The 70,605-nt window shown below is 42.4% G+C and overlaps 5 protein-coding genes across 14 annotated transcripts in view; 4 read left to right on the top strand and 1 right to left on the bottom strand.

Annotated features, from left to right (window-relative positions):
* The first annotated feature begins 2,940 nt into the window (after positions 1–2,940).
* On the top strand, positions 2,941–14,282 carry fads6 (fatty acid desaturase 6). Its single transcript, XM_075457962.1, has 6 exons — positions 2,941–3,210; positions 7,689–7,855; positions 9,455–9,635; positions 9,821–10,008; positions 13,124–13,303; positions 13,498–14,282. Exons 1-6 carry the CDS (start codon positions 3,015–3,017, stop codon positions 13,645–13,647), a joined length of 1,062 nt encoding a protein of 353 aa, XP_075314077.1. The 5' UTR covers positions 2,941–3,014; the 3' UTR covers positions 13,648–14,282.
* A 5,060-nt stretch (positions 14,283–19,342) lies between these two features.
* trim16 (tripartite motif containing 16) lies at positions 19,343–29,911 on the top strand. The gene is made up of 6 exons (XM_075457661.1): positions 19,343–20,163; positions 23,611–23,706; positions 23,990–24,223; positions 26,412–26,583; positions 26,873–26,968; positions 29,082–29,911. Exons 1-6 carry the CDS (start codon positions 19,471–19,473, stop codon positions 29,681–29,683), a joined length of 1,893 nt encoding a protein of 630 aa, XP_075313776.1. The 5' UTR covers positions 19,343–19,470; the 3' UTR covers positions 29,684–29,911.
* Positions 29,912–30,367: 456 nt separating this feature from the next.
* tvp23b (trans-golgi network vesicle protein 23 homolog B (S. cerevisiae)) lies at positions 30,368–38,870 on the top strand. The gene is made up of 7 exons (XM_075457848.1): positions 30,368–30,446; positions 33,137–33,213; positions 33,416–33,560; positions 34,739–34,828; positions 34,987–35,112; positions 38,198–38,326; positions 38,412–38,870. The coding sequence occupies exons 1-7, from the start codon at positions 30,435–30,437 to the stop codon at positions 38,436–38,438; spliced, it is 606 nt and encodes a 201-aa protein (XP_075313963.1). The 5' UTR covers positions 30,368–30,434; the 3' UTR covers positions 38,439–38,870.
* Positions 38,871–39,875: 1,005 nt separating this feature from the next.
* On the top strand, positions 39,876–60,208 carry exoc7 (exocyst complex component 7). 10 transcript variants are annotated; one of them, XM_075457836.1, is made up of 22 exons: positions 39,876–40,092; positions 40,240–40,305; positions 42,670–42,854; positions 42,937–43,042; positions 44,121–44,343; positions 45,552–45,719; positions 46,004–46,015; positions 50,651–50,743; positions 51,988–52,056; positions 52,918–53,063; positions 54,102–54,254; positions 54,333–54,431; positions 54,507–54,569; positions 54,650–54,716; positions 56,830–56,868; positions 57,004–57,066; positions 57,144–57,264; positions 57,356–57,451; positions 57,530–57,593; positions 59,656–59,697; positions 59,771–59,904; positions 60,022–60,208. In XM_075457836.1, exons 1-22 carry the CDS (start codon positions 40,033–40,035, stop codon positions 60,122–60,124), a joined length of 2,172 nt encoding a protein of 723 aa, XP_075313951.1. In that variant the 5' UTR covers positions 39,876–40,032; the 3' UTR covers positions 60,125–60,208. The 10 variants fall into 10 exon arrangements, with proteins under 10 accessions (XP_075313951.1, XP_075313952.1, XP_075313953.1 ...); XM_075457837.1 differs by lacking the exon at positions 46,004–46,015; XM_075457838.1 differs by lacking the exon at positions 56,830–56,868 and having other exon boundaries at positions 39,877–40,092.
* An 8,850-nt stretch (positions 60,209–69,058) lies between these two features.
* LOC142373962 (galanin receptor 2a) overlaps positions 69,059–70,605 on the bottom strand; it is a 4,147-nt gene continuing 2,600 nt past the window's right edge. The window contains exon 2 of the mRNA XM_075457445.1: positions 69,059–69,868. Within this exon, the coding sequence (XP_075313560.1) occupies positions 69,175–69,868 (694 nt within the window). The 3' untranslated portion in view covers positions 69,059–69,174. The remainder of the gene's footprint in view (positions 69,869–70,605) is intronic.

A 70,605-nucleotide genomic window follows, 5' to 3' on the forward strand; every position in this document is an offset into this window, starting at 1 on the left:
TGTAATGATCGTCTGAAGATGTACCCGCCACAAACAGGATTAACTTTATTAAAACAAAGTGAAAGCTGCTTTTTCTTCTGGGTGTGAATTTGTTCAGATTTATGAGTTTAAGCACGGCTGACATCGTGGATGAATTCCAGGACAAACGGGCCCCGGATACAAACGTGTGATTCGCTTCTTTGGTCTCGTATCGTTTGTTTTATCCATTATTCGATTTCCTCTCACTTTACACTGATTCAGTGTGTTGTTTTGTTTATCTGTGTGTCTTTTTAGCCATTTTTGTACGTGTTGTTGACTTGGATCTTGTGTCACTTTGGGGTTGTCATGTCTTTGTGTTTCTCTTTTTAGCTGTTCTGTGTTTCCTTATGGCCATTATTTGCTCTGGGCTATAAGTTGTTTTGTGTTTCTCTTATTTTTAATTTTACTCCATATGTGGTTGTCTTACATCTCTGTGGTCATCTTGTGACTCTTGGTGATTGTTTTGCATTTCTTTGTGGCCATTTTGTGTTTCTACGTGGTTATTTTGTTTCTTTTTTGTGGTCATTTTGTGTATCTTTAGCCATTTAGTGTCCTTTTGTGGCTATTTTGTATCTATTTGACACCACTGTTGTCTGTTTGTAGCCATTTACAGTTTCTTTGTTGTGATTTTGTGTCTCATTGGCGGCCATTTTTTGTGTCTTTGTCTTCTGTCCGCTCGCTAATGTCTCTTTGTGGCCATGTTTTGTCTTTTTGACATCATTTAAATATTTTTTTTATGCCTCTTTGTGGTCATTTAGTGTCTTTCTGTCTCATGATGATGATTTTGTGTCACTGTAACTATTTTATGTCCAATTGTGGCCATTTTGTTTCCTTTTTTTTGTCTTTTTGTAACCATTTTCAGTTTCTTTGTGGCCATTTAATTTTTTTTTTTTATAGTAATTTGTGGCAGTTTGGTCTCTTTGAATCTCTAACTTTTGGCGTTTCTCTGTTGCCATTATTGGGTTTCTGTTCTTGTTGTGTCCTTGTTAGTTTATTGGCACCTCTGTAGTTTGCAGAAGTCATTTTGTGTCTCTTTGATGTGTTTTTATGGGTCTTTTTCCACCTGTTTGTAGTTGTTTTTGTCTTTTTATAGCCTTTTCTTAGATAGGCATCTTTTGTTGCTGCTTTCCATTATCTTATATTTATATTCATCATTATTTTGTCATTCCAAACACCTATAGTTCATTTATACAATGCAGAATATATACTTTTGTTGTTAACCAGTCTTGGTTAATCACCCCGTTAGTTTGGAAAATGCCAGATTAAATGTGAGAACATTTCAATCCGTGTTTATTTTCATTTGTCTTGATTTTACAGAGATATTCAGTCTATTGCTAAATAAACCAGACAAAAGCACACAAAATATATAAGTCTGGCCTTTCTGCATACATTTTTTGTACGACTGTCACAGGAAGGAGGACCCAGGTGCAGACAGATGGAAAACCAGATGTTGACGAAATTTAGACTGATTTATCAAAACTAAACAGACAACAAGACCGAACTGGAACACAAAACAAAACCAAGGAACTGACAAAACCGACGAGGAACAAGAACAAACTGGGGAAACAAAACCAAGAAGTAGCAGCAGCAGCAACTCAGGAGGAGAACCTGAAGAGAACGAAGGATCTGACCAAGAGTGGCTGAAACCAGGAGTTTAAATACGGAGAAGAGAGATCGCTGAGTGAAGACGGGTGAAGGGAGTGGAGCTGATGACCGGACTGAGGAAGCGAGGAAGTGAACAGGACTGAGAAAAGACGGATAAAACACAAAAAGACACAGATAGTGACAACTACAGCTTCATACTGACGCTAAACCCGATTTAATATGTGTATTTGTCTGTTCTGTGGGGCCTTATGTTCCTCTCTCTGCAGTCTCTGCTGCCTTCACTGGAAAAAAATCAAAGTCTTACCAAGTATATCTCATTTCTAGTCAAAATATCTCATTACACTTCATATAAGACACAACTGCCTAACAAGTACTATTTCAGCCAGATATAGGGACTTGTTTGAAGACAATACATCTGGAATATCTTGTTAAATGAAAAAGACTTGAAAACAAATTGTTTTGAGTCGGATATCATATGAAACAAGCTTTTTTTTTTACATTTGAAGAGGTTTTTAAGCTAATTTCAAGATCACTTTTATCTCAAAAGTCCTAAATATCACATCTTATTTCAAGAAATCTTGACAAGCCGATTTTCACTCGTTCCATTGGCAGATTTTTTTTTGCTTATTTCAAGCAAAAACGTCTTTTATTTGCTGTTTTTCTTACTTATTTTTGGAGGGGCCTCTTTTACAGTGTTATCAAGTAAAAAATACTCAGTGTAGCTTTTAAAGGGCCAAGCCAACTCTGGCCTCTCTCCAAAGAAAAGCTGCACTGACATCAGATACAAGTGCACAGCTCACATGTACGCTTACCTGGGCCAACAACACATAAACACACCCCAGCTATCCAAACACATTATAGCACACCAGAGTCGTCTCTTTTTCATTCTGACTCTCTTCCCACGATGGAAAAAGAGAAACGACCGAGCAGCCGCTGTTAATCAGCCCTCCTCTCTCCCTCTCCTTTTTCCCAGGACGTTTGCCAAGGTTGCTGAGATGTGATGGGAGGGGAAGAGAAGCCCGCACAAATGCTGAAGAAACCGAGAGGGGGGGTGAGCAGCATGCAGAATGCATGAGACACCAGAGAGGAGTTCATCTTGCTGCAGCACAGCCTCACATATTCAGCTCGTGGGGATTATAAATTTCACGTCTGCTGGCCGGCACGAGGAGTCAGCTGATGAAAGGGAAGAAAGAGACGAGGAGGTGGGACATTAGGGTCCAGGAAGGGGCCGGGCTTCTCTGACAATGATCCTGGCCCAACAGGGAGTTACTCAATGTTGACTTTGACCGGTGGACTTTGCTCTCGGGCTGCGGCGTGTAGCACCCGCTGCTCTCCGGCCGTCAGGAGGATAGGAAACCACAAGCTGACTCTGCTCTGAGCCGGTCCTCAGCATGCAGAGCGTACCGGAGGAGTGGACGGAGCGTCAGGACGGGAAGTTAAGGAGAAGGGGTGAAGAGGTGGAGAAGGAGTCCCTGATGATGGAGCTGACCCGGCTGGTGCAGAGGATAGTGAAGGAGAGCAGCTGGTGGGAGAGGAGGGGGCTGGACTGCAGCATCCTGGCAGCCGCCTTCCTCTGCCTGCCGCCCGGTAAGAGTTCACTTCATGATGAGTGCCACACAAGCTACTGATTATGATGATTAAGACATGCTTATACCCACTGCAACCCTTTCAGCGTGCTTTGTCTCTTTTTTTTGTTGTTGTTTTGTTGTCTCTTTATGTTTCATTTATGTTTCTTCAAGCTCCACGAAGCAGCCCAGTTGCCCTTATTCAAGCTCTTGTGATTACCATGACCTGGATGACCTTCATCAGCTCTGTAATCATTTCCTGTTTGCTTTACAGCAAAAATCTTAAAGAATTCAAACATAATATTTGGATTTCTTTGAGGCCCATTCAGTAATTCTTCCACTGCTATGTCTAAAGATTGTTTTCATCATCCATTAACCTGCGTTTATCTTTATGTAGTCCATAAAATTCAGTAAAACAATGTTTATCCTGGCAGTCTTCACAGGCTCAGATACAATACCAAAAGATACCATTTCTTTATATAAAGTCAAGCAAACAGGAGTCTTCAGGAATAGTTCTTCAGGCTTCTTGAAGGACATCCCAAAGCTCTTCTTTGGATGTGGGCTGCCTTTTGTTCCGTTCTCTGCCAACATGACCCCACACTGCTTCAGTAATGTTGAGCTCCGGGCTCTGGGGAGGATTCATCCCTCCATCAGACCTGCTGCCACTGATTTTCAGCCCACTTCTTGTGTCCTTTGGCACAGCTCAGCCTTTTCTCCCTGTTTCCCTTCCTTAAAAACGGCTTCCTGACAGCCACCCTTCCATGGAGCCCATTTCTGATGAGGCTTGGGCCAACAGCAGATGGATCAGCTGAAGGTCCAGATGCAGAAATCCTGTTTTCTGTCTGTCAGACTGTGTTATCTTTGCTGTTTTTCACACATGCAGCTAAAGAAATGGGAACAAATGATGTGTCTCTGTGACAGGCTGCTGGGAACAAAGTGCCTAAAGATCCAATTTAAAATGGCTTCTTTGCTAAGTTGTCTTTTTTAGTCGGGATATTATGTTATGCTTCAGAGACGGAGCTCAAGCACAGCAGAGAGGGAGGGGGAGGGGCCTGCAAGTTGGAACAGGTTCTGTCAAGGATAACAATTGGTCTTCCATATCAATCATATGATTAATAGATTATTTAATTTACTAATAGATTAGTTGTTTCATGTTTAATATTGTATATTTTGGCTGACTTTTAACTATTAATGAAATAATTTTCATCGTCTCATTAGAATAGAATAGAATAGAAAAATATTTTATTCATTCATACGAAATTCAAATTTGTCAAGTAGCTCAAAAAAAATTATAAATATTTACAATGATTGTATATTAACAACAACAACAATAATAATACAAATTCTAGTAAAAATACTACTACTAACTAATAATAATAATAAATGACTAAATAAACATAAATAAAATAAAAAAATCAATCAATCAATCAATTTGAGAAGAACTCAGCAGGCACTGTTAAAAAGCCTTATGGTTGTCTCATTGTCTCATACACTGAATTATGTCGTTTCAAATTTGATAAAACAAGCTTGATCTTGTTGTTTATTTATTTTTTTATTCAAACACAGTTTAAATGTCACCACTTTCTTTGACCTTTGACGTTGCCAAGAAAAAAACACTCTACCCTCACATCGCTGTAGATTCTTAGTCATCCAACGCTAAGAGCATGAATAAGGTCAACTGGACGACTTCTTCTTGGTTCTTGAAGTTGGTTAACCTTTCATCCAAAAGCCTTCATCAGCTCTAAACTAGTTGGTGGGGAGTATCAGCCTATACTGTAAGTTGTAGAGGGGCCGTTCCCATTTTGCGTTCTGAACCACCTGACCAATATGTGGGTGGTTTAAGTCATTCTCACCTCTCTCTATGAGCAGTATTTCCATCGTCTTATTGTTTTGTACCTTTTTTATCTACATTGCACACTTCAGGTCTGCACATTCAAGGTGTCACACTTAATGTGGGTCACTGCTGGTCAGCTACTGACCTTAACGAACTGGATGTAAATGCAAAATGAGGCTGAGGAGGTATCTGGCATTGTGAAGCACAGAGCTTGTGACTTATCTCCTTGAAATAGGCTGCTTTGAAATATGAGGAGCATCAAATTAGCGCAGTTTTATGGGGTTAGAGAGAGAATGTGTCATCTAAACCCCGCATGCAGCCAGACAAGTTATTGTAATGAAGAAGTCCAGCGTTGAGTTGGAGCACAGCCATCTAACAGACACTTTATCTGAGGAGGTCAAGTTCATCTCATCGAGGCTTGACAAGGAGGAAAAGCTAGTGAAAATGATACTGGCAACTGATTTAAAGCAATACAATGTAACTTCTCAAAAAGCCCATTATGGAGCTCCCCCTACAGGCTTGGAGGTAATGTACGGTTACGACACTGTCGTAAATACAACACCCTTTCACATTTCACATTTCACGTTTGTTGACGAACCGGCGAGGAGTCAGAAGGTGCAAGCTATGTCGACCGAGGAGGTAAGAGTAATCAAATGTTTTACAGAAATACGACTGCTAACATCGCTAACGAGAGGTCTTGCTAGTGGCTAAACCTAGCGAAATCAGTTGAAAATAGTTTTCGTCAGTTATAACAAACTAGCGAGTCACTTTCCGAACACAGTGAAACATCAAGCAAGTACAACACACCACAAAGCATGGCAGCAAATAAGCTACTTACTAATCCAGCAGAAAGGTGGCTAGCTCTGAATCGAGCTTGTATCCAAATTTTTTTCTTTCAGCTCTCGCCAACGAGTAAAAGCTGTTCCGAGAGCAACTCTAGTCCGGTCTCTTGCTTTGTCGGCCTCTCTCTTTCTCTTCCTTGCTTCATCAGTCAACGTCTTCTTCTGTTTCTTCGGTGCCTCTGCCATGATGATCGTACTGACAATGTTGCGCTAGCTTAGCCTTATACCTGGGAGCGTGAGAGGGGTCTATTTGTGTTTGCAGTAGGTGTGCCAGAAAGCAAGTCGAAGTACTTCCCCTCAGCTCCCGGGCCGGTCCAGCAAAGTTACATAGCGCAGTTATTCCAACTAAGACCCCCGAAGGCAGTGGTGTAGTCTACGTTGAACGCAGGTATACGGCGTATACCCACCTCTTTTTTTGGTGGATTTCCGTATACCCACCTAAAATGCTCAGTATACCCACCTAAAATTCGTTTTTCAATATTTAGAATAGCACAGCCACGTTTCATCAACTACCACTTCTCATGGAAGCCTTGTTATAATTTAACAATACAACGACAACACTTCAGAATAGCATTCATTCGGAAATTGCGGCAGTCAGTCAATCTCCCAGGGATTCACTATCAGTTGTTTGACAATAACGTCCCATAGAAACTCTTCTTCTTTGTATTAGTTGAATGCGGTGATTCTCTAACGCAAAACAGCGCCCCCTATAGGAGTGGAAGGTGGAAAACTAAAATGGATGTGTGTGTATATATTTTTTTTTTATGTATATTACATATATAAACGAATGTAATACACATATATATATATATTACAATGAATTAATTCTGACAGCCCTTGTCTATATATATATATATATAAAACAACCTGTCTCAAGATGTGATGGTGTTCTGCTGCTTTAAAACAATCACTCTGTTAGGTCTCGCTCTATGAGGGATGAGTACAAAGATTGCCACAGGGAGTCCCATTGCCACTGAGATACACAGCACACAGTCCACACAATCAAAGTGAGTTTATGCTGTCCCTCATGCATACAAGGGGCAGGTAAGTGCAAAGCTGCGACCCCACAAACATGTTTGTCCCTTAACACGTTAAGACAGCATTATAAATGTGCTGTTACCAGAATGGCAATGACCAAGTCGTAGTGCATTATTAAAAGCCCTGTGTTATGTCATAGTATTGTAATACTATGGTACTTAACTTTTCAATGACTATTACAGCGCGCCACTGGAGGTACGGCGTGCATTCTACTATTGGTCCCGAGGGGTCCCGAGTCCCGACCCCTAGTTTGGTACCACGGGCCTATGACTGGCCAACTATACAGTATACCCACCTCAAAAAGGTAGACTACACCACTGCCCGAAGGGCATAGGAGACAGGCCAATCGTAATATTAAAACTCATTGTAGCCGCACAATTTTTTTCAAGCTGTTATTTTAAGGTAGAAATGTTAAATTGTATTGCTTTAATACTGTACTGAGACATAGCTTTGGTTAGCATGATTTCAGACGGTACTTAAGACAAACTAGAGCAGTAAGCTGCCAAAGTAACACACACAAACTGTCCCTAAATGCTCATTCTCCTCGACACAAAGCACCACCCGTCATGACCACAGAGAGCTCATGTTTGACACAGCTTTGTGTCAATTAAAGCAGAACGTAGGGATGTAATTAATGCGAGGAAACTGATCTTCCTGCTCAACAAGGTGACTCAGAATAGCGATGCAGTCGCTACATGAGGGATCAACTTAATTGAAAGTTGATGTAAAAAAGACTTTGAATGCGCTTCAGATCTGAAGTAACAGTCCCTGCATTTTGTCTTGCAGCCTTCCTCTTGCTGGGCTCCTCTCAGCTGCTCTGGTTTTCCTCGGGCTTGCTGCTGATGGGCGTGGCTCACGCCACCCTCACTTGCAAAGGGACACATCTGGCCAGCCACGGGGCGCTGAGCGAGTCGCAGGCCTGGGCGAAGTTCTGGGCTGTCTTCTTCATCGAGGTGAGATGTGCAGATAAAAACTGAAGGCTGTCGTTCATAACGTAGGCAAAGCTTCCTCTGTAGCTGTTTTTATTCTCACATGCACAACTGTAGCAACAACACAACTGAGGAGGGGCAGGATTTAAACTCAAATATCATGTTAAATCTCTTCATTTTGGTTCATGAGTGACCTGTTTAAAATGCATATCCATCATCCAGCAGCTTCAGCAGCAGTGAGCTGAATAAATGGTTTCCTGTGGAACGTCATCAGTCTCTCTCATGGTTGAGGAGGAACCTTGTTCCCACGCTTCTCTCCAGCGCTGCTTCAGCTCATTGAGGTTTGCAGCTTTGGTATCCAGAGGAGTTCATGGTGGACTCACTGGCTGCATGGTGCCCAGGTCCTGTGGCTGCAGAACCAGCCCAGATCATCAGCCCTCCACCACCGTGCTTGACAGCTGGTGTGAGGTGTTTGTGCTGATATGCTGTGTTTGGCTTCCTCCAAACGTGCTGCTGTGCATTATGAGCAAACATCTCCACTTTGGTCTGGTCTGTCCAAAGGACATTGTTCCAGAAGTCTTGTGGTTTGTTCAGATGCAGCTTTGCAAACCTAAGCTGTGCTGCCATGTTCTTTTTAGAGAGAAGAGGCTTTCTCCTGCAGCCCTTCCACACAAGCCATACTGGTTCAGTCTGTTTCTAACTGTGCTGTCATGAACTTTAACCTTTAACATGCTGACTGAGGCCTGCAGAGTCTGAGATGTAGCTCTTGGGTTTCTGACCTTGGGGTGACCTTGCTGGGACGTCCACTCCTGGGAAGACTGACAGCTGTCCTGAATGTTTTCCACTTGTGAATAATCTTTCTCTCTGTAGAATGATGGACTCCAGATAGTTTGGAAATTACCTTATAACCCTTCCCAGATTGATGGGCAGCAACAGCTGCTTCTCTAAGATCATTGCTGATGTCTTTCCTCCTTGGCACCGTGTTAACACACACCTGAACTTCTGCTTTTATAGAGCTGCTCACACTGACTGAAGATCAGTTAATCAGAGCATTGATCAGCAGCAGCTGGCTGCTACTTACCCTCTTAATTCCACGAAAGCAGTGAAGGCGTACTTAGTTTTTCACACTCTGCTTCTAAATTGTGTGAAAAACCATTGACTGTAATGTGTTGAGAAGTCATACTCATTTCACGTCTGTCTGTCAGACCAGCCTTCCTGGTTACTATGGTGACAAATCCCACCCCAGCCATCTACACAAATCAATGAGGTAAAACAGCTTCTGACATTTTCAATCACAAGCATGGGTCATTTCCCACCATGACCGGAGACTCCCCCCCGCCTGGATAGTGACATTTTTCACCCAGTGATATTAAAGTCGGACAAAGTTTATTAACCTTTATCAGCCCGAGCAACCGGGAAAAATCAGTTCACTGAAATTCTGAACCGGTGGATGTTGACTGAACTCTGCTCTTTACGAAAGTAAAATGTCATCATCACATTCTCGGAGCTCTGCCCTCGGCCGGCTCTTAGCTGCTGATCAAAGCGGAAGCTAAACACCGGTGGCTTTTCTGCTCTTAGATGTTTAAATGTGTCGGATCGGTGCTAATCTGTCGGTCCTTTCAGATCTGCGGCTCCTTCTCAGCGCGAGCCGGCGTCAACGGCCACATCAAGATGCATCACGCTCACACCAACATCATTGGACTGGGAGACTCCAGCGTGTGGAAGGTCCCGTTCCTGCCTCGCACCGTCTACCTGTTCATCGCCCCCCTGTTCGTGCCCGTCATCACTCCACTCGTTGCCCTCGGTGAGACGGGACGATGCTTTATGTGTTTACTCAAATACTTCTCCATTAAATGTGACTATCGGCATAAAGTCGAGACCCTTCTCTGGCCCTCTCATCCTCCTCACGCTTCTGTTACCTCGTCTTTGCCACCGTGGTGTGAGCCGGCTCTCAGGCATGTGATGGTTTCTGATTTTCTCGCTTTGCAGCTCACCTGCGAGGACAGTCTCCGGCCCTCGTGGTTAGGACGGTTCTGATGGTAACGCTGGGCCTGTATTCGCAGTACTGGCTGCTCGTCAATGTCTCCGGGTTCGGGTCGCCCTTCAGCGCCTTGTTCTGTATGCTGGTGTGCAGAGGCATGTTCTCTGTGCCGTACATCCACGTCAACATTTTCCAGGTGAGAGCGCAGTGTCCATGGAAAGCATTGAACTATGTTTCTCTTAGAAAAGCTCCTAAATTCTATCAAATTAAACCAAAATACATATTTTCTATAGATAAATGTTGATGTAACCCATCGGATCGGGTAACTGCCTCCTTGATTCGGTACTTCTATTACAACTGACAGAAGAAACTAATCCAAACTGTGAGAAAAAAGAATAATTCTTTATTATTTAGACAAATTTAAAAGCAAAAATAGAAATAAACTTAGAATATCGAATGTATGTTGGAGGATGGATTGATTGAATAAAATCAGAGTAAGGTATCAAAAGTATTAAGAATCCCTCTTATTTCCTTTGCTTTTGTTTGGATTCTGGCCATATTTGTTCCAGAAAGGTCACGTCTGGAAAAAGAAATATTTCACACAAGTTTGGTCCTCTCACAGATTTGTTAATTTCATACATAACGATCAGGAGAGTGCGTCCCGTGAGAAACTCCAGCTGAAGGCAGCATTGTGTCGGAGAACTAAAGCGATAAATGGAACAATTCAAGCGTGATTTTCCCAGAAGGAGTACTGTGCATTGTTCAGATCAAAGTGTGTGCAGTTGGATTAGAAAACACAGGTTCTTGATGGGATCTAACAAGGGGGGAGTGTTAGTTCTTCTGACTCTCGGGGTCAGATCTTTGAGGCTGAAGTTAGCCTTTGATCCGGCTCACTTTACCTACTGATACTGAACACTGAACAGCTCCAGGTTCACTGTGTGCCTTTTGGGTTGTGTAAATATAAACAGGGACAGACGTCAGCTCTGAGTTGCTACATCTGCATACTTTAAAGGTGACATATTATGGAAAAAACACTGTTCTTGTGAGCATATATTCAGGTGTCTGTAAAACTCACTAAAAACACAACTCTGGTATTTTTTTGGTTCTCCTTTAACCAGCTGTTTTAATTTTCTTTTCAATAAAAATCACTCCTTAAGTTGACTCCACCTCCTCTGCGAAGCCCCGCCCACTCACACCCACCCTGCTCGAATGATGAAGCAGAAAACTGAGCCACAAAGATGGATCAGCTCCAACTCTCAGAGCCTGAACTTCAGAGCAGGGAAATGGAAGCATCTGAGAAATAATTCCTCCTGGTTTATTTATTGATTTATTTTCTCCTTTAGCAGCAGCTAACGCTAACAGCTTAGCTAATGAAGATGACGTACACCAACCTTTAAGGAGTTATTGCTGTTCCTTTCTGAAAGATGAACATTACTGTTCCCACATTACTTTGTTAGCTGAAGCTTTCTAGTTGAACGGTTCCGTTCTGTAACTCATCAACCTGCAGCTGTGTGGATAAGGTGTGTTTCCAACACAACACCGGTCCTCTCCTCACTCTCGGTGTGCTAACGTTTCATTATCGGCATGTTTCTGATAAAGATGTAATTCTCCAAGTACAATTGTTTATGCAGGTTAATATATCCAAAATGTTTAAATGCAGTAATTAACGGTACACATGCATTACTACGAGTTACGCTGCGTACATCTCCGGCTTGGTCCATTACCTGTTCTTAACTCCCTCCATTGGCTTCCTGTCCTTTATAGAATTGATTTTAAACTTTTAATGTTTGTTTTTAAAGCTCTTAAGGGCCTCGCCCCATCATATTTATCTGAGCTTTTAACAGTCCTGGTAGAGCTCTGAGGCCAACAGATCAGTTTCTGCTGGAAGTGCCCAGGTCAGAATACAAACCCTGGGGTGAGCGAGCCTTTTCCCAAAGCTGCCCCCAGGCTCTGGAATAAGCCCCCCGTGTCAGGTTGGGTGAGGATGGAGGACACGGATGCAGACTTTAAAGGAAAACTGAATTTATTTAACAAAAACAAAGTACCAACATAAAACGCGGCTGAGCCGGAAAAAACGTAGCTATGAACAAAACAAAGAACTTAACACGGCATGGATAAATAAATACTTAGCTTCAAAAACGTGGAAATCATGGGAAGCAGGAATCTTGGCATGGGTGACAAACATGACAAACAACAAAGATCTGGCAAACTAAGAGGGGAGACTGGAAACTAAATAGGGAGTGAGAGTGATTGGAGAGTGAGTGAAACTAATGAACTGAGTGCAGGGAAACTAAAACATGACTAAAAACTAAACATGGACTGAAAACAAAAAACATAACCTTAAACATGAAACTAAAAACGAGAGTCCATGGGCGTGACACCCCGTCCAGCTCCGTCTTATTTCTGACCTGGGCCTCTTCAAATCTAGGCTAAAAACCTACTTATTTAGGATTGCTTTTAATACCCAGTAGTATGATGACACTTTTATCTTAATCGATTTTGTTGTATTTTATTGCTTTCACTGTTCTTTTATTGTTTATATTTGTTTTTTACTTATTCTTCTCTTTATTTATTACCTGCTGTAAAGCACTTTGGTACACTGTAAGGATTGTCTGTAAAGAGCTGTATAAATAAAGTAAATTTAAATTTATATTTACATTACTGTTGATGAGAAAGCATTGTTTGCTAGGATCTGCTGCTAGCTTAAAGCTACACTGCTGAACTATTTCCCTCTGGGATCAATAGAGTAACTATATCTACATCAATATATAGAGCTGGAGTGTTTTTGGTATGCCTGGGGGAACAGCTTCATTATGTTTGTGTTGGGTAGCTGCTGACCTCACCAGATGGGCTGACTGTGGGCGGGGTTGAGAATTTGATAAGTATCTACTCCTAAAAGCAGACTGTTATTAAGACAACTGTGAAACAAGGGCTTAAACAAGAACCCCTGTGCTTAAACCAACAGGTATTTTGACCGTGTTGAATGTTAAAAAAATATGTCACCTTTAAGTCTCAGAGAAACTTACTTAACTTAGTTTTGCTGGCATCAACTTCAAAATCTGCATATTCTTTAAAAAGCATCAAAGTTTCTCTGTTTAAACATTTGAGATGATATCTTTCTGCTATTTCCAATCAAATATGAGGTTTACGTGACTTGTAAATTGTTTTTATTTCTGTTTTAACAGCATTCCTACTTTTTACTGTGGTCCAAAAATTCACTGGATTTACTCATCGACGTAAAAACAGTGCTAAAAGTGAGGTGATCATTACGTAAAATTGTTAAAACATATCAAATGTGTGTATGATTGCAGCACATTGGTATGTCGATGTTCTCTCCAACCCGCCGACCAAAGAGGATTTACCAGATGACGCACGGAGTGCTGAACTTGCCGCGTAACGCCGTGCTGGACTGGATGTTCGGACACTCGCTTATCAACTGCCACGTGGAGCACCATCTCTTCCCTTTTCTGTCAGACAACATGTGTTTAAAGGTAAGTTCAGCACCCTAAATAGTCACCTTTTGATAAGAATAGAAGTAAATGGGAACACCATTCAGCTTATAGAAAGAGTAACTGTAAACTAAAAGCTAAAACTAAGTTAAGACACCTGATTTAAGTTATGTTGGTCTCCAGTCTTCATAAAACCCTGTTTCACTGTCTCTTGTGTCTTGTTTTGCACTCTCAAGGTGAAGCCAGTCGTGTCCAAATACTTGACCGAAAAGCAGCTTCCTTACCAGGAGGACAGCTACCTGTCCCGTCTGCGCCTGTTCTTCCGTAAATACCAGGAGCTGATGGTGTTTGCTCCGCCCATCACGGAGCTGGTGGGAGTGCAGTGATGGCGGCAGGACGAAGAGAGAATCTGTTTGGACGTTTGACTCTGAAGCACAATCATTTCTGCAGATATGCTGCAGGTTAAACAGCCTCAAACTATCAACACAGACACTGAATCAACATGTAGTTAAATCACAATTTAAAACTGACATGAATAAGCAAAAAAAAAGACTTGACTGTTCAGATTTAAGAGGCTGTGTTCCTCTAAAAATGTGTTGTTTGGTCATGCATGAAACAACCTATAAATAACCCTCAAAAAATATGCAATACGACTCCACGTGGTCACGAGAAGCAACTACATGTGAAGCATGAAAAATGGTGACAATTAGGTGAAGGTTACGAATATATTTTAGTCCTAACTAAGGATGTCACGATACTAGAAATTTAGTAGTCGATACCAATACCAGAGAAATTCCACGATTCTCGATACCCAATTCGATACCACGAATCGAAATTCACTTCAACATACTAATTTATTAAAAACATTTGAACATTACAAAAAACAAAAGTGGCATGTAGCGTTCAAGTAATAAATAAAAATAAACCACTATTAACATTTGATCCATTTGAATTGGTATCAGGCAACATCGGAACCATCATAGTGGGATATTCTATGACTTAGTCATTTGAAAGAATATCTGCTTGGCGCCTATCGCGCACAGGTGATCTGCACACGTCTTTTGAACACAACTTTAGTCTTTGCAATGTAAGCAGATATATCATTTGATCTATTTCCCATAACTCGCGTTGTCACAGAGAAACAAGGAATACTTTGGGAAAGGGTACGTTCTGCTGTTTAATTTGATATCAGGTGCATTGCGTAGTGACGGGGACTTCCCAACTTATTCAGCCGTACTTTGCAAAGACAAAACTTTGTTCTGTTTGTTTGTCATCTTCATAACGTGATTATTTCGGTGTGAACAGACACTCTTTGCAAAGCTCTGTTTCCGCTGTTTCTTGTGATATGCTTTTCATATCTATGCGATTGGGGAGTTCGTTCAACGGAGAACAATGGGTGTGAATTTGCCCGCAAAGCGAACGTTAACATGACTTGAAACTCACTCACCTTGAATTCTGTGAAAAAATCTGAAGGTGCTTCGCTAAATTGGAAGCGTTTCCTCCTTTCGGCACCGTTTGCATATCGGTTTTTGCGAATCTATTATTGATCCCTGATCATCCGCCTCAAACGCAATGTACTTCCAGAAACGACTCTTACTATTTTTCTTTTCGACTCGTCGAAGGCGGAGCTGTCGCTGCAGTTGCCATCTTCCGTGTTTCTTTTGGCATTTAACGGCACACTGGAACACTTGTAGGTGTATATGGTGCCCACGTTACGTCCGGAGGAGTTTCATCCCCGGTACCAACGGTACCTCCGGTAGACTACCGTAGAAAAACGAGTACCATCATGTTTTTAGAATTGTAGCATCGACTTGGTACCGACGTATCGGTTCTCGTGACATCCATAGTCCTAACGTGATGTTTTTAAAACTCACTCAAGTAGATTTTTGATTTTTAACTCTTACCGAGTCATGTTGCCGCCTAAACCCAACCAACACGTGACGTGGCATTGTAAGAAAGGAGTAGATTTTAGCCACTTTCATTCATTTCAAACTCGAATCAAGTGATGTTTATTATCTAAACCAAACTGGGAAGTGTTTCACCAGAGTGTCGTTGTGCTGTTGGCTTAAGGTGACGAAGAAGTTGTCATATTTAGGTGTTGAAATTGTGCCCCATTGTTGAAAGAGCTAGTCACCTCGTCTGTTTCCTCTTTAAGGCTCATTTATGCTCACTTTACATGTGTAAATAAGTGCGTCCATTTCAAACTTTGTCAAGCATCACCGCCCACGTACTCCCATGCGTGCTTTACGTTGGCATGGTTGTTAGGCAAAATATCCACCAGAGGGCAATGCAGAGGTCAGAGTTCACTTCCAAGTTCCTTCGCTGCCTTCGGACTCGCACTTGTTCCTTTCGCTGGCGGCACGTGAGCTATACTGCGCAACACTGCCCCCCCCTTTGTTTGGTGCGTTTGGATACGCATCTGCAAGGTCTTTGAAAACGTACTGAAATACGCACGAAATTAAAGCAGAGGATGGACAGAAGGATCTGCCCGTATTTAACGTTGAGCGTAAATGAGCCCTTGAGACGACTCTGGGACTTGTTGAATTAAACTCTTGAGAATGACGTTTGCTCCAGTGTGAAAACTCTTATGTTACAGGTGTAATCTGTAGGGGTGAAAGTTTAGAGGTTGCCCTTAAGGGTTGTATTTAAAGGTATAAAAATATCACCTATCTTGTTGTTTAGATTGCAAGATTTGTTGGATTTTGAGCTGTTTCAAAACTCTAAGCTGGGGTATGTCTCATGAAGCAAAATGAACAAAGTTAGCCTATTTTGATGTCTCTGGCAGTTCTGGATTCATCAACTTGCTCCTGGGTTTACCTTTAACGCCTCCCACTACTATGACACCTATGAAAAACTAACCCCGACCCCCTCTCACACATAAAGACAATGTCAATGAGTTTTAAGTCACTCAGTGAGGTTACATGGCACTGAAATGATCAGATAATTGGCTAAATTACAATAAGAATGAGTTATTAACTTCATGTAGACACCTTAATCTGACAAAAAATTGGATCGAATCGAGTTACTCGCAATCGGATTAAGACCTCGAGATAACTCGGTTGAAAGTAAAAATAAACGTGCTTGCAGACGAGTGAAGCCGTCCAATTCCATTGGAGTCTGTTGTTGTTGTTGGTGGTGAAGAGGTCAACAGGAAGTGGCTCTATTAGCAATAGCTGAAACGGGTACAGCGCCACCTATCACACCGGGGTATGACACGCTTTGTGCCTCTGATTCGATTCATTCACCGCCATATATCCAAGGAGAATTACCCTTGCTCAACTCATTCTTATTGTAATTTAGCCAATTATCTGATCCTCTCAGTGCCATGTAACCCCACTGACTGACTAAAAATTTGGCAAAGAATCGAGATCTTGCAGGGTCACTACTTGTAAAACCACAGCTGAGATCATTTCCCATCATGCACCTGGTGGAAATTCTTAACAACAATGAAATGGACCGATAAGCAGCTTTGAGCCACAGCTGCATTTTTAAGTGCAGATGGAATGTCGTGGAGACATTTGTGCTGTTGTAATAATCCAGTTTAACCGTTGTGTTTAATCGCCTCATCGCCATGGTTACTCTCAACCACAGCTTCCCTGCTTCCCGTTTGAAGGTGACAACAGCGCACGTGTTGGTTGAGAACGCTGAGCGTCACAATCGGCAGAGGACAAGACTTATGATAATATTAAACATGTTTGATTTCGTCATAACTCCCAAGATGTGAGAACTAAGACCGCCTCAAAACAGCCTGGATTGAGTTTTATGACCATTTTACACCAAACGACTGAGCTCTTCTTCTTCCCGATTTCATTTACTCAGGAAAACTGTCGACAACTTTCAAATCACTCGTATGTGCCAGCTTCGGCTCCAACGAGAAGAGATTCGGGGCATCATCACTACCCACCACCATCCTCAGAGGTCATTTTCACGAATTTCTGTAAGACCCGGATGAGTCGGAGGCTTGATCTGATGCAGTAAAGTCAGTAAGGGAAGCCTTTATGTGCAACTTATTCTCTTTTTACCTTATTAAACCAGAAAAAGGCGAATGGCTCATTTTGTGCTGGCAGAAGAAGCGTGTTTACCCTCGGTTTCAATCGTCTCAACACACTCATTCACCAGGTGGCAGTCGGACCGAAGTGCATGTAGAATCGAAAACAAAGAGCAAGAATTTAAAGCACAAAACGTCCAAGAACCGGATGTCGTAGCACAGTCAAGCCTCAAAATAAAATTTAGCTCATCATAGACACTGGAATAACAAATGATCTGTCTCAGTGGCTAAGTAAGTTCCAGCATCATCTTAACTTTAATCATCTGTCAGTTTGGCCGGCAACTACTGTAACCGGTATGAAACCTCTGCGTTGTGTTAAGGTTAATGGAGACCACACCGCTGCTCTTTTGAAGGTCTTTTTATTTCCCAACCTTTCCTCACCGGACATCACAAAAAAGAGGAAGAGTTTTGGCGGGACTGTGTCTTTTTGTCACAAATGTTGCTCCCCCATAAAAGAATGTACAGAAACAGAAAAAGAAAACAAAAGTTCCACCTGACTATTCTTGTCAGGTTAAAAACAATGATTTTGTGGAATTATACCCAAGCCAAATTAACCCTTGTTACACTACTCCATACTTTTGATTAGGGATGCACCATCGGTATCGATACTGATACCATGTGCATGTACTCGTACTCAGTATTCATTGAAGTGTTCCGATACTACAGAACCGATACCAGAGCTTAATTTTCCTGCAATGTGTTTGTGAAAGTTAAAATATTAAAAGAATACGTTGCACTAAGAGTAGTTTTATATTACTAAAATGCACAAAGTGCAGTTGTATTTGGGTTGAATATGCCTAAAGAAAATAAAATGTGTTTAATTGTAAGAACTATAATGGCCTCGATTAGAACTCATATCGGTACTCGGTATCGGCATGTAGTAAAAGGTAAGCACTTGTACTCGGTTTTAAAAAATGTGGTAGCGGTCTACTCAAAATCTTTCTGTTTTTGTGGAGACTGAAACTTTTGTGTTAATCTTTCTGTCGTATTTTAAGTTAATTTATCTTTAAGAAAAGAATTCCGAGTTTTTGGAGAATAAGAATAGACTATTAAATCAGATTTTGAAGGGGAGACAAATTATCTTTAAAGTTTCTCATGGGTTTGATTTAGAACCAATTAGATGGTCAGTTTATTCACATATGGTGCAACCTAACCCCCCCCCCCCCCTTTTTTATTTATTTTTTTATTTTTTATTAATCTTTTTGGCACACAGATAAACATACAAATCAATGAAATCAAGAAGATTATAGATGTACACCAGTTTTCTGTCCCTTTTGAACATTGAGCATACAAACAACAAGCCTCTGTCTTCCAGATAGACCAATGTTCTCTGGTAACACACCCAAAATACATAAGGCAGGAGATTTAGACAAGTTAAGTTGAAATAAATCATTCAAGATATTGATAATTCCACCCCAAAGCTGATAATTTTTGTCACAGCCATAGAGCATGTGAACTAAGGTGCCCACTTCTTTCTGGCATTTCCAACAGGAGTCCCTATCCGTTAATTTCAGTTTGACTAATTTACTGGGGGTCCTCTTCATATCCATTCTATTATAAATAATAGATCTACCAAATGAGTAGAAATAAATGGCTCCTCTTACAGAGTCCTGTTCTCCTCTCTGGACTGAAGGTTTATCATGAGCAGAGCAGATAACCTCATCACAGATCAGAGTACAGCTCTGGACACTTGGTGGCGGTATCTGCTCTGAAAGCCTCCCTGATTGAGTCAGTGTTTGCGGTAACTTTGGATTTTCCACTTGAACTTTGGAGCAGCAGAAGTGCCGACATGTGAAAGAAGGAAACGGCGGCAGATAAAGCAGAGTCAGAGCAGGCAGTGATTTCATCAGCAGGCTGCAGATGCTGATTATCATCTGGAGAAAACTTAGTTTGAGCTGAAACTCAAAACATGTGTGAGAATGCAACCCTACACCTCTGTCTGTGTTCCTGGTTGGAGAGCTCCACCCTGCGGCTTCTCGTCCTCAGGGGAAGGGAGGGCAGTGATTGCGTCTCACTGTTTGCATGCGAGGAGCAGAGTGGCATTTAGAGTGAAACTTTCAGCCCTGACTGACGTCTAGGTGTGGCTTTTTCAGACTCTGAAGAGTGATCCAGGAACTAGAGGCTGACAAAAGCGGCTGAGCCAGTTGTTTCCTGAGAGTATATGAGAGTGGGAGTGGAGCGGGGCAGGCAGAGCAGGGCTGGAGACATGGCAGAGACGGACCCGGCAGCGGTGGAGGCAGCTCCCATCTCCAAACTGCAGCAGCCGTGCGCCGTCTGCGCAGGTGAGCTGAGTGGAGGCGAAGGCAAAGGATGTCCGAAGTGTCCGCAGAGTCCAGCTGAACCCAAACCAGCCGACGGCCCCAGACAGAACGGAACAGCGGAGGCCCCAGAGATCAAAAGCAAAGAAGAACAAAGTCAAGACTCAAAGGCGGCAGAGGAGACCAAAATCCAAGAGGATCTGAAGGAGTCTGAAGACCCCAAGAAGCCCGAAGAGGACAAGAAGGAGGGAGAGCCGCAGTCGGACGGGGAGGTGAAGGAGGAACCTTTAGGTCCCGACGATGTGGTGTGCGACTCGTGCATCGAGAGCCCCCGCAGGGCCCTCAAGTCCTGCCTCACCTGCCTGGTGTCGTACTGTGAGGCCCACCTCCGGCCTCACCTGGAGAACCCAAAGTTTCAGAACCACCGGCTGGTGGAGCCGCTCAGGGACATCGAGAGGCGCACCTGCGAGAGCCACAAGTGGCCCCTGGATCTTTTCTGCTGCGCCGACGCCTGCTGCATCTGTCAGGACTGTGTGACGGAGGACCACCGGGGCCACAACACCATGCCGGTGATGGAGGCCCGCTCTCAGATCGAGGCAAGTTTTCGCATTTTAACCCATCAGACCTAACCCGCATCACTTCAGGCAGGGCAGGTTTATCTGTGCGGCACAATTCAACAACAAGGCGATTCAAAGTGCTTTACAGAGACATTAAAACAGTGGAAATAAAAAGCATGATTTAGATTTTAAACAAAAAAGAAGGAAATAAGAACAATAGATAGAATCAGATAAAATCAGTTGATAAAATGTGATTAAGTTTTGAAACTCAAGCTTCAGATTTGGAGCTTTATTCAAATACAACCTTAGTTCTGTTAAATGAATCAGCAGACTACATTTAAACTCTAAAATGTATTCTGAGCTTTTAATAGATAGATAGATAGATAGATAGATAGATAGATATAGATAGATACTTTATTGATCCCGAAGGAAATTCAAGCATCCAGTAGCAGACATAATAAAGCAATACAAATGTTTATACAATTAGACCTATAAACACTTTAAAAACAATCTAAGAATTTAAAAACAATTTAAAAAAAAAAACAGTTTAAAAATATAAAGTGACCAGTGAGCCATCACTGAGAGCTGTTGTACAGCCTGATGGCCAGAGGAACAAAAGAGTTTTTGAGTCTGTTGGTGGAGCAGGATTTAATCTCTTCTTTCAATCAGTTGCAAAGGAATAAAAAAATAAATCATTCAGCATCAAAAGAATAAAAGAATAAAATCTGAGGGCCCACAGTTTGAAACTTCGGTTCAGAAATAATTCTCTAAATCCCATCGGTGCTGTCACATACTGATGAAGAGACGTGTATATATAGTAGTGTCTAACTGGGCATGACAGTTGTTCTCACTCAGCTCTGAACACTTAATCAAATCGCAACAACGTTTTCTGGGAACCTGAGCCTGTGACAGTCCGCTGCCCTCATGTTCCAGTCCAGATTCCTGCAGAGGCGCCTCACACTGCCAGAGCAAGTTATTACAAAACTTCACACAGCTCACTTAGGAGCCGCTAAACAAACAGAAATGTGGGTGAAAATACCTCAGTTACTGGTGAAACTAGAAAGGAGGTGAGGATACCGACATTAAATGTGATGCTCAAAAAGAGGAAATCCTTTAGTTTCACTGGACAGAAGCCGACATGGAACACAATACAATGACATCTTCCTCTTCCTGGTCAGAGCTCATGTTCCACCTCATCTCACTTGAAACTTTATTACATAACTCACGTTTTTTTTTTTTAGTTCAAACATACCACACACCCACAGAGTTTATGTTCCTTCCAAGCATGAAACCACTCTGCACAGGAGAAAAATATCAACTCATACTTGCTTACTTTAGATGATTCATTAGAATTCCTGCTCTAGGTTTTACATTTTCAGTAAAACAGATGAGTTATTAGTCTCTCAGCCAGATGGTTAAAAAGACCAACACGAGCAAACATGAACCGTTCAGGTTCATTTCTGCTTTTTCCCATTTGAACGTTTTTGTCTCAGCGCCAAACGGTAGATCCGCTCCACCCGTCTGTCAGGGTTGTATTTCAGATAATTTCGGCTGCTTCTTGTCAGCTCCAAGCTCTGCTGCTTATTTGGCACGAGAATGAGCTTTAATGGCAACTCTAAAAGCTCACCTGGTGCACGGGCTCCATGTCCGGAGGCCGCTGTCATGCTAGCCAAATACGTGGTGGCCAAGGGGCAAATAATAAACCTTATATTATCCCATATACAAAGCAATTATTTTCTCTAGAAAAACTGCGTTCAAGTATTTAAAACATTACAACAATATTACTGGGCATGTATTGTTGTAATGTTTTAAATACTTGAACGCAGTTTTTCTAGAGAAGATAATTGCTTTGTATATGGGAGTATCGTCCATTGACTCTTTTGGGCTTTCACATGCGCGAGCGTACAACTAACCGGTGAGTTACATGCTGTTTATAAAGTTGTTTTGTAACGTCCCCATGCCAGTAATGTGAGAACCATGCATATGGTTTTGATGGTAAGGCTTGTGACTTTATTGTCAGATGGTTTATAAAGTGGTGTGACGTTTCTGCAGTGTGCAAGTTGTTGTTTTACGTGGAAGGGTTAGCTCTTGCCCCTTAGCCACCACGTATTAGCCTCGCATGACAGGCTGAGCGAACAGCGCTATCTCCACACAGGGAGCGCAGATTTGCACCAGTCTGTGTCCTACTATCAGTATTTGACAACCTCTAGCAATGGGATTGCGCTTCAAATGCCCCGGAGTTCCCCTTTAAATGTGATGCAGGATGAGTATTACACAAAATACGGTGATACTGTGTTCCCACGTGGAGATATTCTCGTTCCCAGTAGCACGGAACGACATAATCTCATGGCGATGCGTAGAAATGGGCACTTTTTCTACGCATTTTACTCCTTTACTAAAGAAATATGCCATATAATTAGGGTTAGGGTAAAAGTATTATTACAGAGCAGTAAATTACATGTGAAACTACAAAAATGTGTTCGAGTAACACATGCCACATCACTTGCAAAGCAATAACTACTCTATTTTCTAAGATCAGACTGCAAAAATTCACGTCATTTGACAGGAATTCATGCTGTTTCACATTTTACTGGTAAACTTTAAGAACTTAAAGATCTATTTATTCTCTCAGCTTGGTTTAAAGAAAATATTTTGTGACTTTATCATCATGTTTCCATTCCATACACTGGAAAAAATCAAAGTCTTACCAAGTATATTTGTCTCATTTCTAGTCAAAATATCTCATTACACTTTATATCAGACACAACTGCCTAACAAGTACTATTTCAGCCAGATATAGGGACTTGTTTGAAGACAATATCACATGAAATAAGCTTTAATTGACATTTGAAGAGGTTTTTAAGCTAATTTCAAGATCACTTTTATCTCAAAAGTCCTAAATATCACATCTTATTTCAAGAAATCTTGACAAGCCAATTTTCACTAGTTCCATTGGTAGATTTATTTTGCTTATTTCAAGCAAAACCGTCTTTTATTTGTTTTTGTTTTTTTTAACTTGTTTTTGGAGGGGCATTTTTTCCAGTGTATTGACCAAATATTTGCATGTTCATGTCACAATAGATAATATAACTGCTATAAGTAACTAACTGACCTGTAACTTTGGGATTTTTTTTCTGAAGATTATTGCCGGTGATACTAAAAGCAGTGCTGAAGGAAGGCTTCCTCATCGTCTAAACAGCGTTTGGCTGTGGGATATTTCTACAGTAACCTGAGTGGTTGTGAATTTTTAATTGACTCGAAGGGAACTATGTGCAGTGCGTCCCTCGGGGTCTGAACTTTTATGGGAGATGAATCTTTGTGAAGCAGCTTTAGCCCCGAGTCGTCCGAACCTGCCTGAGGAATTTAGACTTGACTTGTTAGACTGAAGACGATCTCTGTGTTTGACATATTTTCAGCATGACGGTGAGGACTGGGGTTTCCATGCTGAAGCCTGTTTCTTTTTTCTTTCCTGGGTTGTGATTACAGAAGGAACTGAAGGAGAAGCAGACTGAGATGGTGAAGACGGTGACGGCGGCGGAGAACGCCATCAACAAACTCCAGCTCAACACGGTTTCTATTGAGGTAAACACAACGCATGACTCGTCTGAGATGAGTCACAGTGTTAATGTCACACAAATCTCACAGTATTGAGTGGGCGGCCTCTATTATTAGCCAGAGAATCCTCCGGACAATAATCCCAGAGGTTTCGGAGCCGCCCCCGCCAAACAGGTTTCCCTGAGGTGTCACAGCAAACCCACGCTTTGCTGCGTGTTGATTAGGCAACAGAGATTTCTCTCGGTGAGGTTGCAGTTATTCAGGATCATCATTCGGCCCCGCTGGACCCTTCATCTGTTATGTTTGGCAGCAATCTGTGACTGAGGTACGGGCGGTGATCGAGAGCCAGTTTGAGGAGCTGCAGGCGGTGGTGGAGAGGGCCAAGAGGGAGGTGACGGAGATCCTGGAGGGCGAGGAGAAGCAGGCTCTGAAGCAGGCCGAAGGCATCCGGGTTCACCTGGAGCAGAGGTGCACGGAGCTGAAGAAGACTCAGGCGCAGGTGGAGAAGATCTCCAGGAATAAGAATGACGTGGACTTCCTGCAGGTACGGTCACGAGTCCTACACTGGAAAAAAAATGCCCCTCCAAAAATAAGTAAGAAAAACAACAAATAAAGACGTTTTTGCTTGAAATAAGCAAAAAAAAATCTGCCAATGGAACTAGTGAAAATCGGCTTGTCAAGATTTCTTGAAATAAAATGTGATATTTAGGACTTTTGAGTTAAAAGTGATCTTGAAATTAGCTTAAAAACCTCTTCAAATGAAAAAAAAGCTTGTTTCATGTGATTTCAGGTGTTTTCAAGACTTTTTCACTTAACAAGATATTCAAGATGTATTGTATTAAAACAAGTCCCTATATCTGGCTGAAATGGTACTTGTTAGGCAGTTGTGTCTTATATTAAGTGTAATGAGATACTCAGTGAGACAAATATACTTGGTAAGATTTAGATTTTTTCCAGCGTAACGGCCACGCCTCGTCTGATCTCTACAGAAGCCCAGAGAGGCCATGCTTCAACACTTTTTACATTATTATCTTAAGCAGGGCTGCAGCAAATGGTTATTTAGGTAATCAATTATTCCATCGAATAATAAAAGAGAAAAAAGACGGGTGTCGTAGTCCGGGGAAGCCGGGAGTTGGCAGTCGATGGTTCTTCCTCCTGAGCTACAGCCACCTCAGGCCTCAGCTTCCTTCTGTTCTCAGCTTCCAAGCCGACTGATTTCTATTAAAATGCTAACGGGAAATGTTCCCCGTTCCCTGTTCCCTGTTCCCTGTTGTTTGTTTCACTCGGTCGACTCGATACGTGATCTGGCTGCTTTCTGCTGAGATGCTGTAGCGTTTTGAGAGTTCGGCCCGTTAAAGCTCCACAGTGTAGCTCTTTGGTTTTTAGCTTTGATGGTAAAAGTTTGCCATCCTCGTGGCCCAGTTCTGAGTAGCTTTAAGCTTTATCTCACCCATTAGTAAAGCTTCTGATTCTCCAAACTGAGAGCGCTCTGAGCTCCGTCCACCGCAGGCAGGACACTGATGATTTGTCAGAGCGTAGCAAAGAGGTGCGTCTTTGGCTGCATCTGGATGACTTTATGAAGGACGAGAACCGTCCGAGTATTTAACCGCTGCAGCAACACTTTCTGTTTCATTTCTTTTCTCAGAATAGTATAAAATTACATCATGAGGAAAGTGTAAAGACAGTAATTCAAAGAGATGAAAAATCTAAGGCTCCATTCTGTTCAGACCAACAGTACAGAAACTCTTCAGCCAGAAAGTTCTCGCACCAAATGTGGAACATGAGCTGCCGGTGAAGCCTTCAGCCAGAGGAAACTGTTGCATCTGACCCGTCACAAGCTTTAAATGTCACGTGATGTGGGGACTTCTGTCCAACATGCGTTGCTTCTCACTGCACCTCAAGTCGGTGCTGCACAGCATCTCACACCGTCAAACGAATCTAAAGCGTATCGCAATTCTGCAACGGTGTTAAAAATGCTTTGGAACCCCCAGCTTTAAGATGAGGAAACATTGATCAATGTATGTGAGAAGTGTCAGATATCCACACACAGTATTTATCAGAAATGTTCTGATAAATAACCGTACACTGTGAAAAAATCAAAGTCTCACCAAGTATATTTGTCTCATTTCTAGTCAAAATATCTCATTACACTTAATATAAGACACAACTGCCTAACAAGTTCTATTTCAGCCAGATATAGGGACTTGTTTGAAGACAATACATCTGGAATATCTTGTTAAGTGAAAAAGTCTTGAAAACAAATTGTTTTGAGTCACATATCATGTGAAACAAGCTTTTTTTTTTACATTTGAAGAGGGTTTTAAGCTAATTTCAAGATCACTTTTATCTCAAAAGTCCTAAATATCACATTTATTTCAAGAAATCTTGACAAGCCGATTTTCACTAGTTCCATTGGCAGATTTTTTTGCTTATTTCAAGCAAAAACGTCTCGTATTTGTTGTTTTTTTTACTTATTTTTGGAGGGGCACTTTTTCCAGCGTATGACCTTTCTGGTTGTTTAGCCTCTGGCTGCTCTTCTTCAGGTTTGTGAAAGACGTGTGTCTTGTTTAAAGCAGAAGAAATAAAACAAACATGAGAATAAAGGCTTCTGTTAGTCTGTAATCAACCCCCGATGGATGTGAACCCCTAAAAGGGGCTCGATCCAGTGTGAGCTGAGCTGTTTGTTGTTTGTGTCTGTCTCATTCCTGAGTGTCGCTGTGTTTGGTGTGCAGGAGTACTCAGAGTGGAAGAAAGAAGCCACCGATAACTCTCTGCCCGGGGTCTACATCGGCCTGATGGACTGCCTGAACTCCTTCAGCCGTGTGATCGTTGACTCCACGCAGGAGCTCTGTGCCATGCTGGTGTCCTCGTACATCGAGAAAGTCAAGGAGACGTGCAAAAGCGGTAAGAAAACCTCTTCAGAATGATGCTGCCTGAAGAAAACGCAACACAACCTGCACTTGGGTACAGCTGTTCAGGCGCTTCTTTCACCATCTGGGCGTGCTCGCACATGTAAAGAATTTTTGAGACAAAATATGCCTCAGAGCGTCATGTGTTCCCTGTGACTCACCTGCTTTGTGTGTGATGCAAATGAGGTCAACGAAAGGAGCGGAAAGACACCAAATACCTGTTTACCAGGAGCGTGCATTTCTGGCCACATGACCGCAAATCTAAATCTTTTCTTTTGTTCCAGAGAAAATGGGAATAAAGACGACAGTGCAAGCGATTGTTGCAGCCAAACACAACATGTCTATACCTGACCCGGAGACGCGAGCCGACTTCCTCAAATGTAAGTGTTTTTATTTCAGCGAATGTGGGTCGAGCATGCGGCGAGCAGTCCTCAGGTATCCACGGCAACAGAAAGAGATGATGTGAAAAGTGTGAACGAAGACGGAAAGCAAATCATTTTTACTCTGTGCTGGATTGATAAAAGCACTGAGATGACACACAAAATGATGAAAATGAGAAATATCTACTCATTTAGAATCTGATGCATAAAAGATGCAAGTGGAGCGACACACAAGCAGAAAAATGTTTCATTACAGTTCCATCTTTTTGCATGGAAACAGTAAAGTTTAAGTGTATATTAACACAGTTCCTCTCATTCAAATCTGGGACGAGGAGGGTGGTCCATTTAAAGGGATAGTTCGCCTCTTTTGACATGAAGCTGTATGACATCCCATATTAGCAACATCATTTATGAACATCTTCTTCCCCCCTGCTGCGTCCTGTGAGCAGAGTTCCAGCCTCGTTTTGGTGTTGATGAAGGTAGTCCGGCTAGTTGTCTGAGTCTTAAAAAATAAAGCATTTTGCTTCTCAAAACAATATGCGTTCAAAAGAGTAATACATTTGCATCACAAAATCGTTCTCCGGGAAAAAGTCAGACCTCACAATTGCTTGGCCCTATTTTCTCTCCCTTCGTATCACTGCCGCCTGCCGACAGCCGCGCCTGTTACGGTGTTTGCTGCTCGGTCTGCACAGCAGGCAGTGATATGAAGGGAGAGAAAATGGCACCAAAAAAAAAAATATCATTTTGTTTACCACCGTCACTTTATTGCTATAAGAATAGGGAAGAAAGGGGATTTAAGTGTCTTGGCTTACAATAGAAGGATAAAGTCTAAAACATGACAAGAGTATCATAACCTGTGTGAAACTAGTTACATGCCTTACCTACATTGAGCCTGTACGGCAGAAAGTTGAAGGTGTGGCATTTATGTGCGGGGCAGGAGTCACCATAAATCTGCGGGAGTCCAGAGCCTTTTACACCACTGCGGGAGAGTCACCTGCAGGTTGGATGTTCTCGCGGGATTTCGAAGTATCTCGATAATTCAGAAAAAAAATTAGGGGGAGAAAATAGGGCCAAGCGATTGTGAGGTCTGACTTTTTCTGGATGAAAACCCAGACAACTAGCCGGACTACTTTTGTCAACGCCAAAACGAGGCTGGAACTCGGCTCACAGGACGCAGCAGGGGGTAAGAAAATGTTCATAAATGATGTTGCTAATATGGGATGTCATACAGCTTCATGTCAAAAGAGGCGAACTATCCCTTTAAAGTTACATTAGAAAATCTGTCTCTCAGACTCCCCGTGCAGTTTTCAGATGTAACACGACTGTCATACAGATGCATGTGTTGTCAAGTTGAAGAGGCCACAAAGATACGAAGTGACCATAAAGCAAAACTTTGTGGAACGGGGCTGGAAACCAAAGCCTTGAACTCCGGTATCTCAGCCTCCGAGAGCTCCAGGAAAGTTTAAGGCTATGAAATACATAGTTTTAATTTTCCCTAACTTCTCTCGTGTTGCTTTAAATGGTGAAATGAAAGTGTAACACGAGCTTGAATGGCCTATGCACGTAATTGTGTGCCAGCATTACATCACTCTTAAAGTGTTGCTTCAGAGCTGATGCGACACAGATGTTTTCATTCAAAATGAGCTCTCATTTTAACCGTGCTTTTATGGTTTAAAACCATTCCGTTTCTATTTGTACAGAATCTAAACGGCTTTAAATCTTTTACACGTGATCATAATTAACTGATTTAATTCTCAACATTAAGAAGAAACTCTCTTATGTTCCAGTTTAAATCTACCAGCTAGTTTAAAAACAGCCTTCAGTCGAGCCTCCTTTACACCTCTGAGAGTCTTCATGATTAGATGTTTGTTTGGATCCTTATAGAGCTCCTTATAGAGCTCCCATCTGTGGTTGTGTTTGTTGAAGTTATAAAATATCTGATGAGTTACTGTAACTGTCCCATAACAGTTGGAACATAAACCATACGAGATGTGTTTTTGCCTCACAAATGAACAAAGTAAACAGACTTGTAACCCTGGCAAACACACCGCTGTTTGCACTCCTTCCTCTGATCTTATGAAACATGTCTGACACGTTGAATAATCCTCTGCAGATGGAAACCAAGTGAGTTTCGATGCCGACACGGCTCACAAGTTCCTCCGCCTGACCGAGGAGAACAGGAAGGTGACTAACACCACCCCCTGGCAGCATCCTTATCCTGACCTACCCGAGCGGTTTGAGAACTGGCGGCAGGTCCTGGCCACAGAAAGCTTCTACCTGGGCCGGCACTACTTTGAGGTCGACATCAGCGGCGAGGGCTCGCACATCGGGCTGACCTACAAGAGCATCGACCGCAAGGGCAACGAGAGCAACAGCTGCATCACGGGAAACAACTTCTCCTGGTGCGTCCAGTGGAACGGACGCACCTTCTCCGCCTGGCACAGCGACGTGGAGACCCCGCTGAACGTGGAGAAGTTCACGCGGATCGGGGTTTACGTGGACTACACGCGGGGCCTGCTGGCTTTCTACGGGGTGACTGAAACCATGACGCTCATCCACAAGTACGAGACGGAGTTCCTGGAGCCTCTGTATCCGGCTTTCTGGCTTCCCAAAAAGGAGAATATTGTTGCTCTGGTGGCGCCCGGAGAGCCGCTGCCTCTGAAAAGCCCCTCTCCTCCCACCTCACCTGCAAATGACTTTGTTCCACAAACATAAGCAAAAAGAAACAAGAGTACTGTACTGTTACCAGACAACATCTGCAAAGTAAAGGGAAAAATATGAAACTCTTCACATGTTTAACATGTTTACAGCAGATTATTGTTGTTGCAAAACTACAACTAGTTCATTTTATGTGTGTGTTTGGGTTATATTTATGCTCTCATGTGCCTGAGGGAATACTGTTACTGGAAATGTTCCAATTTTTTCTTTACGCAAATAAAAATGTTTTCATATGGAAACAAAACAGTCTCCTTTGTTCTCAGAGATCTATCGCATGAATGTGACCGCAAACAAACTGGGTGTAGCATTTATGAGACCATTTACTATGCACGGGTGACCAAAAAGTCTTAGATAACCTGCTATGCTGTATTTTTATGGAAACCTGAAACCAAAAAATTAAGTAAAAGTGTCAGAACACAGGTTATTCTGAGCAACAACAAAAAACTGGAATGAAATCCATGTAAAGATCTGGGCCTGCTTTGATAAAAATTATTAGAATCCTCCAAACTCAGCTTAAAAACTTCCAAGAGTTTCAGCTTCAGATTTATTTAGGAGTGATTTAAAATTCATTCCAAATGCAAGGAAAACATGTGTCTATGCTTAAATATAAACATTTATAACCATAAACACGAAGACGGTTCTTTTAGATGGGAGAATACAATGACGTAGCACGCTTTTGTCACATGACTGCTGCGTACAGTGACGTCTAACGGAGTATGTAACCAGGAAGAGCCTGATAAAATTCAACATGCTAACAGGGGTAAGTAACTAATACTAGTTTTTATTGCTTTAAATGTGGGTCTGTCAAACAGCTGGTGAAATATTGTGTCATACAGTGAAGAAGTCGAGCTGTGAAATTTTTCGCAGCAGATACGGACAGCGGACGCGCTTGTCTTGCTAATGCTAACGTAGCATGCTAGTTGTTGGAGCTCTACCCTTATATTAGCTTCAGCTTGTTCTTTCCTAACTATATATATATATATATATATATATATATATATATATATATATATATATATATATATATATATATATATCTTCTTATGATTAGTCACAACATTTGCTCATATCCGGCTTGTAGACGCAGTATGTTTAAATTTGATATGTACGCTGTTGTAGCTGTAGTGTTTCGATCTTAGCTAACTGTGGCTAACGTTAGCTTGTCTACTTCATTCTTGCTGTCAACCATCAAACACTAATATAAACCCCCAGTTGATACTTATGATTAAACATGTGGTGAAGCAGTGTGGATATGAATGTATTCATTTTAATTTTATTGATAATGGTGAACAGTTAACGTAATTGGTCAGAAAGGCAAGTTGCCTTCGTTAGAAACCGACACGTCGCATTTTTTGACAAAGACGCTGCAACAACTATATAGCATTATTTATACCTTGGGCGAAGTTTTCAACACTTTCTTAAGTTTGACCATCCTAGATACGTGGTAAATCGTTTTACCGCAATCATCCCAGTCAGCATTCAGAAGCTGCATCTCCAAATGCGGGTTTTGACTAGTTTAAATGCGCAGTTTATCACTGGATCACTGCACTTGTAAACATATGTTACATGCAAAACCTGTGCATAAACCAGGATGCTGTGGCCTGTAAACAGCTGATCACAGGGGTGGACTGTGAATGAGCTCTGTTGCATCTAAAGTTAGAGATTTCAGTGTCATGAAGTGAAAATGGCTCACCGTAACCTGTTGGATCACCACAGAATCTTTAGCTGAGCTCATAACCTGCTGCAGATGAATTTATTTTCACAGTTTCATGTAAAATCACCTGAAAACAGTGAGTCTTTTCACTGTCTCTTGTCCTGATGAGATCCAAGACAGCAAAACCAGACCGAGACAACATTTAAATCTGGTCAGGATAAAAGTATTAACAGTTTGTGTCTGTTATTGTAACAACTTAAAGCGCTTACTGTACGTTTGACAAACGCTATATTTTCTAGAGAAAATAAATTTTTCAGCTATCATCTTAAAAGTCAGTGATCTACATCGAGATGTTCATCAAATTTGAGCATTTTAAAAGCCACATTTAATTCAAAGACAATGGTGATTCAGACAGAACCCTCCAGGGATTTAATCTTAACTACAATTCAACCTTTTATTTTTTGTTAAATATCTAAACCCGTTGACCCACCAAAGAAGCACCATTACCATGGGTTACCATGGGTTTTATATGTTTTACATCAAGTCTCAATAGCCTACAGCTGATATTTGATCAAACTAACTAGGCTATAGAAAATTAGTTAGTTTCAGGCCTATATATCAGAAGATATTCAGTCAGTAAAACTTAATTTCCATCTTATTGTGGGTCAGTTTCAGAGCCAAAAACATTCATTATCCAGTAAAAAATGTAAAAGCTTTATGTGCAGCTGTCATAATATAAACAACTGTTTTGTGTGAGCACAAAGAGCCTAAAGAGGAAAGCCTGAGTCTTTTTTATCCTTTATCTCTGAGAGCAGATTCATGTTTTGTATAACTAGCTGACACAAAGAAACCCCAGCTTTAATGAACTTGTTTCGTAGTAGAGCCCTCAGGTTGCTGAGCTTTTTCGACGTTTTAAAAATGATTGCGGCTGAAATGACTAAAGAATTTGGACATAAATAGACATTTGTCAAGAAAGCTGGATTCTTAGAGGACCACGTACACAGGATGGAGCATAAATAACCGTTGTTCTTATTTGTATCTAAACCAGAATGTGATCAGAAACTGAATAAGACTCGAGGCCATAATACAAAAGTACTTGCCATGTAAACACGCTTCTTTAGTCAGTGGACAGACTATTAACGACTGTTATATTCACTTTAAGTCGGTTGGAAAAGGTCCTGGTGCAAGACTCTCAAATTTAAGAATAAATTTCCTCATTTGGTCCTAATGTAGGAGCTTTTATTTGACTTATAACTACGTCACTGTGGACTTTGAATCCTTTATGGCATATTTATATTTGTGATAGTTGGGTTAAAGAATTACATTTAAAAATGATGTACAAATATGTTTGCTACAGGCTGTCGCTTCTATAAAACAATGTATTTGTTCACCAGTTCACCTTTATTTTATTGATGCGTTTTGTAGTAAAAATAAGTGCTAAACAGACTTTAGTGTCAAAAAAGGATTCATTTAAGTTTAGTAATTGTATGTCTCATTTAAAATGATCTTATTGTGTTTGGGAATACAGAAATATATCTGTATTATATGCCATAATTCTCCATCTTGATCCTCTGCTGAAAAACCCAAAACAGATTCGTTATAAATGCTGAACAGAGGAACTTTAAACAGAGTTTCTCTGAACGCAGACCAGCTCAGTTTCAGGATAAAGAATCTTCTGCTCCGGATGACTATCACTCTTGTGACCTCTGACCTGTCCATAAGAAAACACTCGAGGCTTTTAGCTGAAGTGATATTCGGTCTCTGGGGGTAAAGCCTCTTCCTTATTGATCCCTCAGGATACCAACGATGAAGACGTGTCTCTGTTCGATGCCGAAGAGGATGCAGGGAAAAGGTCAAAGAAGACGACTATTAAGTAAGTTTACAGAGTCCTGATGATTTGTGCAAATATTGTTAGTGTGAGAGTTCCGTGTTTGGATTTCGTCATCTGTTAGTCAAGTGTGAGGATGTGATTATAGTTCTGTAAGAAGATAAACTGAATATTTCCACTTTTTTAAGTCTGTGTCGATTCTTCCTGCATGTGGATTTTTCCCATCTTGTTGTGAATCTGCTTCCAGGCACCCGGTGGCGTCCTTCTTCCACCTCTTCTTCAGAGTCAGCACCCTCCTCGTCTACCTGCTCTGTGAGCTCCTCAGCAATAGTTTCATCGCCCCCATGGTCATGATAATCCTTCTGCTGTCATGCGACTTCTGGACAGTGAAGGTTTGTCGTTTGGTACTTTCAGTCAGTTTGGTGATGATTCTGCAGTCACCAGAGCCAGTCTGTGCACGTTTTGTGGGACTTCTGTCTTTTCAGGGAGACACATTATGCAGTTTTTCAACAATTTGACACAAATTCTGAGGTCTTTTAGATTTATGAGACAGGCTGTTGTCCAAATACCTGTTGGTTTAAGCACACTCTTCTTTCAGCCCTGCTTTTACAGCTCTCTGTTAACAAAAGAGAATAGTGAGTGAATAATGTGCTCTACAAAAAGGTAAAGCAGGATGTTAGAGGGATAAACACAACAATACACTAAAACAAAATTATTATACATATATAGATATAAAAAAAAAAAAGAACTATATCAGAATCAGAAAAGATTTTATTGCCATGTAACTTTCACATCACAAGGAATTTGGCCTGGACTGTTTGGTGCAATAAAACAAAAAATACAATAATAATAAAATATAAAATAATAAAAATATATGTAAAATTTTATTATGTTAGTGTATTTTATAAATAATATAAATTTTATTTATATATATATATATATATATGTGTATATATGTATATATATGTGTATATATGTATATATATGTGTATATATGTATATATATGTGTATATATGTATGTATATATGTATGTATATATATATATATATATATATATATATATATATTAGTAAAATGGTTAGTAAGTTTAAAAATAACACAAGTTTAAGACTCCAAAACCTTATAAAATTGAACACAGCAGTCGTAAAAGGCTAAACTGACCCGACGTGTCTGCTTTTAATATATTTAAACAGTTCACATTACACCAGTTCCTTAAGATTCAGGTGACTTTGCAGTTTATTCCAAGTGGAACGGGGCGGCGTTCAAGTTCAGCACGAACATTTGGGACAGATAACAGGAGTAGTTCATTGGAACAAAGATGGTAAGTTACAGTACAGATATGAGGCCTTAGATGATGTGGGAGCAAGAATAGATTTATAGATGATCTTCCAATGTTTGAGAGAGTCCAACCACTGGTGTGTGCGGGCTTTAAGGTTTGTGGTGAACCTCAGAGCTCTGTGGCAGCTGGTATCCAGAGTGTGGAGCAGTGCAAAGATGCGTGCATATAAATCCAGTACAGACTTCAAAATGGCAGCAACAAGTCTAACAAGTTCTAATGTCCGTTTCCAGAACATCACTGGGAGGTTGATGGTCGGTTTGCGGTGGTGGAACCAGGTGGACGACGACGGACGGAGCCACTGGGTGTTTGAGTCGAGGAAGGTGAGATTTGGTCATTTCTCTGGTTCACACACGGCTCTTTAACCTCACACGGTGCTGACCTCATCCGCCGTCACGATGTTGATAAATGCTCTAGTTTGTCAGCCGGCCTCATGGTTTTGGCAGATGTCCTAACTGTGAGAATATCCTGTTTCCTTCAGGGTTCTGGGAAGCAGCAAGCATCCGATTCAGAGTCCAGAATCTTCTGGCTTGGATTGATCGTTTGCCCAATCATCTGGGTCATCTTTGCCTTTAGTGCGCTTTTTTCATTCAGGATCAAATGGATGGTAAGACGTTAACCTCAACACACAACGACGAGGACGAGCACATTGTGCCTCTTCTGGTTAGATCAGTTAAATCCACTATAATTTCTTCCTCTAGCATTAAACAATTGGCCCATAAATTGTACAAAAAGTTCTACAAAACAGCCTGAAAAGAAGGAACATCATTTGTTACACGGGGCTTCCATTTGTCACCACAAATTGTCTGTATACAAAGCAGTGCAATGAGCTCTAAAAAGGGCTGTTTAACCCCATCTGTACAGCATATTTGTTCTAAAACACTGATGGAGGGTCATTCCTGATTATATGACCCAGAAATCTCACCGCTGTCTGCTATCCCGTCTTACATTCAGTCCAGCCTTCAGTTTGTTTCTCAGAAAGATCGTTCATGTACAAACTGAAAAGAACAGGTGATCTAAATGTATATAGTATGTAATATTTTTTTTAAGAAAGGGGACCGGAGAGTGTGTTCCAGCTGCAGGGGGATCACACTACTCGGCCTCCCTGGGAAAGTTTACTTCAGGGTGTTGGAGAGGAGGCTCCGGCCCATTGTCAGACCTCAGATTCAGGAGCAGCAGTGTGGTTTTTGCCCATGTTGTATAACAGTGGAGCAGATCTTTACCCTCACAGAGCTACTAAGGGGATTATGAGAGTTTGAGCATCCAGTCTATGTGTGTTTTATGGATGTGGAACAGGCTTACAAATGGAAGGGGTTTGTGGTGGATGCTGTGGGAGTGTGGGGTACCGGGGTCACTGATGCAGGATATTCAGTCCCTGTAGAACCAAAGTAAGAGCTGTGTCCACGTTGCTGCTACTCCAGGGCTGCCCCTTTTCACCGATCCCGTTTGTGATTTTCATGGACGTGATCTCAAGGCGTAGTCGGGCAGAGGAGGCCGCCTGGTTTGGGAACCTTGGGGTCGCATCTCTGCTTTTTGCTGATGATGCGGTTCTGTTGGCTTCTTCGAGCCCGTGACCTTCAGCTGCCGGGATGAAAGTCGGCTCCTCCAGATCCAAGACCGTGGTTCTCAAGCGGAAAAGGGTGGAACGCTTCCTACGGGTCGGAGATGAGTCCCTACTTCATGCGGAGGAGTTTAAGGCTGTTTTCGAAACCACATACTTCTCCTACTACTCCTACTAACTTTTTGAGTTAGTAAGCGAGTTTGAGTGAGCGAGAAGTTCCCGGATGCATAGTAGATTCTCCGAAATGTTGGGTATACATCATGAGGTTACAACTCGTACTCAAACTACCCAAGATGCAACGTAACGTGACGTCGCCGATCGTCATTTCCTGTCTAAACGGCAGTTTCAAGCTAGCTACAACGAGGGTAGGTTCACTTCCTGTTTTCAAAACAAAAGCACCAATTGTATCGTAATGGCTTTCCCTATGATAAAAGGCAACGGGTATTTTATTTTGTGAAAATAACCGGAAGTGCGTTGCTCACTGCGGCTAGCTTTAGTAGCACCGGATTCGTCGGGAACAAAATTGTAAACAGCCGGTATTTAGTCAGATTTTCAACACGTTGGGGATCTAAACGACTACTTTCTCACCTGAAAATGTTTCAAATGTTGCTAAAGTTTACAGAGTTTAGAGCTTAAGCGAAATCAGCTTCAGGCCGGCTGATTTCGGCTCGGGCAGGAGCGAAATGCATTGTGGGTAAACGCTCTGCATACTGTCTGATCGATCAGTATGCAGTTTGCAAGTATGTAATATGCGGTTTCGAACACAGCCTGAGTATCTCAGATCTTGTTCTCAGTGATGGTGCGTTGGAGTTAGGTCTTGGTTACAAGCGGCTGAAATGAGTTTCCTTCGGAGGGGGGCGGGGCTTAGCCTTAGAGATGGGGGGAGGAGCTCCACCATCCGGAGGGAGCTCGGAGTAGAGCCGCTGCTCCTCTAAAAGGAGTCAGCTGAGGTGGTTCAGACATCTAGTTAGGATGCCTCCTGGGGTTTTTTCGGGCACGTCCAATTGGGAGGAGGCCCTTGATTTACCCAGAACACCCTGGAGGGATTATGTATCCCATCTGGCCTGGGAAGGCCTCGGGATCCCCCAGGAAGAGCTGAAGAGTGTCGCAGGGGAGAGGGATGCCTGGGTTTCCATCGTGGACCCGTTCCCTCTGGGATCTGACCTCGGATAAGCGTAAGACAATGGTTGGATGGATGATATTGCACCTAAACAAACCCCATTTGTTACTGGAAAAGGAGCCGACATCCATTTAACTTGCGTAGTTTGATTCTTATGAGACACAGAGGGACCCATCTAAAACCAAGAAATAACCAATCAATCATTTTTATGCACTTTTAAAGGCAATCCAGAAGTATTTCTTCAAACACTTGATAGGACAGTCATGTAGGCCTATAATTCTCCATACTTTTACCACTTTACTTGCACATTTTACCAGCTTTTTCTTTCAACTACTGGCACAAAAGTCCAGCTAATATCTGATCAGACGAGCCAACTTCTTCTTGTTTTCTTTCCTTGATAATAAGTAAGTATTGTTAAAGGCCTAGAGCGGACACACTCTCCGCCAGGTGGAGAGTGGAAATCTCGGCAGAGCGATCATCAAGAGCTGATGATCAGGGCTACCATCCCGCGGTGTGTCCGCTCTCCGCCAGGTGGATTCCCCCTGAGTGTCCGCACCGCAGGGAGCTGAACACGGCGGGATGGCTCGGGCTGATTTCACCAGAGAGGAGGCAGGCGGACAGGGAGGCACAGACACTGTCCGCTTCCTCTGTCCCCGGTGGTGTGAGCTGCTGCTGCTGAGGGCAACACACGCACTTCGTACATCTACTCGCAATAAAAACTGCACTGAACCCAACGTTTTATTGCCTTCACCACTCAACAAGCATACTAATAGCGGCAGCCAGGAAAACCCATGGCACCTGTGACGTCACACGGAAGCCCCGCCCCCAGTCTGGAATTCCAGGAAGGATTTCCAAGCGTCAAATTCAAAAATCACAAATTTCATGCGTTTATGAAATGTTTTGGTGTCCAATGATCATTATTGTTCCTCTGTGTATGTATTATCATTATGTATTGGGTGTAGTGTCAGCTTTCTGTAGGCCTTTAAACTATAAAACTACTGTCTTCCACAGCCTGTAGTCATCATGGGTCTGGTGTTGCAAGGGGCCAACCTTTATGGGTATGTGCGATGCAAAGTGGGAGGAAAGACCAGCTTAAAGAACATGGCCACCAATTATTTTGGCCGACAGTTTCTCAAACAGGTGAGCTGATTTCTGAGCGAAACATGGAGAGAAATATTTCCTTTTTCTGAGTCATGTTTCTGAAAAGTGTGCTTTTTGTCCGCAGGCGCTGTCTAAAGAAGAGGAATCGTAGAGTGCAGCTTTACGATTTTAATGTGCATTATTCTTAATGCTATAATATGAATTCTTTTACCAAGTGGACAGAAATGTATTGAAAATGAACTTTTTCTCAACATAACGTGACTGCAAATGGTGTTCTTTATCCTCCAAACAGATGTCAGTGGTCTGTTAGATGTTTTCAGTAACTGAAGCCCAGCAATAAACTGTCTTTAACCCACGCTTCAGCTAAAATGCATGAGAGACAAAAAAGAAATCGACATTTTGATTGATGTTTGTGTTGTAGTCTTTCACTTCCCTCAAATGTCTTTAGTTTGTGTTTTTCATTTTCTTTTAAAACGTTTTTGAGCAGTTTGAGAGACTGTAAAGTATTCCAGGAGGTTTGTAAATATGTAAGTAAAGAAACTATGTGAAAGACCCTCTTTTGTGCAAATACATTTTTAACGTTTTTCACAAGTGTGGCAGTTTTTATTCATGCAGATAAAAATGTAAAGACCCACAAGTAAGAGTTAAATCAATTATTAAATTGCTTCGTAATTTATTTCCATTAGCTCTATGGGCTAAGTTAGACCTTTAGTTTGATTTTTAGACATTTTGTTTGGTTTTATTGACTTTTTATTTTGACTTTTTAACGTCTCGACAGCGACTTCCGGCGGTTGTTTTGGTTCATCACATCAACCGTTACTGTTGTTTTTAGTAAAACATGGTTATATTCGGGATACTTTTATTAAAACTAGCTTCACAGTGAGAATGAAAAATATTTTATGAACAATTAGTGTAAAACCTACGACATTTTATTCGCCAAAACAAAACAAAAAGCTAAATATTTGCTGGATGGAAGAGACGAACACGCCTCACCGGAAGTTGGATCAGTTACCTTCAAAATAAGGCAAATCATGTTAAATTTTTACAGAGGAGAGCGACTGATTGAGTTAAATGTGAAGAAAAAGGTCACATTAATGAAGTACATTAAGATTATGTTCGGATGATGACTTTAGATGTAAGTAACGGGTATGGTTTAAGGACAGAACAACATTGTCCACTCTTAATTAAACCTAGTCCCAGTGTATCTGTAGTGGTTACTTTTATAATCCCTGTCCAAGGGGGGATTTAAAAAGAAAAAAAAAGCGGCTCCATGCCTATACTACTCTATCAGAAACTTAACTTTTTCACTATTTCGTTCAGATGTAACATTGCAAATAAAAATCAAACTTTAAATTATATTTATCAGAGATCTGTCCAGAGTTTTACTTTGGATCAATAATGGGCCCTTAAAACGCTCTGGAATTGACAGAAGTTGGCACATCTTATAGTGTAGGAGTTTTAGTATCAAATATTCAGTAAAGGTTTTCAAACCAGACTAATGTAGGTCATACAGATTATTTATTTCATACATTTGTCACGAAGCGTCGTCCTTTTATTTTGAAGTTAGGACCGGAAGTGTTTGACTCTTAACGGCTAAATGACCTAGCTTATCGTCGCTTCCTTTAGCTGTACATAACAGCAGGTTTGGGTCGTCGTTGTAGTCGGGTTTTTTTTATCTTCAAAGCGGGTCTGATAATTGCATTTAATCCGCGGGAGACCGTCCTTTGACGGGAATTAGCTCCAGGATGATTCCTACCGAGGATGCGTCCGCCAGGAAGCGGGAGATCGAGGAGAAGCTGAAGCAGGTCAGTCATGGCTGGACAGGAAGAGGCTTCCCAGCGAGCTTTACTGCGTTAAACTATCCCCACAGATGAATACACACGCGTTTAAACACTCGTCGTCGGTTATATGTGGGTGCCTGAGATGAGCTGTTTTTCTGTGTGGTGCTACAGGAACAAGAGACGCTGTCATTCATCCGGGAGAACCTGGAGAAGAGCGATCAGCTGACCAAAGGCATGGTACGGTTTCACAGTCACTCAGAGATATAAAACGTTTATGAAGGGACAGACCAAGAACAGCCAAGCTGTACTGGATTAAGTAATTTCTACTTTTATTTTTTGTGTTTTAAAGTCTTTTACAGTCTCATTGTTGTATATCTGCACACTTAAAGTAGAGATTCCATATTTTTATTATCACAATCTGGTCTAAATTGGTCCGAATAAAGAGAAAAGTTAAGTCAATTGCTTAGTTTTCTTGAGTTTTAGAGTCTCTCTGCATACCTGGTCCAATGTGGTCTGAATAAACCCGAAAAACCCAATGTGAAGGGCTGGAAAAGCTGGGCCAGATACTTAAAACAGTGTGTGGAGGAGGTCATATTTATTTAAGCTCAGAGACCTGGTTCTGCTGTGTGCTTGCATATGAAAATAAAAGTCAAGAGGCACATCGTGTCCAAGTTAATTTCTGGTAGAAATTATACTAAAATCCAACACACATTCAGGATTTTTATCATCCAAATTGAACGTAAATGATCTTTCCATGACTAAAAATAAATAAAATGTCATGTAAAAGTGAGCGAGAGTGAAGGAGCTTATGAATAAAGGCCATCTTTTAAAATAAAAGTCTCTTCTGAAAACAAACCTGTGTCCCCCTCCAGCTTAAAAGAGAAATTAATGAATGAAAAATGAATAAAATAGACGAGCCTGGAAGATTGTTATGAAGAATCCCCTCTGTCCAGTGGACATGTGTATTGAGTGGTGGGTAAACTTCCAGCTGAGGAAGATCAGTTCGGAAGTAGGAAGCCGAAATGACAGACACCGCCTTACCTTTGCTGATCGTATCGAAAAGACGTCCAGGAAGTCGAATCTGTGTCGTGGATTCCGTGGAAGACTTTGCACTGGACAAAACCACGGAGGGCACGAATATTACCTGGGAAAAAATGATGGGATCAGCACCCGTGGAGGATGCTCCTTCTGCTTTTTTATTTGGTGAAAAGAGAAATAAAACACAGATTTGACACGGAATAATTTGATTTCATAGCTGAAAATTCTGGCTTTGTAAAAATATAACAAAAAAATGAAAACAATAACCATTTTTTGCTTTTATTTTGGCTTAAATGTGGAAAAATTGACGGAATCGCCCAGTAATTTGCATTTTTTTTAAACAAATACCAGCTTTACAGCTGTTACAGCTGCTGATTGGCGGGAAACACGACCCCAACCCTGTTCCCTGTCGGCTGTGTCTAAGATTCGGAGCATTTACAAACAAAATGGGAAGGTTGTAAAAGGGAAAGCTACAGGACAAAGAGGCAGGACAGAAAACTCAAAGGAACGTGTCTCAAAATAGAAAATGCACAACAAAAGAAATGAAAAAACAAAGGGGCAGAAACAAGAGTCTGAACCATCACTAACACCTAAAGAGAAGCAGACCTGGACCGTGGACGGTTGGATGAAAGTGATATTCAGAGATGAATCTTCAATCTGCTTTGGACAAAGAGATGAAGCTGGAGCTTTAGTTTGCTGCGGATCCAATGAAACATGGAAAGAAGAAGAAAAACAAGCACATTTCCACCATCATGGCCGATATGGGGTCAGGTTTCACTGGTGGACTCATTCTATCAATCAAAAGGAGGTTTGGTGATGATGGATGCTGATGCATCTGTCCACAGAGCAAAGAGAGCTCAAACTTTTCTTCAGGAGAGATATATCGGCTCAATGATCCGACCAGCGAACAGTCCAGATCTCAATCCGAGTTCAGATTTATGGTTGAAACCCGGAATTTTTTTTATTATCCCTATAATATAATTATAATTTTTTTTAAAAAGCAGCTCCATTCCTCTACTACTCTATCAGAAACTTAACTTTTACACTATTTCATTCAGATGGACAATTGCAAATAAAAATCAAACTTTAAATTGTATTTATCAGAGATTTGTCCAGAGTTTTACTTTGGATCAATAATGGGCCCTTAAAACGCTCTGGAATTTACAGAAGTTGGCACATCTTATAGTGTAGGACTTTCAGTATCAAATATTCAGTAAAGGTTTATAAACCAGACTAACGTAGGTCATACAGATTATTTATTTGTCACAAAGTGTCGTCCTTTTATTTTGAAGTTATGACCGGAAGTGTTTGACTCTTAACGGCTAAATGACCTAGCTTATCGTGGTCCAAAAAAATGGTCCGTCTGTCAAACTGCTGCAGAAGTCCATTTACAGACTGCGATGTGATTTAAACCCCCAGTTTCCTCATGACCCCACAGTGTAAGCATCACATGTCCTTTGTCTCTGATTATGTGAGTTAATAACATCCAAAAACAGATCAAAAAGTGGCGGCTTAACACCTGGCGCCTGCTTTCAACCCGTGTGGATGTTCTCGTCCCGAAAGGTTTCCATCCTGTCTTCGTTCGAGAGCCGCCTGATGCAGCTGGAGAACTCCATCATCCCGGTCCACAAGCAGACGGAGAACCTGCAGCGGCTGCAGGAGAACGTGGACAAAACTCTGTCCTGCATGGACCACGTCATCAGTTACTACCACGTGGCCAAGGACACCGACAGGATCATCAGAGAGGGGTGAGGACAGCCTCCGTCCTCAGAATGCAAACTGGTAGCGTGAGCAGTTAAATGAACCATAAACGTGTGTGTTCTGTCGCAGGCCTACAGGCAGGCTCGATGAATATCTCGCTTGTATCGCCAAGATCCAGAAAGCTGTGGAATACTTTCAGGACAACAACCCAGACAGCCCTGAACTCAACACAGTGGTACAGTATCAGCCTCTGTCTGTTCCTCTGCAGTGAGCTGAAAATGCTAATCCAACAGCCTCATGCAGTGAGCTCAGAGGGGACTATTTAGAGGGGTGGATGGATACGTATGTAGCAGGTTAGCCCATATTTTTAGGGTTAAGGTTAAATAAATATATGAAACAGATAAAGTTTGGACACTGTGTAAAATGTAAATAAAATACAATGATTTCCAAATCAATATTTTATTCACAATTGAACACTTTTCCAGCACCTGGACTCGCATGTCTCCAAAAAGTCGGGACAGCTCCATGTTTCCCACTGTGTATGTGATATATTTTGATCATTTCGGTTTTATCATGACGTGTCACATGACTGCTCGAAGGAGCGCACCTTCGCCTGTGGAACACGGAAGCTGAGAGAATTAGGTGTGCTGTTTTTGAAATCTCAAAATGTATCATGTCTGTGCTAGCTAACGGTATGGTTAGCCCCTGGGTTGAATTGTATTGCTACTGACACCACGGCCAATTCGGTCAAAAGTATTTTGATACACGTTAAGAGCCTCAGGAAAGGTTAAAAGCTTGCCCGATAGAGCCCGCTTTCATGGAAATCAGTGCAATTGGACAACTTTGCGCAGCGGGCATGAAAATTTCTAGCGGTTTTCCCTTTGGCAAACTGCTCTGGGTCTCCAACAGATGGGATATGTTTGAAAAATGGCCGGAATTCTCCTTTAATGCCTGAAGCAGAGATGTCTGCAGATTCTCTGGATGACAGTCTGAGGAACGTTATTCTGAATTTACTCCACACTTTGCCCATCTTAACTTCTGAGGGACTCTGCCTCTCCAAGGTGCTTTCTTTTCCAGCCTTTTGTTGCTCCTGTCCTGACTTTTCTGAGACGGCCAACTCCAGATGAATTAAAGTGTCTCATTTTCAACATGTTACATGTTCTCTTGTGAATGAATATTCGGTTTATAAGATTTACAAATCGGTACGTTCTGTGGTTCATTTTTCGTTTTGCACAGCCTCACAACTCTTTGGGAATCCGTGTGCAGAAATGTTTCACGCGCTCATCCTAAGAACACTTGCTGCCTTTCTGCAGAAAGCGCGGTTTGAGAAGGGGAAAGAGCTGCTCGAGGCCGAGTTCCGCAGCCTCTTAACCCGCTACAGCAAACCCGTTCCCCCCATCCTCATCCTGGACGCCATCAGCATGGACGAGGAGCTGGAGGCGCCGGAGGACGTGGTGCTGGAACACCTTCCCGAGGCCGTGCTCCAGGACATCATCTGCATCGCCGGCTGGCTGGTGGAATACGGACGCAACCAAGGTGAGGCCATCTCTGTTGGTTAGTCTGAATGTTGCTGTTGGTTCTCACATCTTCTCCAAAACCCTCCGTCGCTTTGATTGTTCACAAAGAACGATCTTATCTGGGCATTAATGCAGTTTATGAATCAGATGTAGAGGCTTAAAGGCTCAAGCCAACTTCTGAAGACTCAACTAAACTCTTAAAGTCAAGACAGTTAGTTGTGTGTCTGTGCAAAAATAGTCCGATTAATCCAGAAATTTGAGGCAGGATGAAAGTGTTATGAGTTTGTGTTGATGCATATATGCAGTGTGTATACACAGATATATCACCATCACTCCAGATTACAGATTAAAGTGTTAAATCTTCAAACATTCAGGCTGAAATGTGACTTTAATGTAGCCCCATGAATTTATTCTGACGACAACATGATGTCGGATCACATGTTTTACATCACATGAGGAGCGAAAAGACCAGAAACAGCAATAAATGTTTCCATTTAACCTGGACTCCACAGCTCCATAGTTGGATAAAACCGTTTAAAACACAAGTCTCATCTTTACTCTGGATATCCTCTTTTTAAATGACCACGAAGACACAAACTCCATCTTTTATTCGGATTCAGTCCCTCGTATGGCACGCTTCGGCTCTAAATAATCATCATATCATCAGATTTAGTTTAATTTAACACTAAAAAAGTCCCAAACAAATGCAGATTTTCTCCTGTTTGTTAAAGACTCGAGTTCCTCCTGGGTTTGTCTCACAGATTCAAAGTTTGCAGACCGACATACTGTTGTGTTAGTAGTGAATAGACTTTGCCTCTCTAAGGTGCTCTTTTTATACCCAATCATGTTACTGAGCCTCATTATTTACATGTTCCTCCAGCTGTTTTTTATAAATAAAGATATACATTCATGAGCAGTTTCAGATGCAACTTAATCAGCTTTGATTTGATTATAGATGCTTGAGTTTCAAAACTTAATCACATTTTAACTACTGATTTTAACTGATTTTATCCATTGTTCTTATTTCTTTTTTGTGTTTGTTTAAAATTTAAATCGTGCTTTTTATTTCTACTGTTTTAATGTCTCTGTAAAGCACTTTGAATCACCTTGTTGTTGAATTGTGCTTTACAAATAAACCTCCCTTGCCTAAAAGAGATGAAAAGTATTCAGAGAAAATGGGAGAATCCCGTTTTATTCTCAAAAGGCCTCCTCTTCTCTCCTCTCCAGATTTCATGAACGTTTACTTCCAGATCAGGTCCAACCAGCTGGATCGCTCCATCAAAGGCCTGAAGGATCACTTCCGCAAAAACAGCGCCTCCTCCGGGGTCCTCTACTCCCCCGCCGTCCAAACCAAACGCAAGGACACGCCCACAAAGAAGGCTCCCAGGAGGCCAGGTCAGCAGCAGACGTGCCTCCATTCAGACATAATCCGCTAAAACTCCACCTCAGACACACGAATCTCAATAACAAGCATGATTACTGAATGACAGCACTCTGCGAGCACTCGTTACCACATTCAGAGTCTGTTTGATACCATCCAGCCACGTTATTCTGGTTTCTCTGTGATTATTCTACACACTGAAGCCCAGTTCACCACCACCGTCTCCCTGTGATTTCACACTCTGCTCTAACCATCCTTCATCCTTTCCTCCTCCATAATCCCTGTGTTGTGATGACAGTCTACATCCCAGGTAAACACAAAGCTTTAGTGTGTGCATCGTGCCTGCTTCTGTCCGTCGGTTTTTACACTAGAGTTCAGTTTGTTCAGTGCTCGGATGTAGTTGGTCGTTTTCTCTAGTTTCATGGCGGCGTGTGAAGCGGGAAACGAAGCGATGGCGGTGACTCAGGCCCCGAAAAGGTGGAAACGATCATCTCCATCTCACTTTATACTCTGTTTATAAATCCCAATTTGCTGCTTTTTGAGTGTATTTTACATTTATTTAAAATGACAGGATAAACTTTAGCTGAGATTAAATTTGTTGCTGTGTTGGTGACACGGATCGACTCGGGCTGTTGAAGTTAGTTCAGCTCGTTTCTCTCCGCTTTATATTGAAGACAGAAATGTGTTTATAGTGGACACAGGCTCATAATAGTGAAGTACAGCAGCAGCCTTCTGCTTTTCTTTGTCTGATTTAGTCTGACTGTGCAGGTGCACCATGACTGACCCCTGCTGGTGAAAGCTCTGCACTGCAAGCTCATCTCATTTACACGCTTCTCCGTCAGTTTGATACAAAACAGAGGGAATATAACGAGGTTAATGCGATACAACCAGAGCGAGGAATCAAATTAACATTAAAATTATACTCTGGTCCCTTTTCACAGCGTGGCTCATGTTTTTTTTATATATATTTTTTTAAATGTGTTTATTCATTTTCCTTTTTCAACATAAACAAACACAAAACCACAACACAACACTCAAGCAACACACAATGACTCAGTTACACACAATCAATATCCATATTGATAAAGACAGTAAAAAAAAAAAAGTACATAAATAAGTGAATAAAAGAAAAGAAGAATGGGTGTACAACAATCTGTCCCGTTATTATGACTGGCATGGAAGATACATTGGGGTCCAAGTCATTAAAATAAGGTTCCCAAACCTCATAAAATTGGTTGGAGTTTGAATGTGATACGCAAGTAAAGTATTCCAGAGGCACCAACTCAAACAGCACTTTATGCCATCCCTTAACATTTGGTTCCTCATTGCTAATCCACTGCATTAACATATTCTTACTCGCTGCAAATGTAAGAATACAGAACAGTCTTTGATTTGTTAACCTTACACCCTTAGCAGGAAGGCCTAATATAAGAGAAAATGGGTCCATCCCCAGCTTTAATCCCAGTATCTTTTCAATTTCTGTTAAGACATTAGACCAATATTTCTGCAGCTTATGGCATGACCAATGACAATGAGTTAGATTGCCAATTTTTGCACACATTGGAGACAAACTAGGGTTGGACTTATGTCTGCAATTAGGAGATATATGCATCCTATGCAAAATCTTAAGCTTGATTTGACGAGGTTACAAAGTGAGATTAATTTAGCACAGGTCCATATATGTAGAGCCGTGAATGGAGCAGCGCACATAGCTAGAAGTAGACTAATAGACATCTTCCTAACTGCTCCAAACAACATTTTCTCCAGTGGAGATATATCAACCCAATCCAATTATTTATAAAGCACTTTACAACAACCTCAGTTGACCAAAGTGCTGTACAGAAAAATAAAAACAAAGAAATTAAAAGAATAAAACATAAACACATAAAAGACATTTAAAACAATAATAACACTAAAAATAGTAATTATATATTCAACATCTCACATCGTGTCGAAAACCAAGTATTTCTCAACGATCTGTTCAAATGACATTAATGTATTATCAGAAAATAAATCTTTTAACATGATAACACCACAATTACCCCCACTGTCTAAAGCCAGCATCAAGTAGTCCAGGCTGGGAATCAGGATTATTCAGAATCGAAGTAAAAGCTGACGCCTGAGCTCATGTTTTAACCAGGCGACAAGAAAAGGAAAGGGCGACGACCTCACGCTGCATTGCATTCTGGGCTTTAAACATTTCCGTTGCATTGGAGAGAGGGTTGCAAGGGTTTCTGCTGCCGCCATGAAACTAAAGTCTGTGGAGCTGTCAGTGTTTGTGTAGATCCGACGTGTGTCGTGACCAGCGTGAGGAGTTTGTAGCTGCTTGTCCGAGCTCAAATCAAACGTTTCGAATCTTCTTCTTGATTGTGCTGCTACAGTCTGAATTAACGTCATCAACGCGCTCTCACAGCTTTCTGCTTCTGCTGATTTAAAAACGGAATCGCACCGTGATGAGAGAAATCAGGAATGTTACAGCTCCTTCAATCCTTTTTAATTAAATAACAATGTTTGATAAAGTGAAACCGGTTGGGGAGCACTGATATCACCAGTAAATTTGGGTTTAATGATAAACATCCGGTGAGATCGAACAGAGACGACCACGAGTTAACGCGACCGTCTGCCTCTCGGTTCTGATGCCGCCTGGATAAGAAAAGAGAAAAGGTCACGCTTTTAACCTGTTTAAAAACTTCCACTGTGTAAAACACGTAATACCCTCGCTGGAAGTGGTTTTGCCTCTCAGACGAAGACTTGATGCACTTTGAGAATCACAATTTATTCACAAAGATGACGTTTCAGGTCTGAACTGGTTTTAAAAAAAATATCCTCACGTGATCGACCAGCGTCTTCCCAGATATTCCCAAAGAGAAACGTAATTCCTAAAGAAAAGCTCCCCCCATTTTCCTCTTGTGGATGTCCACCGCAGTTGTTGTTCGTTTCCGGTTAGGTGAACTACTTCTTATATTCTGTTAGCATCAAAGCCCGCGGCGCCACCTTCTGACGGCACAATGCAGCCAAGATTATTTACTTCAAAACTTACGGCGGGTCTTTCTTCGAACCTTGGCACGGCGGACGTGTTTCGGAGCCCCTCTGTTGATGAACTCCGCTCCACCTGAGAGGCTCCGCCCCTTCAGACAGGTGACCGAACAGAAGGGAGAACATCTCCAGGACCAAAGATGAAAACCAGGAACAGCAGTTTATTGTTTCCCCTTCCACATCTGCCTCACAGATGTGTTGTTTGTTTGATTTGACCACAATGTTGTGTCATCCTGGTCGTGAGTAAATGGCTCGAATCTAAAATGGATTCCATGTTGCGTCAAATAAGATGTAAAATGAGTGATTGAGACTAAATTTATTAAGAAATATTGATCATATTATGGAGAAAATGTTTGCCAGGGACGCAGGTTGAGTCAGAGGTGGAGTCATTAAATTCTATACAAGCTGTGGTTGAAGCTGGAAGAGTCGCCCCCTGCTGGCTGGTGGATGGAGTGCAGGTTTAAGACGCAACCTGACCGACATTAAGCCGACGCAGTTATCTGTTAACTTTTCAACCGTTATTCTGTAGCCTGCAGGTTGGAGTTCCTGAAGGTTTTTTTGGTTTCATTTATTTATTTATTTTAATTTTACATGTGATTAATATAAACCTGCTGGCTCTGGACTTAAGTGTTGGTTGTAAACATTAAACTTCTTATTCTGCGACCTGAAGACTGAGGGTGCAGCATCGGTTAGCGTAGAGGAGCGGAGACCAAACTGCTACAAGGACTTGAAACGGCTGAGCTAACACGCTAACCATTCCAGCTTTGTGTGATTTGAATGCAGCTGCAAACGTGCCACCTGCTCACTAACCCACTGACAAAGCACCACGTTTAATTCTGTTGCTGTTGATCTGCTGTAGTTTTGCATCTCCAAGGCTGTGTTCGAAACCGCATACTACATACTTCATACTTCATACTTCCATACTGTGTATGGCATACTCATCGATCAGACAGTATGCAGAGCGTTTACCCACAATGCATTTCGTTCCTACCCGAGCCGAAATCAGCCGGTCTGAAGCTGATTTCTCTTAAGCTCTAAACTCTGTAAACTTTAGCAACATTTGAAACATTTTCAGGTGAGAAAGTAGTCGTTTAGATCCCCAACGTGTTGAAAACCTGACAAAATACCGGCTGTTTACAATTTTGTTCCCACGAATTCGGCGCTACTAAAGCTAGCCGCAGTGAGCAACGCACTTCCTGTTATTTTCACAGAATAAAATACCAGTTGCCTTTTATCACAGGGAAAGCCGTTACGATACAATTGGTGCTTTTGTTTTGAAAACCGGAAGTGAACCTACCCTCGTTGTAGCTAGCTTGAAACTGCCGTTTTGACAGGAAATGACGATCGGCGACGTCACGTTACGTTGCATCTTGGGTAGTTTGAGTATGAGTAGTGACCTCATGATGCATGCCCAACATTTCAGAGAATCTAGTATGCATCCGGGAACTTCTCGCTAACTCAAACTCGCTTACTAACTCAAAAAGTTAGTATGAGTAGTATGCGGTTTCGAGCACAGCCTAAACCATGTAACGGACTGTTCGTGAGTGATGATGATGATGATGTTCATTGTATTAATTGTAATGGCTGTTTTACAACTGACCTAACCTGTGTGTTCTCTTACATGACCCTGAGACTGTGTTTCAGCACAGCTGCCCTGTAGAGCTGTAGTTTGTCTCACCTGGTTGTTCTGTTATGTAGCTGTGGTGCTAGCACCCCCCTCCCCCCCATATATAAACCTCTGCTGGCTGCCTGGTGGTGGAGGGATGTGGTGTCTGCGTTTCATCACTCACTTCCTAGCTCTCCTTTTTCTTCTTCTTCTTCTTCCTTCTTGTGTTTCTTGGCTGTCTGGACCTCGCTGCCCCCCCCCTCCCTGCTCTTCTGGACTCTGTGTCTGTGTTTATGGGACCAGGGACCATTCGCAAGGCTCAGAACCTTCTGAAACAGTACTCACAGCATGGGCTGGATGGGAAAAAGGGGGGCTCTAACCTCACTCCTTTGGAAGGTAAAGCATCTCGGTCTCTTCTTCGGTGTTTTCTTCCCTCCAGCTGTTTCAGCCACACAGAAAGTCCCAGAAGTCACAACAGCTTTAAAACACTGCGGAGCCTTAATAATTCACACATTACGTCCAATAAAGCTGCCATAAAGGAGCTGAGCATGACCTCCTTAAACGGATCCAAACATGTAGATTTATAGTCTTTATCCACCCCTCATTTCTTTATGTAATGTCAGGGAAACAGGAAGTGGGTGCAGTGATATAATACGTCAGAGATGGGACCAAGTCACACATGTGCAAGTCTCAAGTAATTTTTTCTTGGGCAAGTCAAAGTCAAGTCACCTTGTTTTTGCAATTTTACCTGCAGAATCTGATCTTAATAAAGTGAAAAGACAAAGATATAAGTAACTGTCAGTAAACATCATTGGCCAATGTGTCCAACCTGTCCACCCCGTATCATATCAAGCTAACGTTAGCTAACTACCGACTAGGCTAACAGGATAATATTAGCTAATTTGACAAGCACTTACTGGTCAGAATGGATCTTCAAATGACGAACAAAGTTCGAAGTTATGCTAGATGCTTAACACTCAAGTCATTCAAGTCATCGTGTCTCAAGTCAAGTCAAGTGCCGAGTCTTCAACTTCCAAGTCCGAGTCGAGTCTCAAGTCTTTTGTTTTTGTCAAATCAAGTCACAAGTCATCAAAACAGGGACTCGAGTCGACTTGAGTCCAAGTCACAGTGACTTGAGTCCCCATCTCTGTAATACGTAGACATGAAATACAGTTTAAACATTCTGAGCAGCCTTAAAGTGACTTAAATAATAAAGTCCAATTCAAGCCAATTGGAATTCAATTCATTGTAATCATAATTATTTATAAAATAATCCAATTCATTCATATAGAGCCAAGTCAAAAACAAGTAGATGGATTTAGAAACAAATTCAGGGTTTGGTGAGAGGTATTCTGGGAAATGTAGGACCAGAGGGATGTGATTTTTAGGCGCTGCGATGAGGCAAAGCTGTTGTGACACATCTGCCTCGTAGTTTAACACTGACTGTCAGACATGGGCCCCCCCACCCGGCCTCCCTCGGTGGGGGTCCCCCTGCTCCTTCTCTCCCCACTGCTGGTGCTTGGTGGTGGTCGGTACAGCTGCTCCAGGGTCAGGTTTGTGTCCCCCCAACCCTCCCTCTCAGCGTAGTCATGACCCCGGTGTTCTGACTAGTCTCCCCGCTGCCCCGCCCCACCCACCAGGTTACGATCACGACCCGCGGGTCAAACATCACCCCGACGCCCTGACCGAGAAGCACGGGGCCGCTGCAGGTGAGTGACGGCAACACGTGGGAAAGAGAAGAGAAGAAGGTCGACATGTTAAAGGCTGCTCAGCCTGCAGACACAACACATAGGCTGTGTTCGAAACCGCATACTCCATACTACATACTTCCATACTACATACTTCCATACTACATACTTCCATACTACATACTACATACTTCCATACTACATACTGCATACTACATACTACATACTACATACTACATACTACATACTACATACTAATCGATCAGACAGTATGCAGAGCGTTTACCCACAATGCATTTCGCTCCTGCCCGAGCCGAAATCAGCCGGCCTGAAGCTGATTTCCCTTAAGCTCTAAACTCTGTAAACTTTAGCAACATTTGAAACATTTTCAGGCGAGAAAGTAGTCGTTTAGATCCCCAACGTGTTGAAAACCTGACAAAATACCGGATATTTACAATTTTGTTCCCACGAATTAGGCGCTACTAAAGCTAGCCTTTTATCATAGGGAAAGCCATTACGATACAATTGGTGCTTTTTTTTTTAAAACAGGAAGTGAACCTACCCTCGTTGTAGCTAGCTTGAAACTGTCGTTTTGACAGGAAATGACGATCGGCGACGTCACGTTACGTTGCATCTTGGGTAGTTTGAGTATGAGTAGTAACCTCATGATGCATACCCAACATTTCGGCGAATTTAGTATGCATCCGGGAAAAAAGTCAGTATATTAGTAGGAGAAGTATGCGGTTTCGAACACAGCCACAGTCTGAAGTTAATCTGAACACAAACTGCTCTTTAAGCTGCCGCCGCACCATCGGAGTCCATGACTCGTGTCAGATGTTTGTGTTTGCCGGCTGACTGGAGCTCTGCTCGTGTGCCTGCCAGGGAAAGACGACGTCCTGGACATCGAGATCGACTCCTACATCCACTGCATCAGCGCCTTCGTCAAGCTGGCCCAGAGCGAGTACGCCCTCCTGATGGAGATCATCCCCGAGCATCACCAGAAGAAGACCTTCGACTCCCTCATTCAGGTCAGAGAGACGTTTGGAAGGTGCTAAAGTAGCAGGATCCACTTCCTGTGTCAAGGTTTCCTTCTGCAGTTCAGACCTTTTTATCTGCATTCTTCACTTTTAACTTAATTAATAAATGATTATGTTTAATGGGTTTTTTTAATTTTAATTATTAATTTTTATTATTTATTTTTTAATTATTTTTTTATTTCTTTTTAATGATTTTATTGCCTTCTTGTGTAGCTGTGAAGCACTTTGAATTGCCTTGTGTATGAATTGAATTGTGCTCTATAAATAAAATTGCCTTACCTGCCTTACCTTTCAGCTCATCATCTGCTCGAGAAGATGTTAAACAATATCAATAAGTATGGAAGTTTTTCTGTGCCATCAGTTTGAATATGAATTTCTAATATTGAATTTTTACAGCATCAAAATCAGACTTTGAATTTGAAAAACCAACAGTGTAAAAAAAAAAATCAATTTCCAAAAAAATATTTCAGTGGAAAAAAATTCAACAGATCAGCCATGTCCACCAACGCGGGTGATGGTGAGTGAGTTTACTTTATTTGCCATTTGTGTTAGTAAAATTGAGTAATAGATATTACTAATATCTATTGAGCTGATCTGTCCAATGGAGCGTAACTTGATTGGCTGCCGTTGGATGAATTGAGACCGGGATCGATTGCTTCTCCCTGTTTACCCGGATGTTGAGTCTGGTTCTTTTTCATTTAAGTTTTCATGTTGAATTTTTTTACACTGATTTTTGTTTTTAGAAATTGATTTATTTCTTTTTACACTGTTGGTTTTTCAAATTCAAAGTCTGATTTTGATGCTGTAAAAATTCAATATTAGAAATTCGTATTCAAACTCTGATGGCACAGAAAAACTTCCATAAATAAGCCATTACTTTGTGATAGCCGCAGCCAACTGACTCTTTAACAGATGATACTAATATTATCGTCTGTATTTTAAGCTTTAAGGGTTTTTAAGGCAGCTTTTTTGTGTATTTTCATGGTGGAAAGTAGGCGGGGTCAATTTCATGCTGTGGTTGGTCCTCAGGAGGCGCTGGACAACCTGATGCTGGAGGGAGACAACATCGTGTCGGCGGCACGCAGGGCCATCATGCGTCACGACTACTCCGCCGTCCTCACCATCTTCCCCATCCTCAGACACCTGAAAATGAACAAGTCCGAGTTCGACTCGACGCTTCAGGTCAGAGCCCAACTGTCTCGGTATGTAAACTCATTGGAGCTCTTTTTAATAACGGCGGTTCTTCGATGTTGTGTGCAGGGAACAGCGGCGAGCACCAAGAACAAGCTGCCCACGCTCATCACCTCCATGGAGACGATCGGGGCCAAAGCTCTGGAGGAGTTTGCGGACAGCATCAAGGCACGAGGCTCGCTTTTTAACCTCTGATCGATCGCTGATGGGTAATCGCTGACTGTTTCCGGTTTCTTCCAACAGAATGATCCTGATAAAGAGTACAACATGCCCAAAGACGGAACGGTTCACGAGCTGACCAGCAACGTAAGCTCTGGTTGCTCTGGGTAACGGCCGGCGGCGTCTCTGAATGAGCGCTGAGCTGATGTTTCTGCTCTCCTCCGCAGGCCATCCTGTTCCTGCAGCAGCTGCTGGACTTCCACGAGACCGCCGGAGCCATGCTGGCCTCGCAAGGTACCGTCACCTGAACGCAGGCCGCCGGTTCTGCTCAGCGTAGCCTGGCTGAAGTCCCGGCTGTCCTGTCTGAAACGATCTGGAGAGTGATGAGTGTGTTTAACATGTTAACTCTGATCTGGAGGCTTTGTTGTTTGATCTAAAGGCAGCGAGAGACTTTTAAATGCAAATGCAAACATTTGTTATTTATTTTGCTAAACGAGTGTTGACTGCAGTCAAATTAACAGAGATGGTTCATATTTATTACTGAAGCCCAATGAGTTGTTGGATCCTAAATGAAACAATATTATTAGCTTGTTTAATGCCGTTTGTCTCCCCCTGCTGGGAGTAAGAGTTATTACATAAATGGTGTAAACATCCATATTTACGCTCCGAGCGTCAGAAGCTTGGATTTGAACGCTTTCTGGGACTTTTGGTTTTATGTTAAAGGGATAATCCGGAGTAAAATGCACTTTAGTAAAATCACGTTACGTGACATTTCAAAATTCCAGCCTGTTGGTAAGCTAGGCTTTGCTGTTGCATACAACTTCATTTCACTTTCGAAAGAAATACTGGACTATGTTTGTAAAAAAAAACGGCAACGAAATTGTGAATTTCCAGAGGGTGTTACTCCACACTCGGCAATCAACTACGGACTCACGTGACGTGATGTCTCGCGTGAGATAGCCTCCTGTTGACGGAAGAGGCTCTGATTGAGAGCAGGTACTGGCTTGATTAAATTCATTCTGGACTCTATATCCGACCACATGAAGACCTCGGGACACTTCGGTTTGGCTTTAGGGACCCTCTACTCACTACCACGTAAGTGTTATGTTGTTTGGAGCTGTAGAAGAGGTATAAAAATAGCGTTTTGTAGCGGCGAAACGATATGGCGTCCAAATGACATGATTTTGATGTAAACTCAACGTATGTACTCCCAACATCCCGTAAATTGATCTAAAGTGCATTTTACTCCGGATTATATAGGATCTTTACATGTAAATTAGGGAACATGAAGGTCAGCGACCACTAAATGGAGACAGAATGTTTCAACTTTGGGTAAATAAGTTGATCAGTGTGAAGAAAACGAGTCTCAGAATTAAGAAGGCTGGTTGTGAGGCAGGAGGAGGTCTTATGGGATGATGATGGGACACTTTGAAGTGGAGATGAGTTCTGACTGAAATGACCCAAACTTCCACATTTCACCACATTAACACAATCTTACTTTTAATAAGGCTGAGCAAAAAAAAAAAAAAAAAAACGATTTAGGAGCATTTTTTCTTAGAGAAAATGAGTTTTCTCTTTAACTTCCGCCGTCCGCCGCTCCCTCCAGGCTTCCGTAGTTCAGGCGTTGCCCTCCCCTCTGCATTTCCCTCCCACAGGGACACGAAAACAACAGTTTCTTCTGTTTCTGGGGACATGTTCGGCCGTGGGTGAACATCTGTCTGCGTTTTCAGGGTGTAATACAGCATCTGCACTATATGACATCATCCAGGTGTTTTATTCACCTGGTTTTCAGCTGATTGTCATCGGTTTCTCCCTCATTAGTTCCACACCCTTCGGTAACGCTTCTTCTCGGTTTTCTCACCTGGCGGTTGGCCGTCTCCGCTTTTTCAAAGAATATTTGTTGCCCAGCTTCTTGGTGTTAGTTTGGTGTGGAAGAGCTCCTCTGGGGGAGTGTTTGACTCGAGTGCGATCAGCAAAGCTTCTTCGTTTTTTTGGAGCTTTTTGATATTTTACTGACGGGAGAACCCGATCCAATAAGAGCCGGAGCGTCAGGAACTGAACCGGCGAACCGAACACGTGATGTGATCTGACCCAAAGCAAAGCTCCACATCAGACCCCTGATGAGTCACTGTGCACATTCAGAGCTTTTTCACTGTTCTCTCTTCTCTCTGCTTCACTCTTTCACCCAGCTCGTGTTTTACTGAATCTGTCTTAAAGCCGTGTAAACGACTGTTTCTGGCTGATCGCTGCTTCGCTGCCCCTCCTCCTCCTCCTCCTCCTCGCCGCCGCCGCCGCCGCCTGGCTGGTGACTGTTTGCTTACTCTGCACTAACAAATCTCTTCTAACCTTTTTGCACTTGTGCCTCTTTCTCTGTCTCTTCTCTTCTGGCTTGCCTCGGCCCTTTTAGTTCTGGGGGACACTTACAATATACCTTTAGACCCCCGAGGTAAGCAGCAGACTGTGTAGGCCCTGTTTGGAGCTCATTGGCTCCCAATCACAGACACAGACACGTGGTTATTTAACACCTATACTGTGGTGTAAACTGCTTGTGTTGACGTTTTCTTTTTGGTTACTTTCCCAGAGACGTCGTCAGCGACCAGCTACACGTCCGACTTCAACAAACGGCTCCTCAGCACCTACATCTGTAAGCACAGCGCCCACCTGTTCACCGTCAGACTCTCTGTTTCTGTCAGCTAATGCTCCGTCTCTGCGCTCTCTCAGGTAAAGTTTTAGGAAACCTGCAGCTGAACCTGCTCAGCAAATCCAAAGTGTACGAGGACTTGGCTCTGAGCGCCATCTTCCTGCACAACAACTACAACTACATCCTGAAGTCGCTGGAGAAGTCAGCATCCTTCGCTTTTTTCCTTCCGTGTTGGTCTAAATTCTGTCTTTGTTGCCGAATGAATCTGTGCCTCACCTGTGCACGTCTGCAGGTCCGAGCTGATCCAGCTGGTCACGGTGACTCAGAAGAGAGCGGAGGTGTCCTACAGGGAGCTGATCGAGCAGCAGATCGACACGTACCAGCGCAGGTGAACTCTAAGTTTAATTCCTCAGAACGTCTGTGGCTTCCTGCTCGCTCTGACCCGACGTGTTTCTGTCTGCGGCAGCTGGCTGAAGGTCACCGAGCACCTGACGGACCGGAACATGCCCGCCGCCCAGCCCGGTTCCAAGGTCAGTTCCTCCTCCGTCCACGTGAGCAGCGGCGGCTTCACTTCCACACGCAGAGCTGCATGTTCCCCGTTTATTCTGAATAAGTTGACTCCGGAGGCGGCGTGACAAAGTGCTTCACACGTAAAAGTAGAAAAACGGCCAGAAAGCATGAAATGTTCTGATCAGACGACTAAAACCAGAGTGACTTAAACAGTTGCTGAGAGCCACGAACACAGGAAGCATCAGCTGGAGTTAAAAAGGAGAAATCTGCATAAAGACATAGGGTGAAAACGATCCGTCGGGGTCAGCAGGCGAAGGCCAAACCCCTCCGTTTGGCTCTGTGTTGCAGTGGTCTTCCAGCCATCCAAATAGCCCCCAACGTCCCGGTCGAAGGACGAAATCGCCACTAAATCTTGATCCCCAAAGGAAAAAGCGGAGCTCTAACGGAGCATGATTTGGGCAATAAGTCAGTATTACGATTGAAATGCGATGAATAAACCGTGTCGTGTTTCACCTCATTGGTTATTTAGGAAAATGCTTAAATTATTGTGTTATTTAATTATCTATTTATTAGTTTTTACCCACAGGCTAAGTTCAGAATCTCATGTGCGATATTCAGCCTCATCATTGTACAATTATCCCTTTTTTAAAGCCGTTTATTCCCCCTCTGGGACTGGTTATTTAGCTTTTGTCAGATGTCGCTCTGCTCATCTCGCTGTATATTCTTCTATCAACGAGGCGTTCGGCAGCAAGCAACAACTAGAAATCCTTCTTGGAAACTAGTCCACGCATCTTTTCTCTGTGTGCCGTCTGAGCTGCTGATACGAGTGTGTTTGGATTAATCTTTTACCCTGAAACGCGGAGCAAAGCGGAATGGTCGGCGGGTCGATCGGGCCTCAACTCTTAGTCTCTTTACTTCACCGGTGTGTGGATAAAAAAAAACAGCACACAGAACACAACTGCCAGCCAAGACGAGCCATCTACTCCTGCACAAGAGGGCGGTGGAGTGAGAGCGGTATTCAACAAGAGAAGCTGGAAGTTTGTAGCTGAGGGATGAGGTTCGTGAGAACCTTGTTGTGGACGAAGATGAAGAAACTGGGTGAAAGTGTGGAATTTATAGCCAATCAGAGTCTTTCTCTCACTGAAAGACGAGCCGGTGACGCCGGCTGTTCTAAGGCAGCTGATCGTTAGCTTGGTGTATACCTAAAGTGTAAAGTAGACCTAAAGTGTAGACCTTAAAGGGATATTTCGTGTTTTTAGAAAGCGGGGCTGTGTGACGTATTCACAACAATAAGTTTCGGCATCTTCAAACGGATGTTAGCTGCTGACACAGCTGGACTTTAGGTCGAAAGCAAATAGCCAGTGTTCCATAGTGCTGTTATCAGAACTATATGGACTTTGTTTTTGGCCGTACCGTCCGATAAATCGAATACTCGGTAACCTAAGTAATCGTTAGCTGCAGCCCTGCTCCAAACACATTAAAAATGCCTTAATTTATTCAAATCTGCTGAATAATTTATAAACTTCTGCTCTATTCTACTCAAAGTTACGTCCTCTGCAGTCGCAGGTTTTTCATCGCGGTGCGTCCAAAAGCAACTTTAAAAGCGGCGTCAGTTGGGCGTATCGGAGCCTTTAGAAGCCGTAAGAAGAGGCAGGAGCCCCGGCCCTGGAGCCCCGGCTCTGGAGCCTTGGCCCTGGAGCCCCGGCTCTGGAGCCCCGGCCCTGGAGCCCCGGCCCTGGAGCCCCGGCCCTGGAGCCCCGGCCCTGGAGCCCCGGCCCTGGAGCCCCGGCCCTGGAGCCTCGGCCCTGGAGCCCCGGCCCTGGAGCCTCGGCCCTGGAGCCTCGGCCCTGGAGCCCCGGCCCTGGAGCCCTGGCTCTGGAGCCCTGGCTCTGGAGCTTTCTTCTAATCCCCATCTCACAGCACGACTGATAAAATGTGGACAAACCGAGCTGGAACCATTAGTGGGGAACATGAAGCCGACTGTGGACCAGTTAAAACAGAGAACCAGCAAACCGTTCGTACCTTTTTTTTTCCTCCGATGGAAGAAGTTTCACACTAAAACTGAATCTCGTCTTCTTCCAGCTAAAAGATAAAGAGCGACAAGTGATTAAAGACAAATTCAAGGTGAGTCCATCGAATTTATAAAAAAAAGCCGCGAAAACCTGAAGACGAAGAGCTGATTTGAGTTATTTTTCAGGGTTTCAACGACGGGTTGGAGGAGCTGTGCAAGATCCAGAAGGGCTGGGCCATCCCGGATAAAGAGCAGCGAGACTTCATCCGTCACGCTCAGAAGAAGGCGGTGTCGGAGGCTTACAGAGCCTTCCTGCACAGGTAACTCTGAGCAGATTCATTCAGACGGGAAAGGTTGACACAGAGTGCTGAGATTTAAGGTTTTACTCCAAACACAAAGTCCGAAACGATTCCCGTAACAGAACCCGTTTCTTCCAGGTGTGCCAACATTTCCTTCACCAAGAACCCCGAGAAGTATCACAAGTATCGGCCGGAGGAGGTGGAGGAGATGATCGAGAAGCTGTTCGACACATCTGCCTGAGCTGGGTTCTGACCCGGCCGCTCTGCACAAAGAACCGATGTATTTATGTAACTCAGCTGCTTCAAATAAACCGAATCATCCCGACTTCTGATCTGTTTATTGCGGACGCAGCTCTGGTTCGGATGAATAAGTGGACAGACATCGGAGGAAGTATCCAGAACATCTGCGTCCTTATGAGACTCTGTTTTCCATACGAGAAACGCACAGATTTCCTCTAAGGCGGCGACTAACGAGGTGAGCAGACTGCAAACAGGAAGTTTGTGTCAGCCAGAGACGCACAGCTGCTCCTCTGGTTTCTCTCTCCTGTTTAACACCAGGCGACTTAAAACAAAGCCCACACATCGAGTAATAAAAAGAATAAATTACCATCGCTATTGGCATTAAACGGGGAATTGGATGCACAAATTTGGGCCTTAAGGCTACCTTTACACGGAAACGATCTGAAACCAAAACGCAAAAGTGGCGTTTCGTTTTCACTTTTAAATCTGCATTTAGACGAGCGTTTTAGGGTGAAAATCTGCGTGCACACGGAAACGCAAAAGTGTGTGACGTTTCATATTTATCTATGCAGTAAACACGCCAGATGGCTACAGGTGGCAACACTACCAAGACCAAGTCTTTCTACTTCTCTTCCACCTGTTCACTCCAAGCGCGCGAAGTAGGCCTACAGTGAACAAAATGGCGAAGAAGAAATCAAACAATTTTGTGTGGAGTGACGAAGAAGTTGAGCTTTTGCTAAATGTTACATTACATTATAAAACTACCAAAGCTCAAGAAAACGTGGACTGGGAGTTGATGACCTACTGATGTGTTTCCCACGGTTTCCTGTAGGGGTGCAACGGATCAGAAAACTCACGGTTCGGATCGTTCCTCGGATCAGTCACGGATCAGAAAAAAAAAAAAAAAAATAGACGAGACAAATAAACATGTTTTGTCTTTTTGTTTATTAACACTTTTAAATTTTTAAAATTAAATATATAAAATCAACTTAAAGTGCACAATTAACATCTTCTTTTCAACATAATCAAAGAAAAACAACTTAAAGTGCAACATAAAAACACACCGATAGCGTTTGTGATCGCTTTAGCCCGGTTGGATTGTGAAGGAAGGGGCTGCTTAAATGCCGCGGTGGTTGAGCCACTTTCGGTTTCACTCCTGTGAAACACCGGGGTGATGTCGCAGCAAATGCGTGGCCATGCTCGATGTGTTTCCACTGTTGTGTGGCTTTCTTGTGCCACAGTGCCTACACATAGTCACGGTTTTATCCACCAACCTCTTTCCTTCTTCATTAAATTTGACAGGGAAGCCAAAATGCTCCCAAACGGGGGATTTAAATGACGTGGGGCGTTGAAGCTCTTCTGTTCCTGTGTTGCAGGTTAGGGGTTGTCTTAATGTTAGCTATCGCTATGTCAGCTACGTGTTATGTCTGTGTGGTAACCTAGGCGACAGGTTTGTGTGGCAGCGCGAGTATATGGAAACAGACGTAGCACTAGTATAACGGCTGTGTGAGGACTGAACATGCGCACAATTTTCTTTTTCATAAATCGATCCGCGGATCATGTGTGTGTGCCGAACCGAAATAATTGATCCGAACGGATCAATGATGATGCGTTGCAGCGCTAGTTTTCTGGCGCTTTATTATGCTTGTCACGTCATTTCTATGTGACGAGAAACGCAGTTTCAAGAATTCCACTCTGGAGGGCGGTTTCACTTTTTTGCGTTTTCATGCCCCCAAAACGCCGTTACCATCTAAACCAGGGATGGGCAACTGGCGGCCCGGGGGCCGCACATGGCCCTCGTCCTCACTCAGTACGGCCTGCAAATAGGTCAATAACGATTTAATAATTTAAAAAAACAACAACTTGTAATTATACTGTTGACCGATAGAGGGCGCACCATACGCAAACAATAGCGGGGCCGGGCCGCTTTCCACAACAGCGAATAGGAAAGTCAAGAGCCATGGCCACTAGCAGTGGCAAAAAGAGAAAACCTGACCGAGAAAATCGCATTTTTCAGTCAAAATGGGAAGAAGAGTACCTCTTCAGTTTTGTTCTTTGTTATGAAGGAGCTCAAATTCCTTTTTGCACTTTTTTTTAAGCAAATGTTTTCTTTGTTGCTTATTAAGGACGTGTTAAAATGCATTTTTATGCAGAAAATAGTTGTATGTTGGTGCAATAAACATACAGATATAAATTCATATAAAATGTGTTCTTATTGTGAATCATTTGTAGCGTCTTTCATATCCAATTATTCGAAGTGCGTGGTCATGTGGCCCTCCAATGATAGTGCTGAAAAAACGTTGGCCCTCTTTATCATGGAAGTTGCCCATCCCTGATCTAAACGATATGGTGCATCCGCTAAAAGGTTTTGCGTTTTTAACCCGTTTTCGTTTCCGTGTAAAGTGCCCCCTAAAAAGCCTCCTAAGGCTGCAGGTTCAGTGATGATCATTTGAAGTGGAACAGCTGGATTAGCACAGCTGTCCTAATGAAGGCTGCTCTCCATTTACAGGAAGTGAGCTGCCCGCTAACACACCTGAGCTCACACCTCACGCTGATGTAGTTACTTGTGTTGGGAGGGTGTAGGCGGGCAGCCATTCTAACGTCATCAGGACCAAGAGTCTAAATAGATGAGGCCGGGGTTAAGGGGCATTTAATACTGTGTGCACGGGGGCATTCAGCTCACATGCTTCAGGAGATATCGAACAAAGGAAAGCCGGCTCCCGTCTGTACCCGAAGGCATGTGCAGGCTGTCTTAAGGTGATACTTTCACCATTTCCAGAAGGTAAATGTATGAATTTACTCCAAATAGTCTATTCTCTCTTTTTTGTAACGCCTCCCTACGTGTCTGTGGATTATCATAAAGAGAGGGGGATGGATTCTGTCTATAAATAGATGATCAGGAACTCTTGTGAGTATTAAATTATAAATATAAATGTTGAGTCGTTCTTAATACGCAAAATGCCTCATAATTCAGTATTAGTCGGCTAATTGATGAACATCCACTGGAAAAAATGCCCCTCCAAAAATAAGTAAAAAAACAACAACAAATAAAAGACGTTTTTGCTTGAAATAAGCAAAACAAATCTGCCAATGGAACTAGTGAAAATCGGCTTGTCAAGATCTCTTGAAATAAGATGTGATATTTAGGACTTTTGAGTTAAAAGTGATCTTGAAATTAGCTTAAAAAACTCTTCAAATCTCAAAAAAAGCTCGTTTCATATGAAATATGACTCAAAACAAGATGTTTTCAAGACTTTTTCATTTAACAAGATATTCAATATCTTCAAACAAGTCCCTATATCTGGCTGAAATAGTACTTGTTAGGCAGTTGTGTCTGATATTAACTGTAATGAGATATTTGGACTAGAAATGAGACAAATATACTTGGTAAGACTGATTTTATTTTATTTTTTTTCCAGTGTGCCGCTGAATACGTGTTAAAACCTGCAGAAGAAAGTCTTCTAACAGCTGTCTCTCTGTGTTTATTTGCATTTAGTGGTAACATTAATACATTAACTACTAACTTTAATGACACCCTGGGTAGGTCTACAGAGACAAAGTCATAAACACTCACATAAACTGTTTAGGGTGTTTTTGGACGGTGGGAGGAAGTTGGAGTTCAGAGCCCAGAACATGCAAACTCCACACAGAAAGAACCCAACTGGGATTGGAACCAGGAACCTTCTCGACTCGTCACCGAGTCCTACGCTCAAAGAGCTTAAAGTTTGAGCCAGAAAGAAGCGGCAGATCAGGAAAACTGACAGTAAAAAGTAGCGATGGGGAGTTCAACACGTGGATATAACATCGATATTATTCACCTAACATATTCCATTAGGTGAGAATCATCAGGAGTTTTTAACTTGGTCTAAAGGGTTGATTTGAAGTCAAAGTTTCCAACTATTTAACAGACTGAAATCTCAATTAAAACAATCAACCAGCTTTTAAAATGGCCGCCAAATGACTGCTTTTCTGTCAGTTATTTGACAATCCAGTTTAAATAAAAGCTGAAGCAAAAGCTTTAGTTTTTTAGGCCCGAAACTTCCCCGTTTTGCTTCGGCCTCGCATCAGATGAAGAACAAAAAAAACCTGTTGGATTTTACCAGCACGTCTCAGAACTTATTGACCAATATCTTACCTGCCTGAGGCGGACAAACGTTTCCCAACACCCTCACTTCTGCCACCATTACAAACGAAGCCTTCTTCAAAATAACCTCTTTCATTTGAAACATTTCCCATTATTTTTACATTTGATATTAAGAAGTTTCCACGTGTTTAATGTTTTAATTTCCACTGCTGCCCTTATGTGGATCAGAAATAAACATTATTATCTAATAAACACAGAGCTTCCATTTAAATAAATCACTTTTCTTCAATTCTAAGTAATTCACGTGTGTATAAGTAAGATTAGTTTAGAGTAAGGTTACATTCAGCGGCTGGGTAATCTTCCTGTTTGCCGTAAAGACACTGAATCATCTGCACTAATATGTGGCTCATAAATTAAATTAAGCACGAGGCTATTTTTTGCCCTGATTTATAATGAGACGTGTATTACTGCAAGTCGATTAGATATGAGCTGCTGCTTTTAAATGAGGCGCAGCCGAACATTTATCTTCCGAACAGGAGAGAAAAAACTTCTAAAGGAAAGACAGAAAAGAGGAAACGGGCGGATTTAAATGGATTTAGATAAACTTCAGGAACAGAATCTCCAAACGGTGAAATAAAACTTCTGTTTTATTCTCAGGACGACGGTGAAAAGTTCAGCTGTGAGGCTTTCAAACGAACGACGGAGTCTTTGTTCTTGCTCGTGTTCGTTTCCATCCCGCTCCGCTCCTGGTCACCATGACAACCAGACCCCTTCTGAATCTTGCGGCGTGGTTTCCATGGAGACGAAGTGTTGCTCATCGATCCTATATGTCCTCTCTCTCTCTCATTACATCCATGTTTCCTTATTTCTTAGAGATAAATTTACACCCCCCGAGAGGAACTTATCAGTAAATATAAAGAAACTCGAGGCTGACGCTTAAATTACACCAGAAGTTAAACATTAACTTGAGTATGACCATGTGCAAATATTACAGACGTGCAGCAAATAATCATAACTTAACAAAATGCAAATAAGTATCTCATGCATGCCAGACCAAGACACGAGGTAATAAAGATTCTGAATCCTTTAAATCATCGTGATTTACGACTTCTGCATTATGTTCTCATGGCTTTTATAGCCCACTGGGATGAATTCTGCTGATTTTTCCTGTTGTAATCACGATAAACTAAATGTAACTGATTCATTTCTTCGCCCTTTCTTTAGCTCTAACTTGTGTGCTTTTGTTTTTGTTGAATAAATATTGACATGTTAAAATATGTCTGGTTTTAGGTCTTGGTAAGAGCTGGATGATATATATATATATATATATATATCAATTTATATTTTTCAGCCATAAGATTAAAACCACTGACGGGTAATGTGATTAACGCTTCTCATCTTGATCCAAAGAAATGTTCCGCTTGGAAAACCTGCATCCTGGGGCTCGTGGATTTCACTTTAACACCTACCTACAGCTACAGTATGGCAACAGCACACCTCTAACGAGCAGCTTAGGAAGGGCCAAAAAGCATGTCAGAGACTGAGGTTCTGTTATAAAGCAACACTCTTTAAAAATGCCTTTATTTTCAAATCTTTTGAATCTCTCAAGGAACAATATTCTTTGCCAAATAAGGATTTTTATAAATATTTGCAGATAAGGCATTATGTACAACAAAAAAATAAATCTCTTAAGTTTACACCAGATTCATATCACTTAGAAATTTTCTTGATCAATAATAAAGAACATAAACATTTTATTTCTAAATTTTATTCAGAAATATACTCCCTCAGTGTGGACAAACTTTCTTGCTTGAGGAAATCGTGGGGAGTGCTATTTAAATGTGAAATAAGTGTACAGGTCTGGGACAGAATTCTTGCTTTACCATCTAACATCTCAATTTGCAACAAGTTTAAAGAATTGCAGTACAATATTATGCATAATGTTTACATTTCTCCAAACATTTTCAGTAAATATAATGTGGGTATGTCACCAAATTGTCAAAAATGTAAAGTTCACGTGGGTACAAGGTACCATTGTCTTTGGGAATGCGTTTACAGTCAGAAATTTTGGAACAAAGTATGTTCTGATATAAGTAAAGCAATAGGACAACAAGTGATTGAAAATCCAATTATGTGTTTGCTTGGTCACATCCCGGTTTCAATTGAAAAAAATGAGAAGGTGGTTCAATCACTATTAATGCTAGCTAGGAAAAGTATAATGTTGAAGTGGGTGGGGGAAGATCCTCCATCTATTTCTGTATGGAAGTCCTTGATTGTCGACCTTATGACCATGCTGAAACTTGGACACTTTATTGATGGCAAAACTCAGTTATTTATAGACACTTGGAGGAAACCTCTGGAAGCAATGGGAGTTGAATGCAATGGAGACCTAAATGGGCAACCACTTTGGACCTGATCTGCTTTACTTGGATGCTGTGTTACCACTATAACCATTGTATCTCTGACCAGTCCGCATTGGTTATGGGTTTTTTTTTTTGTTTTTTTTTTTTGTTTTTTTTTTTGTTTGTTTGTTTGTTTTGTGTGTTTTTGTTTGTTTTTGTTATTACAAACGACTGTAAAAGTTGATAAATAAAAAAAAATGCCTTTATTTACAGCTTTGAAGGATGCGACACGTTTAAAACACGTGAACATGAAGCTGTTCTGCTCCTCCTTTGAGCCGTAGTTACACACGTTTAAAATCCTGGATTGTAAAGCGACATCATCCTGGTTGCATTCGAGCTAGGTTTAGCTCATGGTTAGCCTAGCTAGCCTAGCTCTCATCCACAATGTAAAACCTGAGACCAACATTGTTATGAGTCATCATTTAGTTTGGGCCAAGCACATAATTACACTAACTGTCTGCCTTATAAAAAGACAGATTTAGATCTCCAGGCTTTACAACGTGTGTCCACAGCAAAGACTGAACATCAAATACTGAGGTAGTGATCTCTTAACTTCCATTAAAAAAAACTTATTTCTTCAAACACTGAGTGTTTTACCCACAATTCATTATGGTGTCACTGGTTGGTTTTATTAGTTATAGTATCGGTGAGTCGCTGCAGAAGCTTAACTGTTCATACGCAGTCGGGGCCTCCTCTCCAACACCCTCCAGTAAACGTTCCCGGGGAGCCTGAGGTTGAAACAGACTCTCCGGTTTCCTTCCTTAAAAAACAATAAGCACCATCCTGGTCTTCCACTTCTCCGCTGCTGTCCCAGATCTCCCAGAGCAAAGACAGCCCAGAACATCCTCGAGGCCGACCGAAAGTCCTTCTCGATGGCCTCGCCAACTTCCTTCCACCTCTGAGTTCTTGCTTCAGCAACCACCAGCGCTACAGCCCTTTGAGCCACTCAATTTTTCTCAATCTACAGATTTGTCCCAGCAGCATCTCGTAGATGTTACACTGATGGCACTTTAAAAGCACTTTAATCTGATTAAAAAGAAAGATCACAACAACCAGGGCAAGGATTGCAGAATTCATCTATAATTGTTAAAGGGACAGTTCGCCTCTTTTGACATGAAGCTGTATGACATCCCATATTAGCAACATCATTTATGAACATTCTCTTACCCCCTGCTGCGTCCTGTGAGCCGAGTTCCAGCCTCGTTTTGGCGTTGACGAAGGTAGTCCGGCTAGTTGGCTGGGGTTTCAAAAATAAAGCGTTTTGCTTCTCGAAACAATATGCGTTCAAAAGAGTAATATATTTGCATCACAAAATCGTCCCTCCAGAAAAAGTCAGACCTCACAATCGCTTGGCCCTATTTTCTCTCCCTTCGTATCACTGCCTGCTGTGCAGACCGCGCAGACTGAGCAGCAAACACCGTAACAGGAGCGGCTGTCGCTAGGCGGCAGCATGCAGTGATATGAAGGGAGAGAAAATAGCGTCAAGCGATGTGAGGTCTGACTTTTTCTGGAGGGAGGATTTTGTGACGCAAATGTATTACTCTTTTGAACGCATATTAATAATAAATCAAATTTGTAACGCACTTTTCATTAGCAAAAATCTGAAAGTGCTACAAAGTACAACTAAAATCAGGGATAAAATCAACATCATAAAAATCATGTGGCGGCAGAATAGGCTTGCTTAAAAAGAAAAGTCTTTAAGCCTCTTTTGAAGTCGCCCAGTGGTTGCGGAGCTCTCAGATAGACCGGGAGAGAGTTCCAGAGACGGGGGCAGCCACAGAGAAAGCCCGATCTCCCATGGTCCTTAATCTGGATCGAGGAAGGTGGAGGAGGTTGCAGTCTTGTGAGCGTAGACATCTGGTGGATGAATGTGGAATGAGAAGGTCCTTCAGATAATCTGGTGAGGTTCCGTTTAAGCATTGATGGGTGATGAGAGCAATTTTGTACTGAATTGTGTAAGTGACAGGAAGCCAGTGCAGATCATGGAGAATAGGTGTAATACGGTCAGATTTACCAGCTCTCAATAGAACCCTGGCTGCACCGTTCTGAATGTATTGAAGCTTCTGAAGGTGTTTTCTGTGGATTCCAACAAACAGAGAATTGCAGTAATCGAGCCTGGAGGAAACAAAGGCATGGACGAGAGTCTCGGCATCAGAGAAAGAGAGAGATGGACGGATTTTGGAGATATTACGAAGATGAAAGAAGCAGGTTTTAAACAGATGAAAAAAGAAATAGAAATAGTCGTCAGAGTTGAAGTCTGAACCTGGTCATATTGTTTTGAGAAGCAAAACGCTTTATTTTTTAAGCTCCAGACAACTAGCTGGACTACCTTCATCAACGCCGAAACGAGGCTGGAACTCTGCTCACAGGACGCAGCAGGGGGTAAGAAAATGTTCATAAATGATGTTGCTAATATGGGATGTCATACAGCTTCATGTCAAAAGAGGCGAACTATCCCTTTAAGAAATAATAACTTTTGTCAGTGTCTGAGCAGGGTAAGGGTTACAAATGCAGAAGAGATCTTATGTAATGAGTCGGGTGGCTTTGAGAGCGTAACGTGCAGCCTCAGGATCTTCCGTCCTTCTGTCGTCGACTCGCTGCTGAATCCGGCTCCCCCTCTGAGGCTCTCGTTTCCACGCTGCTGACCGTGTTCACCGCCTGGATCACATGCACCTTGTTCACCTCCCTCCTCTTCGTCGAGCAGCTGAACGCCTTCCCGAAGCCTTTGCGGAAGTGTTTGGAGACGAGGGCGTAGACGATGGGGTTGAAGCAGGAGTTGGTGTAGGCCAGCAGGTGGGAGAGGACGCGGAGCACGTAGGTGGTGTGGTTGAGCGGGAAGCGTCCGAACCACATGCAGAGGATGATGAGGTGATGCGGGAGCCAGCAGAGGCAGAAGAGCGCGGCCACCATGATGATCATCTTGGTGACTTTCCGCTTGGCCCGCCTGGACTCGGGCACGTTCTTCACGGGGTCCACGCTGGTCCACAGGTGGCGGACGGTGCGAGCGTACGTGAGGCCGAGCACCAGGACGGGGATGAGGTAGCCGAAGGCGAAGGTGCAGACGTCCATTATGACGCGAGGTCCGGTCTCCCAGGAAGGAATGCACACCACGGCGCCGGCCAGCTCTATTTGGGAGAAGTAGCTGAGGTACGGTCCGGAGAAAACCAAAGCCAAGGCCCACACCAGGCAGATGGAGGTGCGGGCGTTCCTCGGGGTCCTCATCGCCCTGGAGCGCAGCGGGTAGCAAATGGCAAAATACCTGCGAGAGACACAAGTTCAGCACTGAAAGGTTAAGAGTCATCAGGAGCTGCAGCTTGTGGTGTTAGTGGAGCTCTGCAGCCTGCCATGTGACCACAGATGTCTTTAAGTTTGCCATTTAAACAAATCTTAAACACTCAGGATGTGGGAAACATCTGTCTGTAAATGTCATGATCGATCAATGATTCTAACTTTGATGGTTTTGTTCTTCTGATGCGTTTGTGTTAGGGCTAATCTGCAAAATCCAAAAATGAATCCAAAAGTAGTGTATAGCTTTTAGCATTTAGTTTTATTTTAAATGTGCTGCCATATGAATGAAAGTGCCATAACATTTGTTGTGCAAACACACTTTTAACATCAGCATCTTTCTGTAGTTTTTATGTAGAAGCCTCGCTCCACTGTCTGTTTCCTTGAATGACTTGCTGCTATCAGTTGTGTGTTTTGCCTTTAAGTGATATTTTAGACTGGAACTACTACGCTGAGAAGACAATTCAACTTGGCAGTGTTTACAGATGACTTTGGTTCTGTCGACTCCGCCGTCTGGAAGAACTTTAAAATGAAAACGGCCGAGTAAAAGTTCCGTACCCTTCTCCAGGTTTGGTGGATCCGCCGATTACTTTCTTTTCCGGTTCCGCAGCAGACAGCAACAGACTTTTACAAAATAAAAGCCTGTGAGCAACAGACCTGTCCAGGTTGTTCCCCACCTCTTGCCAAACATCCAGACCTCTGCAACCCTCA

This window comes from Odontesthes bonariensis, chromosome 23 (assembly GCF_027942865.1).
Source record: "Odontesthes bonariensis isolate fOdoBon6 chromosome 23, fOdoBon6.hap1, whole genome shotgun sequence".
Classification (NCBI taxonomy): Eukaryota; Metazoa; Chordata; class Actinopteri; order Atheriniformes; family Atherinopsidae; genus Odontesthes; species Odontesthes bonariensis.

Coding starts and splice junctions, on each gene's coding strand:
- fads6 (XM_075457962.1), top strand. CDS start 3,015: ATGCAGAGCGTACCGGAGGAGTGGACGGAGCGTCAGGACGGGAAGTTA. Junction 7,856..9,454: donor GGGCTGTCTTCTTCATCGAG/GTGAGATGTGCA, acceptor CGGTCCTTTCAG/ATCTGCGGCTCCTTCTCAGC. Junction 13,304..13,497: donor CAGACAACATGTGTTTAAAG/GTAAGTTCAGCA, acceptor TGCACTCTCAAG/GTGAAGCCAGTCGTGTCCAA.
- trim16 (XM_075457661.1), top strand. CDS start 19,471: ATGAGAGTGGGAGTGGAGCGGGGCAGGCAGAGCAGGGCTGGAGACATG. Junction 23,707..23,989: donor TCAACACGGTTTCTATTGAG/GTAAACACAACG, acceptor TATGTTTGGCAG/CAATCTGTGACTGAGGTACG. Junction 26,969..29,081: donor GCGAGCCGACTTCCTCAAAT/GTAAGTGTTTTT, acceptor AATCCTCTGCAG/ATGGAAACCAAGTGAGTTTC.
- tvp23b (XM_075457848.1), top strand. Junction 35,113..38,197: donor CATTCAGGATCAAATGGATG/GTAAGACGTTAA, acceptor TGTCTTCCACAG/CCTGTAGTCATCATGGGTCT. Junction 38,327..38,411: donor GCCGACAGTTTCTCAAACAG/GTGAGCTGATTT, acceptor TTTTGTCCGCAG/GCGCTGTCTAAAGAAGAGGA.
- exoc7 (XM_075457836.1), top strand. CDS start 40,033: ATGATTCCTACCGAGGATGCGTCCGCCAGGAAGCGGGAGATCGAGGAG. Junction 50,744..51,987: donor TAACCTCACTCCTTTGGAAG/GTAAAGCATCTC, acceptor CCCACCCACCAG/GTTACGATCACGACCCGCGG. Junction 57,265..57,355: donor ATCCTGAAGTCGCTGGAGAA/GTCAGCATCCTT, acceptor GCACGTCTGCAG/GTCCGAGCTGATCCAGCTGG.